Here is a 52,837-nt window from a genome sequence, read left to right as displayed (position 1 = left end):
TTTAGCGAGCGAAATGGCTTCCTTAAAAATACGCCATCATGACGCGAGGGTGTTTACGGTAGTGATGGAAGAAGTACTCAAATGTTTTACTTAAGTAAACATATCATTACTGCAATGTAGATATAGTCTGTTACAAGTAGAAGTCCAGTATTCAAAATGCACTTGAGTTAAAGTACAAAAGTATCGGCATCAAAATATACTTAAAGTACCAAAAGTAAAATTATTAGTTGTGCAGAATGTCCCATTTCACAAGTTCACAATTTATATATAAAAAAAAAAAGACTCCAGTAAAGTAAAAGTACCTCAAAATTGTACTTAAGTACACTACTTAACTACATGTACTTAGTTACGTTACACCACTGGTTTACGTCTTCTACCAAAACAGATCCAACCCATTGGCCCTGGGGTCACCACCAGGTACAAAGCCTGGTTTTCATTCCGAAACCAGTGTGATTCGGTCCTGAGCCTGCTTGCCGTTTCCGGTAACTTGCACACACACATACATGCGCGCACCGTTGCCGTATCCGCTCTGGAACTAGACCGGATCAGCAACCTGCAAAGAGAATCGATCCCAATCTACGGTAGATCCCATAGTCCGTATGTATGAACAGAGCCGGTATTATTGTGATTGGTTAGTAGCTGAGTGTCCTGGTTGTGGATTGGCCAATTTGGGCTTCGCTTGCCGCTCTTTCGACAATGACGCAGAGAAAATAATTGCAAGACTAGCATTTGAGGAGGAATCGTGGAGAAAGACGTCCAAGAACAAAGTTGTCTTGGTAACGATTAAAAGGTATACTTTAAAGAACCACCAGAAGTGTTAACTCTATGTCTGACTGACCGTATACGTTTTTGGCCACATTACTTTACTATTTGTGTTTTGGTTTCAGGTTTGTAGTTCAGGTGAACAAGTACTTTGCAAATTCAAAGATGTGAAAGCTAATGTGTCACATTATTGTGAGCTAGCAAACTGAATTGCATTGCTAACGTTAGCAATGCAAAACGTATGAATAATTAATACGTTTTACTGATTTTCTTTCCTGCACAGCATCTTCCCTGGAGGCAATGGACAGTCAATCAGATGTTGACAGGTAATATTAGCCAGTGGTGTAAAGTAACTAAGTACATTTACTCAAGTACTGTACTTACTACTTAAGTACAATTTTGAGGTTTATTTTTTTTACTTTGCTGGAGTATTTCCAATTTTCAGTACTTTTACTTCTACTCCACTACATCTCAGAGAAAAATATTGTACCTTTACTCCACTACAATTATTTGAGAACTTCAGTTACTAGTTACTTTGTAGATTTTGATAATTATTACAAAACATACCTTATTCACTTCAGCCCTATATGCATGTCAGCTATTTGAAAATAGCCGATCTACAAGCTCACAATTTGTAGTGATGCAGGCATTGTGAGCTTGTACTTGTAGATCTGCTATTTTCAAAATATTTTTATACATTTGAAAAGTTGTAAAATGGGACATTCTACACAATGAGTACTTTCTACTTATGGTGCTTTAAGTACATTTTGATACAATACCTTTGCACTTATTAATTAATTAATTTGATCTTAACATCTTAAAACTTGCACTTTATTGTAAACAATGTTGATGGATGAGGGTAGTTTTTGTCATCATTTATCACTTTGTAATACTAATCTGTTTATGTCCTAACATGTTCAATTTTGTCCATGTTTATCAGTCTTGAGGAGCTGGATGAGGTCAAACTCAAGGCCAAGTCTAGAGGAAGGGGCCGGGGGAGAAGGGCAGCTAAGCCTCGAGCTAAGCCTCAAACTGTGGTAAATAAGCCAATCCTTCTCTTACTCATTAATACTCTTAATGATGTCAATTTCGTTTTTTTAATTATTATTATTAAAAATAAATTATAATATGCACTGTACACAGCTGTTGTACCACCTTACTCAATCCTTATTCGTTCATTGGCTGCCGGTACATAGCTACCACAATCAAAGCTAGAGTGTTTGACCAAAAGAAGCATCTTTAATGTTGGCATGATAAAAAATACAATGTTTTTGTAAAACCTATTTAAATTGAAGTGTGCGGCCGCTGTATTGTCCCCTTCACACAATCTTTTTTATCATTTTTGTATTCACTTATTTGATGTACCTAGTTACATCCTTTTACATATATGTGTGGCCTCTCAGACTAGTGCTGATAGTTTCTTCTAGAAGTGACGGTTAATGAAATGTCCACACTGGTGGGTAGGTAGTACTATGGTAATAATCTTTAAAAAACTAAAAGGCCTGTATTAGAGTCCAAAGGCCTGTATAGTGAGATTTGGAGTTAGAGCCAGGCATCAGTAGTGGTTGAATTAAGCCACCTTATCTTGTCCACCTGCTTCCACATCATATAGGTACATCAATGTTTTTATCCAGCAACTATCCAGGTCAGCTCAGCTGTTGAATAAGTTCCTAGTTCACTGGCATAACAAGCAACCAATAAGGACACAAGCATCAGAGTTGTAGTGCAAATAACATTACTGTGATCATAGAATAAGTTTAACTATGCAAGTGTAAAACAAGTGAATGGCCTAACCCTTAAAATATGCAAAACATGTGGGAGAAGGAAATCCCCTATTGAGCTGCCATCTGATATCTCTTTCATCCCTCAAGCCACCTACAAGACCAAGAAGGAGCAAAGCTTCATCAAAAGAGAATGAATCTGTCACCTTACCCGCTCCTGCAGACGGCTCGTCTAACTTGCAACAGTCTACCCCGGAGGCGTCCAGGCAGGGTTCCCCTGTCCATGCGAGCAGAGAGACCCAGGAGAAATGGGGTATCACACCAAATGACATGTTTGCAGCCGTACTCTCTGCGAAGACTGCCATGGTGGTGAGCAAAGCATCTTTAGAAGGGGGTAGGAATTATTGCGAGTTGGGCTAGGAAATAATGTTTCAGGAGAATGAGCAGCCCACTCACCTACCATTTGCATTTTTTGTTGAGGTGCAAATAGGAAGATGAGGGGCAATATTGTAGGGTATGAATATTGGGACTATGGGTTCTATATGATTTTTGCATTTGCGTGGTCTGAGGTAGACGTTCTACATTTGTTTGTCAAGTAAGAACACATTTAAATAAGAAAACACAGATGAATCCCGGATTTGTGCTTAAAATGTTCTTATTGAACTGTATTGAATGGTTTCAGCACAGATTTGTGTGTACGCGGTCTACGTTTTTTGTGAATGAGGGCCAATGAGAGGGCGATAAGAGAATGAGCAGGTTAATTGTAACCGACCAAATACTAATGCCACCAATGAACAAACTGCAGACATCTCATTGGCTACATCTCTCTGTCAATCTTCAGACAGTGGTGGACGAGTGGTTGGACAGCTACAAGCAGGACCGAGAGGAGGGGCTGCTGGTGCTCATCAACTTCATCGTCCTGTGCTGTGGGTGTCAAGGTCAGTTGGAGTCTGAGAGACGGGGGTTGAAGTTCAACAGTTCTTCTAACGTGATCTCAGTATAAGCATTGATTGGGATGCCACTATTGATCTGCTAGTGTGCTAACAATGCAAGGCTTACAGCCAATTCACGTCGCATTGTCGCAATGCTGGCACGTACTAATTGAGACGTGGAGACAAGCGTTGCGATGCCTTTCCACAGTGGTATGACCAGTGTCCCCCAGGGATCTGTACTAGGCCCCCTACTTTTTTTTAAAACAAATCTGTTTGTCAAAATCCAAAAACTCACAATGCACCTTGATTCGTTGTGAGCCTTTACATAGGCTATTTTCTCTGAGTGTTCCCCAGAATAGGGACACTAGGATTCCTGTGGTTAACCCATTAAGACCTGAGGCCGATTCTACAAAATGTTTTCTGAAAAACAGTTAGTATGTTGCTATCAGTGGTTCTCAAACCTTTTATGTCAAGTACCCCCAAAATTATATGTATTTGGCTGCCGACCCCCCATCTAAAAATATTTTGTTCCAGGGACCCCAAATGCAAAGATTTTAGTTAAAAATGTTAGCTTTAAAAGAATATATATATTCAAAGATTTGCACAAATTTTCAAGATTTTTGAAAAGCCAAAATATAAAATAAAAATAATGTTTTTTAGCTTTTCCGGTTTAAATGGGTTAAAGGACCATACGGTGGTCGGGGAGGGGAGGCGGGGACATAGATTGGTGAAGCAATAGGAAGCGGCGCTGGTACCGAGCGCAAGGCTTTGGATCTGCCCTTCAAGACCTTCGATAGGGCGGGCTCCTCCAGTCTAACCAATAGGTAATCCAGAACTTTGAACTTTATGAAGCTTTACGTTTTGTTAAAGTTGCATTATTGCGTTTTAGTGAAGTTGAAAGCATATATTGATTTGAAAAGTCTAGCCAAAAATAGACGTTTGAAAGTTTCAATTTAACTTTTATTTATTCCAAAATCTTATCGAAAGGCAGTATGCTTTGGAAAATGCTTGGCAGTACTGGCTCACTAAACAAGCAATTCCATCGGTATGGTCCTTTCAAATAAAGTAATTATCCAGCTTGGATAGTAAGCATAAAGAACTTGCACACTTAGCACTTCCTGATAGGTGGCTTCATGAAGTTTGACCAGTGTAGACAGGATTCTGGAAGCAGTGTGTCTTGGTGACATGCATGTGCATGTGAAACGCAGTGAAAGCAGTGAGTGGAGACTTGGTGGTTACTCAGTGCTACTGCTTTTAATACTGAATGAAAAGGTTCAGATGAAGCAACTGTGTCCAATTTACTGTATGTGCTGCGGGGCTGAGAGACAGGACGTTTTCATGTCAAGCTGAGACTACACTATCATAAACATGATGCTGAGCAAAAATCAGCATTTATTGGATTGAGATTGGGATGTTTGAAAAGGAAACTTAACATGAGAAGTTGCACACCTCAGATTTCTAGGGTAGATTGTATGCTGGAGAGATCATATTGTACAGGAACGATAAATGCGTTATTTTTTTATGTTCTTACAATCGGTGTAATAGTTGTTGTTTTTCATTAACATTAATTGCAACATTAAGGTTTGTGCGTTTTAAATTTGTGTATTCTAATCTGCTCAGAATCGGATAAGAATTCTCTGCTTTACTGCCCATTACACTGTATTTACGTGGAATAAGCAATGTCTCTTTCTTTCAAAACGATTTCCAAAGAAGCAGGTTCTGCAAATCATTATATGAATGAAATTGCCGAATACTACAATAGAACAATAGATAATGGGCTGGTGTTTAACAATTATAGCAAATTAGTATGTGTGCAGATGAAAACAATTTAATTCCATTTCAGCATAAATTCAAGTTTGGGAGGCTCTAGTGAGTTTGTGTGTCCTGTGTTTTTGTCCAGGTTCTGTAAGCAGAAGGATGTTAGACAACATGGACCACGCCACTATCATCAGTAGACTGACCAAAGACTTCAAGGAGGTGAATCTCTCTTTTTTATCTCTGCCAGGCTGCCGTGCCGGGAGACAGAAATTATATTTTCACCTCTGTCTGTCCTATGTGTCTGTCTGCAGCTAAACCGCTGGTTCGATCTGCATCAAATTGTGCATGCACGCTCCAGGAACACACCCCACCCCAAATGTTTTCAAATCGGACTCATAATGGCACTATACCAGGCTCTACGTTTTGGCCTATAACTCTTCAATCAAACAATCAAATTTCTCTTCACCTGGTTTCCTCAGATCATGACTCCCCACATAGGCCAGAATATGAACAATTCGGAATGAATTCATGCTCTTTAACAGCTGGCTATAATTTCCTATTTTACAAAAAATGTCAGTCATGAACGCTGTGTTCAATCACCACCAAATTTGAATCACACAATGACGGGCCACTAAACAACGCAGAGCCAAACACTATTTCACTTAGACCCATGGGGTGCCACAAATGCTACACTGTTTTCTTTGCAAAAACATGATTTCTTTACTATTACGGATTAGCCTGGTTCCAGACAAATCTGCCATTGCAAAAAAGAAAAGAAAAATTGTAGTACAATGTGGTCACATTTGAATTGATTAACTGTCTTGCGATGCAACATTATAGTTATTAATATAAGATACAACTGCATTTCTCCCACCTCTCCTGTTCCCCAGGCGACGGTGGACTACCCTCTGTGCTCCACAGGAGCCAAGTGGAAGAGTTTCAACAAGAGCCTGTGTGAGTTCGTCAGGGTTCTGGTGCGCTCGTGTGAGAACGGCCTGCTGTATGATGATAACCTGTTCTCCGCTCTGCTGCCGTTGCTCACTAGCCTGTCTGACTCACAGGTCCGAGCCTTCAGACACACCAGCACACTGCTGGGTGAGTTGGCAACGCACACTTACCCACACACAAACGCATAGTCATCTGCCTTGAAATTAGGAGTATATTGTTCTGTCTGTGTGTGTGTGTGTGTGTGTGTGTGTGTGTGTGTGTGTGTGTGTGTGTGTGTGTGTGTGTGTGTGTGTGTGTGTGTGTGTGTGTGTGTGTGTGTGTGTGTGTGTGTGTGTGTGTGTGTGTGTGTGTGTGTGTGTGTGTGTGTGTGTGTGTGTCAGCCATGAAGCTGATGACAGGGTTGGTGGAGGCATCTGTGAAGTTGTCCGCTCGACTGCAGACCACCACTCGGCATTACGAAAATGAGATCAACAAGCCAGTCCAGCACCAGGACTTCACCAGACTAGAAGAGCTACAGAACACTATCACTGAGGTGTCTCTCTCACACACACACACACACACACACACACACACACACACACACACATACATACATACATACATACATACATACATACATACATACATACATACATACATACATACACATCATTATTTACCTTTATTTACACTTTTAATGTATGTGGACATCTCATTATCTGTGTGTGTTGCAGTTGAGAGAGAACCGCGAGGAGCTGACGGCCATGACAAACAGCGCTTTCAGTGGTGTGTTTGTCCACCGGTACCAGGACGTGGTGCCAGAGATCAGGGCCATCTGCATCCAAGAACTGGGCACCTGTGTAATGCACAACCCTGAGTGCTTCCTCGACGACCAATACCTCAAATACCTGGGGTGGATCCTACATGACTCGGTGAACCCCACACACACACACACACACACACACACACACACACACAGACACACACACACACACACACACACACACACACACACACACACACACACACACACACACACACACACACACACGCACACATCATTATTTACTTTCATAATTTTTTTGTTTATTTTTCTATCATCCTATGTAAAATGATATATGAAATTCCCTAGTCATCCAATTTGGACACACGCATTAACACACTCAAATAAAAAGCACAAAAAAATCTAAGCCTTCTCAAGACAGCTCACACTGTGTGTGTGTGTGTGTGTGTGTGTGTGTGTGTGTGTTGTCTGTCCCTCCAGCAAGGCTCAGTGCGTCTGCAGTGTGTGCGTGTGCTGCAGGGTTTGTACCGGGAGAAGGATTTCATTGGACGCCTGGAGATGTTCACCAGCAGATTCAAAGTCAGCAATCCTCACTGTACCTTTTCTCTCTCTTTCTAGCACCCCCTCCCCAGCCCCACATATACACCTACCCCCCCCCCCCCCCCCCCCATCTGTCCCTTTCTCTTACCCCCTACATGTTCACCAAATGTTCTTCTTTCTCTTTTGCATGTTCCTTGTATTTTCTGCACCATCCTCTATCGCTCTGCCTCTCCTGTCCTGATCTATCTATCTATCTATCTATCTATCTCTCTCTCTCTCTCTCTCTCCTCTCTCTCTCTCTCTCTCTCTCTCTCTCTCTCTCATCTCTCTCTCTCTCTCTCTCTCTCTCTCTCTCTCTCTCTCTCTCTCTCTCTCGACTAGTCACTCTCTCTCTCGACTAGTCACTCTCTCTCTCTCGACTAGTCACCCTGTCTATCTTTTTGTCTGTGTCAATTGTGTCTGTCAGTCACTGTATGTTTGTGTCTATGTTAACGGTTAATAATCTCTTGTCCAGCAAACTAAAACCTTACCAAGCCCAATATGTTGCAACAGATAAAGGTCTGTTTTAGGGCTGGACCATAATGGACAAAATCGAATATCACGATATGTTTGACCAAATACCTCTACAAAATCAAATGTGTCATTGTGGATACCGTGTGTCTGCGTGAGTATTTCTGCATGCACGCTGTATATACACTTTATGACAAAGTCAGTGGACACCCTTTCTAATTAGTCTGTCTAATTGTGTGCTTCCAATGTTTTGCAGAAGGATATTTAATGTTGCAGAATGACAATCCCCCTGTGTGCCCCACACTTCTCCATACATAAATGGTTAGTTGAGATCAGTGAGGAAGATCTTGCATTTATTTAACAACTTTGGAACACTAATTGCGAGGATTTGATAGGTGTTGGATAGTGTTAGGGTCAGGTCTCTGTGCAGACCAGTCAAGTTCTTCCTCACTGATCTCAACAAACCATTTGCTGTATGTTTGGAGGGAGCACACTGGGGATTGTCATTCTTAAAATTAGAAGGTGACTTTTGGTCCTATATAGTGAGCAGTGGATCTCAAACAAGTGGGTGTCCGCGATGAGTGTCCACGGCCAAACACATGTAAAGGATTTCATTATGTATTTGGCCGCGGAGCCCCATCTGAAAAGGTATCCCCAGAAGAGAAGATTTATGTTCAAGACTATTCAAAATGTTTTGAGTATTTTCTATATTTTTGAATAGCCAACGTATAAAATATAGATAAAGGGGTTAAAATGATTGTAATGCTGTATTAACACATTTAGCTGGGGACCCCTTGGAACCCCCTGAAGGACCCCTGGGAGTCCCCGGACCCCACTTTGAGAACCACTGCTTTACATCCATGCATGTATGTCTTTGTGGGCATGCACACTTGTGTGTGTGTGTGTGTGTGTGTGTGTGTGTGTGCAGGAGAGAATTCTGTGCATGGCGCTAGACAAGGACTTGGACGTGGCTGTTGAGATCATGCAGCTGCTGTTGCTCATCTATCAGTGAGTCTGCACAATGCAAGCGTTACTCAGCACTGGTGTAGGAACTCAAAACCCAGGAGTAAATAAAAGAGAACTAGTATAAATAATGGAAATAAAACTGGGACGAAATGGACAAAAATCTGATCATATACATTATCCATTTAAGATAAAATAAACTAGAATATAGTTTATGGAATATAACTCTTCTGGTGTGTGTGTGTGTGTGTGTGTGTGTGTGTGTGTGTGTGTGTGTGTGTGTGTGTGTGTGTGTGTGTGTGTGTGTGTGTGTGTGTGTGTGTGTGTGTGTGTGTGTGTGTGTGTGTGTGTGTGTGTGTGTGTGTTGTAGGCAGACAGAGGGAGGCCTGACAGACACAGAGTGTAGTCACTTGCATCATATGGTGTTTGCCAGCAACAGAGGACTGGCTGCTGGTGCTGGTACTATCGTCTACAACATGTATGCTAACATCCCTCTATTTTATATCCACCTACCTACAGTACCCATTTCACAGCCCGGCTGCAACACATATGCATTTTGAGTTAAAAATGTTTGCTTTAAAAATGTATACATACAAGATTTGCACAATTCTTCAAGTTTTTTCAAAAATAGCCAAAGTATAAAATAATTGTTAAAGTGGTTAAAAGTGGTTTTAAAGGAGAATTCCGGACAAATTAAGTGTTATCTTTGATGTCTCGTTACTCACCTACCGATGTGAAAAGTAGCGTTCTTTTTTCCAGATTCTGGCAACACGAGTTGCCAGGTTCTGGAAGAAACAAGCAACCAGTGTTAAATCGTTCGCCATTGACGGCAGCCTCGCAGATAGTTTCAACGCATGTTTGACTATCATGAGACTCTACTATGAATACTAGTAGTGAAAAAAACAACTTTGCGTCGGTTATAATAGACGAATTTCCCTTAGCCACGCGCTCCCATTATGACAACGGAGGGGGTTTAAAAAATGACGACAGGGGAATATATGAAAAAAAAGAACGCTACTTTTCACATCGGTAGGTGAGTAACGAGACATCAAAGATAACACTTAATTTGTCCGGAATTCTCCTTTAATGGGTTACTGGAAATTTCAGCGATTTTGAACCTAAATCCCATTGTTCTGATGTGAGATTATATATAGTATAGAAAAGATTTGCTATGTCTTTTCTGTGCATTCTCAGCGGCATGCGGAAGTGTGAAGTGTATATATATATATATATATATATATATATATATATATATATATATATATATATATATATATATATATATATATATGGATAGATTTGTATGTACAGTATACTGTACGTGATCTCCTCACATCAAAACTGTGGGATGTAGTTTCAAAATTGGCAATATTTGCAATGCTAATATGTATAGCATCATGTATAGCATCAGAAGTACAAAAATACAACACTTAATTCAGTTTTTTCCTAGTTTTAACTCATCCGCAACATGCAGCAAACACAAATAAAGTCTATAAAATCTGCAATACATTAAAATGCTTTCTAGTTTTAAGGTGTGTGTGTGTGTGCGTGTGCATGTGCGTGTGCGTGTGCGTCAGATGGAAACGGCAGGTCGCTGGAGACCCGCAACTTGCTGACAAAAATGACACCAAGGTCTTTTTTCACTCCCTGGTAAAATTCTACATCGAGTCTGAGGTAATTCCTCTGTGCTTGTCTCTCTGTCCATCTCATTATTGCTCTCTAGTTCTTTTGCTAGTCGAAATGGAGTCTTCTGTGAATTACTATGATAACTTCGTAGCGATGTAGAAATGTTATTGTTTTTTTTTTTACTTTTATTGTCATTCATATAATTGTAATTTACAGGCGATTAACATCATAGAGTAAATACAAAATCTTGTAAACAACCCGCCCCCTCCACCCTTTTTCTGTCTTGTCTGACCACCGCTCATCCCTCTTTCCTCTTCACCCATGTTTCTCTCTATTGTTTTCACACCGCTCAAACTTTACCATGACTCACAATGTTTAAAGTTGAAATCAGATTAACAGTAAAAGCTGCTAACATTCAACACAACAGTGCCCAGATAACCAACGGACGTTTGGACCTTGGGACGTTGGTGGCCAACCCTAGTGTTTATACTGTATGTATAATGATTTGGTTCAGCGTTCAGGAGCTCATCTCTCTCCCTCCCTTCCAGTTCCATGAGCATGGATCTTACCTGGTGGACAGTCTGTGGGGCGTCCCTGAGCTGAGGGACTGGAACACCATGACCTCCCTGCTACTGCATGAGCCTGGTACTATATACAGAAACATCCTCAGAGTGGAAAAACATACCTATACATTCTATCCCCCTTCCCTCTTATCCCAATAGCTTTAAATGTACAGTTGGTCTGATTATCTGTCTGTGTGTGCCAGGTCTGCAGTATGAACAGGAGGGTGCTCTGATAGAGCTCATGATATGTGCTATCAGACAGGCAGCTGAGGCTAAACCCCCTGTAGGGAGAGATCAGGGCAAGAAGGTGGACACACACACACACACACACACACACACACACACACACACACACACACACACACACACACACACACACACACACACACACACACACACACACACACACACAACTATTTCTGTGTTCTCCCCACTGGCCTGTACAATACCTTTTGTACCTGTTGCTCTTCTACACTGTACATCTGTTGTCATGTTACCATTTTTGTGTGTGTGTGTGCGTGCACGCGCGTGCGCGTGAGAGATCAGGTCTTAAGCCAGAAGGATAAGAAAAGCCATGCCCAAGACAGGAGGCGTATCAGCAGCCATTTCATCCCTGTCCTGCCCCAGCTACTGGCCAAGGTACCCGAGAGAGAGTGGAGGTATCTGGGTGGCGTGGGTATAAAGTACTCGCCCACCACAGTAGAGATGTGTTTGATTCCTCCACAGTACCCCAGTAAACACAGTTGTCAGTGTTTGCTGTCAGGGGATTGTATTCTTTGTAGAATATGACTCCTAATGGTTGGTCAGAGAACTTGTTCAGCAGGGAGCAGAACCAAGAGGGATGAGCATGAAGCTCTGCATGTGTGGAGCTCTCCGAGTGAAACTCCTCCCTGTTGGCTGAAAACAAAGGGCTGGTGCCTGGTGACTCTGTGTATCAGAGGAGGGTTGTCTACAGCAAGGGTTCCCAAACCTTTCAGGCCCCCCCCCCCCCCCCCAAGCATTTGGAATTGTAGGAGTTAAGGCATTACATTTAGTTTGACTTTGTTCCACATACTGTATGTTGGTTCATTTACAAAACAGTGTTGCACATTAAGCTAATCATCTCGGGACCCCCCAAAATAATTTGGGGCCGGGAACCCTTGATCTTCAGCTCTGTTTCCCAAACAGTGGGTCGGACCCATGTTTGGGTCGTGGACCAAATGTTTTATGGTCGTGAGTAAATATCCCCTTTTTTAATGTCTTCCATTCAAATATATATATATTATTTCTAAAGTTTAAAAAAAATCACAACTTTTCATCAATTAGAAAAATAATTTAATAATATAACATTAAATGAATCAAATAATTTCCTTAAATAAATAAAAAACTTTTAAGAAGTAGTGAAAATAGCCGACCTATCGCGTTGCATTGTGAGCTTATAGATCTGCTATTTTCACTAGTTTGGGTCCCGGGCAAACGTCTAATCTGTCTTTTTGGTCTTGAGCTAAAAAGTTTGGGAACCACTGGTCTACAAGTTCCCTCGGCCAATAGATGGGAGTGGGGCTAGCAGTGACAGGACCATGTAGTGCATTTCATTGTTTATATTTTATGTTCAATAAAATGTTATAATAGTGCCAGTTTAATCACAACAAGTCAACCTGGTCTTGTTGACAGTGGTCATGTCATTATGGTTGAGAATTTTCAAACGTTAAAGAAAATAGTGAAAATGGCAAACGCGTCACAATGATGCGTTGTGAGCTTGTAGATCGGCTATTTTAGAAATGTCTTAGTATAAAATAGGACGTAACGGTGGCTAACCAAATGGGGGGGCTACTCTAATCCCTTCCTTTACCTCTGCCCTCCAGTACTCTGCAGACGCTAAGAATGTGAGCCGCCTCCTGGAAGTCCCTCTCTACTTTGACCTGGAGACCTACAGCACCAATGGACAACTAGACAAGGTGAGCAGAGAGGAAGTCAACCTGGGACGTCACCCAGTTTACCCAGAAGTCAGGTTCCCTGGTGACGCAGTTTGGCTTAACTTGACCAGCTGTATTCACAGTTCCTCTCTATCCCTTCTCTGTCTATATATCTCTTTCTGTCTGTCTCTCTCTCTCTCTCTCTCTCGCACTCGCTCTCGCTCTCGCCCTGTGTGTGTTTACAGTACCTGGATCTGCTGCTTGAGCAGATGTGTGACATTGTGATGAAACACACTGAGGCCAGTGTGCTGGAGGCGTGCACACTTCTGTTCAGGTCCCTGTGCTCAGAGCAATACACCTTCTATGCTCGCTCCAAAACAGCCATCAGCCGTCTGCTGGATAGCCTGTCAGACCGCCTCAACCCCTTACTCAGCAACGTGCTGGAGGTACTGTATATAATACACACACCACATGCTACTTTACATAATATAATTGTAAAGAAAATGCCTCAGTAGTTGGTCAGTAACATGTTTAGTAGCTCTGATTAAAAATAGCATTTATTAGATGCATAGAACTATACTTTTTGAGATGGTATTTTTAGGTATTGAGCTGCTTACGCCTGTTAACTTGTAACTGCTCCCGATGATCAAGTTGGTGCCTTGGTTTTCTCCACCTTTTGTGTATGAACAATGGGTGAATGTGAAATCCATTGTAAAGTGCTTTGGAGAAAGGCGAGAAATAAATACAGTCCATTTACTTTAAGTCCATTTACTTTCACTACATAATGGTGAAATATCACATTTGATGGTTACTTGAAAGCAGCCCTAGGCATTAGGCACTGTCTTAGGAGCTGTTCTTGATGGCCTCTAGTGGAAGGTCGTGCACATAGCGACCACAACATCTCAGATGGTTTAACTCCAGCCAATCTCTTACACCAGTGATTTTCAACCTTTTCTGGATCCGGGCCCACTTTCAAATCTTGAGTGTTCGAGGCTCACCCATCTGACCACTTAACACAGCGGCTGTCGTGTTAATATAAGTAGTCAGATGGGTGGGCCCTGTGCATTTTCAGCGCATGTTTAATGGAACTAACATTAAGTTCCTAATCATCGCTATCACAATGAAAACATTTAAAAAAAAACATTATTTTCTTCATTATCATTAAAATCTTAGTGTTTTTTTGCCAATTAGTTGGTGGCCCACTTGCAATATCCTCATGGCCCACCAGTGAGCCCCGGCCCACAGGTTGAGAATCACTGTCTTAGACCTCGACAAGGCTCAGTTTGTTGCACATGGTCATGCATTTTGTGTGAATGTGATGTTGACTGTGTGATTTAGGAGACTACTGATGAAGATGAGCAGTATGGTGCTGCCACGGCTTTGACCAAGATTGCTGCTCTCAGCAGGTAAATTAAAACAGTAAGTGCATGTGCATGTGTGCATCCAAGTATATGTCACAAGGAGTGTGTTATAAGTGTGTGTGTGTGTGTGTGTGTGTGTGTGTGTGTGTGTGTGTGTGTGTGTGTGTGTGTGTGTGTGTGTGTGTGTGTGTGTGTGTGTGTGTGTGTGTGTGTGTGTGTGTGTGTGTGTGTGTGTGTGTGTGTCATGTTCCAGGTCATTTAATATAATCAGGGGACAGCACTTGGAGCCCTGTCTTCAGCTGCTGAACAAGGGTGTGAAGTCCGGAGACATGAACAAGCAGGTGTCTGCCTGACTGTTTTCACACATCCTTCATGACAGTCATACACATAGTGGGACATTGACATCAGCCACCATTCACATTCATTCTTGTACATTTTGAGTGGTTGGACCTGGGACGTATAACCACTTGAACCCCAACATCCATATTCTGAGGGGAACATTAGCCAAAAATAGACGATCTTCAAGCACACATCGCGTTCGGCCATTTTTGGCAAAGATATTTGGTGTAGATGGACAAAAGTGCTCCGAGTAGAGAGCCAACTCGGGTCCAGTTTACTAAGTATAGAGGGTTTAACCCATTTAGACCTGAGGCCGATTCTAAAAACGCCTTCTAAAACCTAACCTAAGTTTTCTGAAAACGTTCAAATTCTTACTGAAAAAAATAAATAAAACATTATGTTGTTATATGTATAGCAACGACTAATGAGACACAGAGGTGGCTCCCGGATTGAAAATAAATCGCTATCAGTTTAGAACTAATTAACCGACAATTCTAATAATTTATAATTACAATTATGCATAACAGGGGCTAGACAAAAATGTGACGCAAGCTTCTTCCATCTAGCAGAGTCAGGTTAGTTAGACAATGCTTGAATACATAAGGGTACATAATAGCGCCTTCACACAGCCAAGCCAGCTGAAACAGAGCAGTATTTGGCAAGTTTATCCTCTCACACACACACACACACACACACACACACACACACACACTAGCCTGGGCAGCATATCTTTTCGGGTCTATGATCCGGTCGGGAGCGGAAGTAACTCTACGTCACCAGGCGTGCCATCCGCGTCATCAGGCGGCCGGATGGGCAGATCCGGAAAGACTTCACCCCAAAATAAAATCCTTGATGCGGCGTAGTTTAGCTTATTTTTTAAATATAAATGTGCGTGCACTTTCCGGAGACTATTTAGCGTCTGTATTATCCCACGGGGAAATTCTATTCCATTTAAATAGGGATTGGGGAACCAAAACAAAGCGGCACCGCAAAACCGGATGGGCAAAATCCGGAAAGAGATATATATATATTTTTTTCAGTAGGCGTGGCCTAGACCGGATCACACAGGTCTTTAATAACGCATACCAGGCTTTCCTCCGAGGTGGAAAGACTGGTGACGCGAGGTTACACGCACGCACGCACGCACGCACGCACGCACGCACGCACGCACGCACGCACGCACGCACGCACGCACGCACGCACGCACACACACACACACACACACACACACACACACACACACACACACACACACACACACACACACACACACACACACACACACACACACACACACACACACACACACACACACACATACATACATACAAAGAGTTCAACAGCAGTGGTTAAGACAGATAGAGCTGACACCTGACTTCTTCCATATGATTCCAGCTGATGGTTGCAGCTCTGCAGAGTGCTGCCTTCCACCTGATCTGGGCCAGGATGCCAGTGTCAGCCAGTTCCTCTCCTGCTGTGGTAACCACACACACACTCATTATTTCTGCAAAGAGCAAAGAATAACCTTAAAATTACTCAATACAGCATAATTATTCAGAAGCCAAATGTTTGCCCAGTGGAAAATACCTTTATTTACACAATTATGTTGGGCAAATCTTTGCTGCAGTTGCTGCTGCTTGCACTGTTTTTGTTCACTGACCGGAGCTTCAGTTCTTATTCTCTTGAATTGTTGGGGGGCAGTGTACGTTGCATGGGAGTAATGGTGTCCAACTCAGGAAACAAAAGGTCCCTTCTGCACACTGGAAAAGGGTGATGTCTCATGCTGACATTGAGAACTCAAAAGTGTGCAAGGCTTCGTTCTCTGATTTAACCCTTTAAGGCCTATATACTTCATTGTACGACTAATAGCGGTAATAACTGATCTACAAGCTCACAACACGCATTTTTTTAAATGTTTGAACGTTTTGGATGTCCAAAATAGTGACGCCAGGTTGCCAGTGGTTAAGCTGTGTTAATCATTCAAACAATCACCCGACTCCTTCTCTCTCCCAGATGGAGCCAATGCAAGTGAAGAAGGCGGTGAAGTCTTTCTACAGAGTGTCTGAGAAATGTCTGACCTCCGACCAGGCAGAGATCAGAGACACGGTCAGATTCACTGTAGAATCAAATCTGGATTACTTTTGGCCAGTTAAAATGTTGGATGTGTTGTCTGTCTCATTTCCTGTCTCTTTTCTATTCTATCTATGGAGTAACAAGACAGTCATGCTATACCAGGTTGCTCTCTCCAGCGTCCCCGCACGGAACCAAATGGACCCGTCCCGTGGTCCTGTACCCTTTCGCTCGCGGACTAACAAAAACAGCCAAAATGGCAGTAAATAGTTTATGAACGGAGCTAAATCAGTTTGTGTGCCTCATCGTGTTGCTGTTTGTTCTGGGTTGCTGTTGGAGGCGGCGCTGTGTGTGTGTGTGTGTATGAGGAGTCAAGTCAATAGTTTGTTTGGTGGCGACGACCACACTTTTTTTTCTGGGCTGTTTATTTCCCATGGGATCCCTCCAGCAGCAACAGCGGCATTTACCATAGAGATACATACAGTGGCCTAACACAGTATTGTGGGTCGTCTTTAGATCCCATATTCTGAGAGGACATTGAGCCCTCATTGGCTAAAGGACCAGCCAATGAGGAAAAAGTCACGCAAAAGTCACGACTACGAGTGTAGATGTAGACCAGGTTTTGCAACCTGGTAAAAACAGCAACAACAAAAAAAGACGTAACCAAAGTGTGTGTGTGTGTGTGTGTGTGTGTGTGTGTGTGTGTGTGTGTGTGTGTGTGTGTCTGTGTGTGTCTGTGTGTCTGTGTCTGTGTCTGTGTCTGTGTCTGTGTGTGTGTGTGTGTGCTCGCTCTCCAGGCCTTTGAACTGCTGTGTGACCTCTTGGTGCTGTACAGCGGTTATTCGGTTCGTTCCCAGGCAGACCTCAAGATGCTGAGCTGTTCTTGCCCTCAAACCCTCCAAACTGAGATGTCTGGCTTCCTCGTTGACTTCATCTTCAACGAAGACGACGATTATGATGGTGCGCATGCAATACAGAGCCTGTCCATGACCGTTTACGGCTTTGTTATTTTTTCTCTTATATTGTTTATCTTTTGTTGCCAGAGAATACATTTGAATTTCCTTTTAACTTAGTCTAAGCTAAGCCATACTGTATATATGTAAAGTATAGGTAGTTCTCTACTTGACCCAATGACGCTTATTACATATCGAACAAGCGAATCGCAAAGGCCCCAATGCATGGATTACTTCCTCTTCGTGCTTGACATGGAAGCAGAGCGTAGCTATGAATGGAAATGTCCATTCTATATATTTATTTATATATTCAAAGCTTATCACTTCCTCATACGTCTCATATGTTGCTTCGACCATCTCTCTCTCACTCGCCTCCATCTTTTCCTCCTTCAGGTGACTATGCTTACAACTGCAGTAGGGCTACACGGTTCATCACCAATATTGACCAGTGTTGACTCATACAATATTGAAACAAAGGCTACGGTTTCTCTCTGTCAGGAAAACTGCAGCCCAATCTGCAGCTCTCTGATGATTCACCCTCAGTCTCTCTATCCTCCCCTACCCAGATGAGTCAGAGGAAGTGAAGCTAGCCGCTGTCCAACGGAAACGTAACCAGCTGGCTGGCTACTGCAAACTGATCCTCTTCGGAGTGCTGGACCTCAAGGCTGCAACAGATGTCTTCAAGTATTATGACAAGGTGGAGAAAATGCAAAAAAGCAACTGATATGTTCTGTGCTACATCCTCTTCTATATGCAATGTAATTGACCTTTGAAATTGGAAACCAGCTTTATCAATACTAGAATGGTGATGTGATCAGTGGGAAATAAACAAAGCAAAAACTAAAGTATTAACACAAAAAGTTAATGAGGGGGAGTAAGGGCCCCTACACACTGTCCGACATTTGAAATGGTCGGCGAGTTAACAGATCGTTAAGCATTTCACATTGCACGAGTTTCTTTCTTGAAATCGGGCTATATATATCGTTGTGGTTCTCGCACGATTGATTGGTCGGCGACAAGGGTTCACTGATTGCAAGATATTTCACCACGATGTGATCCAGACCCGGCCGATACATAGCCTACATTTGTTTTTATTCCAATTCATTTTAACCAACGTCTCACGAAAACGTGCAAGGCTCCCGTGATATACGCTCGAGACCGAGACAGGACGCTAATGATTGACGTTAAATATTTGTCTGTATGTGTGTCTCTCTCTCTCTCTATGAAGCAAGCAGCGAGCAGCAAGCAGTGTTGCCATGTCCGCGTATTATAAGCGGCTTTGGCCTTGTTTTTCTGTAAAGTTGCGTGTATATTGGTAGTTGGGGTAGCGTTTTTTGGGGCTTAATTGTTTCTAAAGTTTACCGGTAGTTGCTTATTTGGGCTTGTTTCCTTATGTTGTTTAAACCAGTGGTTCTCAAACAACTTCTGAAAATATAGACCCCCATGCAAGATTTGTGTGGATTTGGAAAATATTCAAACATTTTCAAAACATTTTTTTAGCATGACCTGGTATTGCACCTGGTATAGCAGTCCATAGATAATGACAATCTTCCTTTCCTTCTCTACTGTAGTTCAATAATGACTTTGGTGACATCATCAAACTGCTTCTAAACAAGAGCAAGCTCATCGATCCAGTCGAGAGTGCCATGACTGTGTGTCTCTGCCTGCAGCAGGTGTGTGTGTGTGTGTGTGTGTGTGTGTGTGTGTGTGTGTGTGTGTGTGTGTGTGTGTGTGTGTGTGTGTGTGTGTGTGTGCGCGCGCACGCACGCCAAGTATGAGGTTCACACATGGAACATTGTGTATTGACATCGTAACCTTATACAACACAGGACCACTGCTTTGAGTATCAAGTAGCTGGGGTTTTGATTGATTGATTGAAATTTTTATTAGGCAAAAGAATGTAAAACAACACAGTTACATTTATAATACTTTTGTCTAAAAGGTCCTTGAATTAATTTCATAGACATGTATAGTAGCAACCAAACAGTTCAAACAGGGGTTTCACTGTGTCTCCACAATCTTGGATATGCATGTAAAATTTACTTTTAAATACTGCTGTGCTGTTGTCTCGTGTGGAAAATCCCAACCACCTGGCACTTAAAACAATGATAACAAATGCTTGGGTTGTTAAATGTCAAAGAATATATAAAATTGTTAACTACCGGTATGTCCATATAAAACAAAATCAAGCAAGCAGGTGGAAGCAACCAAGGAAACCAATGATTTTCTCTGTTATATTACAAAATACAATAAAATAATATTCATATAACATTAAACTACAATACAGAAGTTGAATTTCCCAACGGTGCTGTACAAAGTGTGTGTGTGTGTGTGTGTGTGTGTGTGTTCAGCTATTCACATACCTGGACCCTACTGAGAACGCTGGGAGGGAGTTTGAAGATATCATAGTATTGGCCAAGAAGCTTGCCATGAGCTTGGGTGTCGACCTACAACGCATCCAAGAGCCACTGCAGGCCCTGCACATGTTAGTCCCTCATTATCTGTCCTTGTTTTGCATTTTGTTGATGATGTTCTCCACAGGGACCCTTTCCAATGCAACGCCATCGATGAAGATAAGCACGTGCATTAAATGTTACAAGGTTTAAAGGCCCAGACACACTGCAAGCGTCATTGAGTGTACCTGATGCGTGTCAAGTTAGGCCACTTGTTCACATTGGAAGCGTCAAATCCTCTATATTTGGCTTTGTATTGTTGCATCGTGTTTTGTACTGTGCAATTATCTTCTGCCCATAGGGAATCCACAAATGCAAAAAGGTGCACCATCTGTACACACTCTATTTCCGGAATTTGTAGATTCCTCTTGTCCTGCTGACAGCTAAAACCCATGACAGTTTATTTTGTGTGTGTGTGTGTGTGTGTGTGTGTTTGTGTGTGTGTGCGTGCACTTCAGGGAGGGTATACGCTTTGCGTTCCATGGCATACAGGAGGTGGAAGGAGGGCTCCAGCCGACAAAGCTGCTGTTTCTGGAGATCCTCAGTGAATTCAGCTTTAAAGTTCTCCGCCAGAACCGAACCCATATGTGAGGAGACACACAACACACACACTCAACTACATCAAACGAAGCCAAGGACACACTATTATACACTCATACACTCATTATCACAGTGACTTGCATTACCATGTGCCCCATGTTTTCAGTCACTTTATTAAAAGTTGAATACACCTTTACATGCTCAGTGAATAACATCCAAGGTCCTTTCCTTTTTGACAAATCGAGAAGTCACTGAATCAGAAGTCTGTGTTGTCCCAAGCTTGAATAGTTTTGAAAAAGGTCAAGTTGTCGTTTTGGCACTATACATAGTTATGGAGGAAGGCTATTTCGTTCCACTGTGTACTTGCATATTGACGGGATTACAAATAAAGCTCCACTCTGTAAAATGCTTAATTAGACATATAAACGTGGATAAGTCCCTTTTCCTTAATTCCACTTGTTGCAAACTGCTATGGTAACTACTTTTAACATGTGGAAATAACATTTCTAAACCAAGATTTTTTAAATTATTTTTTTCACTTCGTCTTGCCATATTATGCTAACAGAACTGCCATCCTAAACGGCAAGTGCTCCAAGGCTGCCCTCTCCTGGCCATCTGTCAGAATGTACCATCGCTCCTTGAGCACCTCCACATCCAGCCCTACAAAGCCAAAACGCAGGAGGCCCACCGGCCCAGGTGAGGAGGAGACACATGATTTGTCATAATGTTTTTATGGGATAATATACATGTATAATCATAGGAGTCATTGTATTGGCATTTTATCCCCAAGAACCCAGTCCTCCAGGGTCAGCTTCCGGGTCAGAGAGCGGTATCCCATTCCCGAGCATCGATGAAACTCCAACCTTTACCTCCACTTTGCTCAAAGGGGCAGAGGCTTCCAGTAGCCCATTGCCGAGCAACCTGGGAAGTCCACCCTTTAGCTCCACCGTGCTCCACCATGAGTCAACAATGCTCTTAGGCTTGGATAAAGACGGACACATCTCTGAACCTGAGTCTGAAGAAGAGTTCTCTGAGGGGTATGTTTATGTATTTTTATAGTGTAGTGTATCTAGGATCAGCAGTGTAATCCATGAAATCAAGAATTAAAAAAAGAAGGCAAAATTATATTATTATAATGTGTTTTCATGTTGTTTTTTTAGGTCCCAGATGCGCAATGTGAATACCCAGAGACGACAACGTCACTCAGACCTCAGGGATCTGGACTCCCACATGGTTACAATGTAAGAGGGGGCATTAGCCACTAATCTTTCTTGTAAACGTCTTGAATCTTGTCTTTAAATGTCATGTTGTCGGTGAAAGGCTTAAAGGGATATTTCACTTTCAAAAAAACTTTTGATCATTTTATCGTCTACTCAGGCTTTTGTGAACCCCCCAGACAGTTTTTAAGTTGCTCGATTCAGTATTTAGATATTTGATATTCATTTTACCAGACACGCCCCCTTCCTATACAAACCCATTGTAACTTCAAACTCCATTTTAACCATGTTAGATTCATCAAAAACACCCGTCCTTGGTTCTGGTGACTCATACCGCCCCCCTAATACGTGAGGGGGCCGTGTTTTTTCAATTACTTTTTTCATTTATTTTTTATATTTTTTTTGGAAAATGAAAAAAATAAAATACAATAAAAAAATAAAATAAAATAAATTAAAAAAATAATTCGAAAAACATGGCCCCCTCAGGCATTAGGAGGGCAGGGTAAGTCACCAGAACCAAGGACGGGTGTTTTCGATGAATTTAACATGGTTAAAATGGAGTTTGAAGTTACAATGGGTTTGTATAGGAAGGGGGCGTGTCTGATAAAATGAATATCAAATATCTAAATACTGAATCGAGCAACTTAAAAACTGTATGGGGGATTCACAAAGGCCTGAGTAGACGATAAAATGACCAACAGTTTTTTTTAAAGTGAAATATCCCTTTAAGTTGCATTCAAAGTTACTACCACTAAAAAAATTTACACCTGTGTTATACTCTTTCTTTAATATAAAATCTTGTCAGTTTTCAATTCTTAAACGTGTCATTCCAAAGATTTTAATATTTCCAAAAATAAGATTGTCATTTTGGACAATGATTCTTCATATAGAGATAAAATAAATTAATCATAGTTTCTTCTTCGTACACTCGGGTGGTCAGCAAGCAATCGATGCCAGATTTGTGTTTTGCTTTCCAGCCTGCCTCTGATTGAGGAAGATGATGAAGAGGAACCTACGATTGAGGACTTTGAAGATTTGGAAGAAGGGCAATCTACAATTGAGGACATCGATAACAACTCTGACAGTGGAAATACACCGGTAATGCGGGGCTGTGTGTAAATATATACTTGTGTATATACTGTATATTTCTCCTAATAAATAGGATGGGTAGATGCAGACGACACATTTCACATATTATGTGCAGTGACAAAAAATACCCCAAAGGAGTGGGGGAAACCAGCTCAATGGCCTTGGGATAGCGTGTCCGCCCTTGGGAGGTTGGGGTTCAATCCCCGGGAGAGTCATAAAGCAGTTCTCAAACTTTTTCGTGCCTTGATTTATATATTTGGCCGCGGACCCCCATCTTAAAAAAAATTGTGCAAGGGACCTCCAGAAGCACAGATTTTAATTACATTTTTCACTTTAAAAATATATGACGCGCAAGTTTGTATATCAGCTATTTTTGAATAGCCAAAGTATACAATATGGTTAAAGTGGTTAAAATGATTGTGATGCTATATTACACCAGGACTACACTACACCAGGCTTTTCAAAGCACGCGTATGCGCGGACACTGCACAGCAAAAAGCGTAGCTTCAAAGTTGAGAAAACCTCAACCAATCATAGCCCCCTCTCACCCATTTCTCCACCCAACACGGAATGGATATTTTCTCCCCATTATTAACTCTTTAACTGCCAGAGTAATAGTGTAATAGTGTCACCCCACCCGCGTCCTCAAGGAGATCGCCTCATTACACACATGGGGTTGTCGTAGTAGAGAAAACCGCTTGCGGCGATCCATTGCACAGCTGTGGCCGTTTGAATCTAGCTTGTTTTTGCAGTAAAGCAAGAGGAAGTAAATGAGCTTTTATTTTTTTAAATGACTTCATTCCGGGTCTGTCGTCATCAGGCAGTGAAAGCATCATTCATGCGGTTTATAACAGCGACATCTGGTGGAAAACCACTGAAAACACAAAATCTCTTTCTCGTCAACGGCAGTCTGAGCCTTAGAATCCGACGAGATTTCTCGTCGGTGGCAGGCAAAGAGTTAAGACTAGACCGGCCCGCTAAGGGCCATGCAAGTCGGGAACGACGTGATACACGCCCCATCCATTGTGCAATACTCATGTTATCCGATGTACTCGGTGAACCCGTTGTCAGCTCCACGCGCATCGCATTTTGCTTAGTGCCGCCGCTTTTGTTCGCTTCCTTCACTTTATATATAGTATATATCCAAACAATGATCCAACAAGATGGAAAGAGAACCTGTGCCGTAGCCCTATCTGGATGGGGGAAATCACAAGTCTGTTATTGCCAGAAAAGGATGCTTAAATCACAGAGAGAGAGAGTGATTTATCTTTCCATTCCCACGAAAATATGCAGAGAAATTGTCATATTTTGGGCATAGTTACGAATGGTGATTAATCATGATTCATTATTAATCTGTGATTAATCTGATTAAAAAGAAACACACACACACACACACACACACACACACACACACACACACACACACACACACACACACACACACACACACACACACACACACACACACACACACACACACACACACACACACACACACACACACACACACACACACACACACACACACACGAGAGAGGGAGCGGGGGGAATAATGTCAACAAAGTTAAGTATAATCAAACAATAGTTCATCCCGGTCCGGGGGTTATTCCATGCACTTTTCGTCAATGTTTCCTTCTGTATCCTAGGTTTTCCTATAAAGCAAGAGAAAGGCATTGTCAGTATGAGATTCACCAGTAACAGTATGTAATGGGCAATAGTAGAAATCTCGCTTACCGCCTGAGCACCTGTCCATTCACAGAGGAGTGCCAGTAGGGACTGAGGCAGAGTTAGTGAGTGTTTGTAGTGTGGCCCCACCTAGCCGGTCAGCGCAGGTGTCGTCAAATCAGGCTGAGTGAGGAGGTAGATTGGCAGGTACCGCCCCTCAATGACGCGAGCTAGGCTGGGGCACTGTCCTCTAGGCTGTACTCTGCCCCTGTCCCACTGTCTCGCCTCGGTGAGGTGCTTACCTGTCAGGCGGTTCCCCAGCGAGACACACACACACACACACACACACACACACACACACACACACACACACACACACACACACACACTAATAGAAATGTATAGTTTCATTCACCAAAGTTGCATTACATTTGCAATTACTTTTCTTTTCTTTTTCTATTATTATTATTATTATTTTTTTCAGGGTCTGTAGGACATTGTCATTTGATAATGAAAGTCTGTATGGGAATCCTTGACATGGAAAGACGTATGAAAACCCCTGCTTTATACAACTAATTGTTCCTCTTTGGTCTGCAGCCATCCACTCGTCAAACCTCCACCAGGTCCAGCTTCCGTGAGGACCTGTTCGAGGACCTGTTCTAGTGAGGGTCCTGAAGAACCCGAGACGTCCTGCAGTGAGGGCCTTGGAACCAGGAGCCCCTGGGAGACTTGGGAGAAAATGTTCACAATGTTGATATCAGTCCAATCTCTACTACGTTTGTTGAAATATATTTGAGTGTGCATTAGGGACATCTTACATGTTAAATAGTGACCAGGTCTAAGTTGCGTTTGTTTGACTCATCTAGCTAAATCCGCATTTTAAGTTGCGTTTGTATGACTTGCTAAATCCACGTTTGTCATGGAAGAAAGGTTGTTTTGTGTTAAGCCCTTCTTGTGTTGCAGTTTGTCTTTCAAATGTTCATATGGAAGCTTGCTTGAGAATTTATTTTCCTGATTTTGTATGTTGTTAAAACTCTTCCTTTTGATGACAAATGTATTGTTTCTGTTTACCTGTTACCACCGCACTCTGGTCCTAAAAAAACGTATTAAAAATGAAGAGGTTCGCACTCAGAAATAAAAGTTTTTTTTATACAGATCAAATGACAAACCTTTTTAGCTATCCAACCTTCATGTTACAGACACTGTAAAAAGATGTTCCGTCTTCTGGTGCTGAGATGATGCAGTTATTATCACAAACATCTATGTTTTAAAAATGTTAAAACGTACTGGGTAGCATACATTTTTTACGTCTCGTTTATTTGTGTTTATTTATTTTGTATTAAGAAAAGGAGTATTCAAAGTCAGACATAGAGCTCACAGTTTATATACAAAATAAATTAGAGCTAAAGTAATGCAATACCTGTTTTCTTTTCTTTTTAATATTACAATTACAAATAACAGGACTAAATGCAGTTACATACAGTAAAAATTAAATGGAGAAAGAAAAGAAAATAAGCTCGAGGTTATAGACTAGCATTTTCTTCAAAATGTTCTGGTTTTCATAGTTTTAGTGTTAAGTTTTCTAAGTATGACAGTAATAAGGCTTTACAACAATATTTGGACGTTGGTTAGCAAATTTGGTACTATGAATATGAAACTTGGCAAAAATTAAGAGAAGGTTGATAACACATTTTGTCTACGCTTATTTTATCATTTTTTGAAACATGTTTCCGTCAACATATTTACGTAGTGACGTAAGTTTGCTACGTGATGACGTTTGTGCTAGAAGAGAATCCCTTCCTTCCGCTGGCGGCAGACACAGAAGTGACAGTGTTGCCATGTCTGCTTATTATAAGCGACTTGGGCTTTTTCTGTAAAGTTGCTTGTAAAAATTGGTAGTTGCGAGTTAGGGTTCCTTTGGGCAGCCAGGCATCCAAACAAAAATCTGATTATTATCTAAACCAGTGCTTCTCAAGTATTTTCATGTCATCATGGACCACCAAATTAATATGTATTTTCCACATTTTATTTCATTTTTCTTTTTAAATAGCCATTGTATGTTTAAAGTGCTCATGTCGCTTCTTTTGGGCTTGTTTTGTTTTTTGGGTTGCTTATTTCTCTCACAAAATCTGGCAACACCGCACATAAGTGACTTGCTGCTGCGCTGCCCAACTAGAGAGAGGAGAAGAAAAGACCAGCAGTTCTTCACATAATCTGTAGCTAGAGGTTGGAGTGTGGATGTTTATAGCGTCACAACTTAAATCATCCACTCCGAGAGACTGTGAAAGACATCTAAATCAAAGGTACGTGCCACTGCGGCTATTAGTCTTACCGGAACATTTATTTGCCGGCATGGGAAACTGCTAGTTAGCCGTGTTAGCTCATCATCCACTGTCTGCCTGTCTGGGAGCTGGCGAAAGGGCGCAGAATCTATAGGCCTTGTAACACCGCAATCTGTGACCTATCGAATACTGTGCCTCCAGATATTTGCTGTGTTAACGGTGAAATGATTTGTTTGGCGTTTGTTTTACAATAAGACTGCATTCTAATGACGCGTGTGGGAAATGTTGACTTATTTCCCACTTGAGTTCGATTTCTATTCTAACACTAAACTAGCCTTGGACCAAGACTATCATAGATGTATTTTTACATCGATGTTGCCGATGATCCAAGGCTAAAACAAAACATGTTTAGGAACGCAAGAAGGAGACCAGGGCGACATCTTGTGTTACTGAGTTGTGTGGGTCAACAGTGTTTGTGTAACCAGTAAAGGTCCTTGCACACTGGTGCGTCTTTTCGTTGCGTTTTTTTTTTTTTCATTGTTTTTTCAATTTTTTTCATTGTTGTAAAAAAAACGCAACGAAAAGACGCACCAGTGTGCAAGGACCTTAAGCGTCCGTTTTGGTGCCCGAGTGAAGCGACTTGGGCGGGGTTTTCAGATGGACGGTTGAATTCTCCCACTGACTGCTGGTGGTTCATGTTGGGAGATCAATCCGACACACAGTGACACAAATGACCCGAGTTTCCTTCTCTTATTATAAGCCAACGTTAGCATAGTGCGCTGCTTGGTACCATAGGACGGTTTAGCCCCGTTTGGAACCTCGCTCTGCTGACACTCTCCACGATAACTCCGAGATGAGGTCCCCCTGTCTCGTGTCCCGGCGAGAGATAGAGTCCGTCCAAATGCAGTGAAGATCACCCTTTTCGCAACATCGTATCCAAAAAGTTAAGGTAGTCCGAGACACCTACAGATGTTTGCAATTTTGCCGGAAAGTAAAATGTTATGGACGGGTTTGGAAAAAAACGTTTAAAACGCTTATTTAGTCCGCATGTGCCATGTTTTCCCTTTGTAGTCGAATCGGGAGCAGTACATGGCACCTGCCATTGGGGGGTTCTTCCGGGTTGGATGGGAAAACATGGCACAGGCTGACTAAATAAGCGATTTAAACGGGTTTTTCAACCCCGTCGGTAAAATTGTACTTTCCGGTGAAATTGCAAACATCTGTAGGATTCTCGGACTACCTTTAGTTTTTGGATACGATGTTGCGAAAAGGATGATCTTCACTGCATTTGGACGGACTCTACCTCTGCCTGGACCCGAGACAGCGGGACCTCATCTCGGAGCTATCCTGGAGAGTGAGGTTCCAAACGGGGCTCGCTAACTGGCTAGCATTAGCCAACACTAGTGGTGTGTTCCGCCACTCACTCGCAAGGATGCGATTAATTTTGTCTAAAGTCGTCCGAACCATTGAGCTAACTCAAGGGCAACAAAACCAACCGGGTACCTACCGGCATAGTTTGCTTGCCCGGTAGCTAAAGTGGGCCAGTCTGCTAACGAATTAGCGTGTAAGTGGATGAAAGTAGGCCTATCGCAATTTGTCTGTCTGAGGTCTGACTGCTGTGTATCAAGTGAGCTAACGGCTAACTTGGTCACTCTTTCTTGCACCAACCAAAACATTTATTGACATAGTAGCTCCTAGTAAGAGCTGTCCTAGTGGGTGTTTGCGTAATGGTTACCGGATCAATCATAGGCCGGTAGACTAATGGTGGATATATTCATAGTAATTAACCATGTTAAGTGTGGTCAGTGTTTCCTGGTGTTAATTGCCACTGTATTACTTCTGCTGTACTGACACAGAAGATTGACAACATAGCCATGGGGGTATTTGGCTTGAATTAATGCATCCCATACATTATTGACATTAGCATCACTCTATGTTGTTGCTTGGAATTTCTCATGTAATCTCAGCACAGGACATTAGATACTCGTATACCACCCATGCAATACCCCGATCATACATGATGCACAACATGATCTATCTTTCAATAGTCCTGAGACAACTGTTATTTTGGCAAAGCCCCCCTCGGCCACCGCATACAGCTGTTGAGGAAATAGCCGGCCTCTACAGCCTTGGGCAGTAGAGAGATGAGCAATGACTCTGCTGTGCTAAACTACAGGCCTGACTGCTCCTCACATGGAGTCTGTCATTATATACATATGTGTCTAACTGTAGCGTAATGCATGAGCCATATTCATATGGATTCTGTGTGTGTATCTGTGCACAGCACTGAACGTGTGAAGTTTTTACTTATTTTAATATAGTAAGTTTACACAAAAAATAAAAAAACATGCAGATTGCAGATGTGTATGTCTGTATGTAATTGCGTGGTATCCATGTCTTGGCCTTAAGTGTCTTTATGGATTAACACAAGTGAATGTGTGCGCTGTGTGTGTGCATGCATGTGCACACTGCACAGTGAGGTATTCACGTGACTGCTGCCTTAAACCTTTAAGTCAGTGGTCCTCAAAGCTCACAATGTGATGCAATGCATTGGGAGCGAGTGTATATATGCTATTTGGTTTTAATCTTATGGGGGTCCCTGGCAGAAAATATTTTCAAATGGCGTCTCCGGCCAAATGTATATTAATTTGGGGATCCTTCAAATGAAAATGTTTGAGAACCACTGCCTTAAGTCATCGTATCGGTATGCTCTGGCTATTACAGCAAATTATAAAGTACGCTATTGATCTTTGAGTTAATTTGGTTATTGCTGCACCAAGATATGGTGTACAAAGATCTAAACAATAGAGAAAAATAAACCCCAAGCCAAAAATATAGTAAAATTGCCCTGGCCTGTATTAAAGGTTTGTTCAGAAAACTTACTCCTTAAAGTGTTGGTTTACCGTTGCTACACTCCAGTCATTGAAATTAAATGTTTACATTTTGAACCTTTAACCACATGTCCCTATTCTTGGGCCCAAACGTGAGCTTGTAGATTGGCTATTGTCAGTGATATTGAAAAAAAGGCTGTTCTAGACCCCTGGGGGATACTTAACAATGACTGCTACCAATAAGCAAACTAAATATACCAAGGCCAAAACGGGCCATATATTTATTAATTTACTTTCTAAAATGTTTTAAAAAATAGTGGTATTTAGCTCGAATAACTTTGATCAGCCTGTCATGGTGACAGGCCTAGGTTAACTTGCGACCCATAAATAGTTCACACACAAGACATTCTGACAGGATAAGAACGTATTAATATATTTCTTAGTGAGGTGCACCAGCCCTTTCAGTTTTTCTCTTTTACATCGGTGCTCATGCTAAGTCACACAAACAAATAGTTCAAGAGATGCAGTGTGTTTACATCGGTCGCTGAACGTACATGTACCCAATAAACTGGAGAATAATTGAGAGCTGAACATTTGCATTCACATCAGGACATTCTTCTTCCATTTGATTTAACGGTTGTGCCTGTAGCACTTCTTGCCTCTGCTAGTGAGTAGTGACACAACCTGCTTGATCAGGTTATGTGATGATAAAATATATTTTTTTTTGACAAATGGATAGCATCATACCGTAATGTTCCACAGTGCACGTGCACCCACTGGGGTGCGCAAACTGCCTCTAGGGGGTGTGTGACGTTCATTTTGTAATGCTGGTGTTAACCATTGAGACCTGAAGCCGATTCTACATGTCTCCTAAATCTCAACAGTATTCTGAAAAACGTATGTTTCTATATCAGTGGTGCTCAATCTTTTTCATGTCAAGGACCCCCACAATTATGTGTATTTGGCCGCGGACCCCCATCAAAATATGTTGTTCCAGGGACCCCAGAAGCAAAGATTTGAGTTAAAAATGATCGCTTTAAAAATATATATATTCAAAGATTTGCACACATTTTCCAGATTTTTCAAAAATAGCAGATCTACAAGCTCGTAGCGCGGCACTCGGTGCCGCGCTATGAGCTTGTATATCTGCTATTTTTGAATAGCCCAAAGTGTAAAATAATGCTTTTTAGCTCAAATCTAAAAATGACACAGTTCCAGGTCTTAATGGGTTAAAATCTAAAATATTATCAACACACATTTCTCTGAACTTTGACCTTTCACCAAACAAATGCTTTCAGTAGGTTCAGTTCACGTTTTCTTTTCAAACCAATGTGACACGGTCACATTCTATCATTGGTAAACGTATGGTTACAATTTACTGCACCAAATTGGAGAAATCTCACTTCACAATTACCTACAGTAATGTTTATTTGTACCGTACTGTACATGCTCCTTGTCAGCCGTTACCTTAACCAATGTTTGTATTAACCCATAAAGACCGATTCTACAAATGCCTTCTAAATCAGTAGGTCCTCACGCCTTGCAAGATTTTTAAAAAAGTTTGAAAATAGCAGATGTACAAACTTTGGGCTGCGAGCTTGTATGGCTGCTATTTTTTAATATCCAACGCAAAAATCTAAAATGACGGATGCTTTCCAGATTTTAATGGGTTAAACAAACATGTTCCCCCCCCCCTATCCTGACTGAGTTCATATCCCAACATCTCACCTCTACTCTGACTCCCTATTGTTTCATGAATGTTATGTATTGTTCTTTCATTTGTTTGAAGATTTGCACTATTTTGCATATTTGGTTACATCCGTTTCCTGTGACGCACGTTGTGTGCAAATCTTATACAATATTCAACTTGACTACATGCACAGTAAAATCCAAATTTTTATCCATCAGTTTTGTCAATGAGAGAGAGGTGATGAATGTTACCCCACAATGTTATGTTACATTTAAAGGTGGACTTCCTGTAGGCAAACACTCATTTGCATCAGTGTCTCCAGCCTGGCTTGGCTTTAACGAACAAAATGGGAAATGTTCACGAGTAGGAACTTAAGCATGCGGTGAGACTGACTGCAGAAAACCTGAGGGAACAATATATCGGCAGGAGGGAAATTGAGATGTGAGACATTGTAGGAAAAACAGACAGTAGTTAAGCTGAGGGGGAGAAAGTGTATGAGAGACTGACAGTAGGAAAGCTGAGGGGGAGACAGTATAGGAACAGACGGTACAGGGGAGGTACAAGAGGGTGGTTCTGTGATTAACTATATGATTTTTATCCCTTAACATAAGGTCTTCCTTTCTGTGTCCACAGATGGCGGTGAACGTGTACTCCACATCAGTGACCAGTGAGAACTTAAGTCGTCATGACATGCTGGCCTGGATCAATGAATCGCTACAAATCAACCTCACCAAAATAGAATTGCTATGTTCAGGTACGGAGTGTGTGAGCGTGTATATGGATGCATTACATTCATGCACTTACAGTATCCTATACAGTTATTGTGTACGGTCATATTTACAATATCATATACAGTTATTGTGTAAGGTCATATTTACAGTATCATATACAGTTATTGTATACGGTTATTCCTGAGTGAAAGAGTCAGTTTCTGTCTATGAGTGTACTGCCGCCTTTCTGTCTGTGGCTATGTGTCTGTCTGTGGGTGTGTCTGTGTGCATACTAGTCTTGTGCAGAACAAATGTCAACAAATGTCAAGCTCCAGATGACCCAGATGAGATAGATAATGAAAACCTATTAAAGCCATAACTTCCCTTCTGACAGTCTGTTGTATGTGAGAGGGGGAAGTTGTGCAATGCTTGTATGTCTAAAGGTCCAACAGTGAAGCACTCTTTGTATTGAATTTCCGTGTCTCACATGTTCTCATCCAGTTTTGTCTCTTGAAATGATTTTGGTCTTGGATTAGTCAGGAATAAAATAAGGCATAAGTTACATTTGAATTGCTTGCTTGCAAGTAGGTCTTCAATTGTGACAATAAAATATGGAAAAGAGGATTTGTAGTGATCCCTGAGGGGAAATAAATTACTTCTCTGCACTGACCCAGCAGTGGCTCGCTCAGATTTAACGAGCGTCTCGCTCAGGGACATGGCCATGGATCGAAACCGGGGACCTTCTGTAACGCAGCCACTCTACCTTCTGAGCTACTGCAGTGCTGCCCCCAATATAAATGCTTTTCTCTGATAGAAGTCTCTAACATTCACTATCGTATGGCCTGATGTTTCATCAAGTAAAGATTTGTGCACTATTGGTGGCATCTTTGGTATACAAAAAGAGCCAGTCAACTTGACCTTTCACAACAACAACAAAAGAAACGAGTCAGGTTGAGGTCTCAAAATCACTCGCACATCGGGCAAGTATAGGTCATGTTCTACTTGCCTGATAAATAATAATTGTACAGGAGTTTGTGGGGTCACCATTACTGGTGGAACGAGTGTGCTAGTCACTATGCAAAATAGGTGGGGGTAAAAAGGAAAAAAAGAACTTGTTTTTATCTCGCTAATATGTAGAGTCGCCTATCACATCGAGACTAAGCCAGGTCAAATTAACTAGGGTTGTAAATAAGGAGGCATATTCCGCTGCATCAAGCTACGTGCCCGCGAACACACACACACACGGCCCGGGACTTGGGGAACGTACACTCGCTCGACTACAGACACATCGCATGAATATTTGAGGGGTGAAACTTGACATTGTTACTCAGTTCGCTGTTGCTTGCAGCAGGTCAGGATAGATGGGTCTCTTAATCACTTTCTTTCCCGCTCACGCACTCGCTCATGTTGCCGTTTGTCTGGTCACTGCATGTTTTGCTTGACAGAGACGGAAGATAGAGTGCACTCTGGACAGAGAACGGGGCTGTTCGATAGTGTTTATGGACAGATATCTCATGTTGTGCAAATATGGACAGATATCTCATGTTGTGCAAATAGTATAACAAAAAAGGTTGCCTCAGAGTCAATAAATAAATAGCGGGGGAGAAAACGCAAATACCCACTTGCCATTCCGGCCATCCAGAAGGCAAACTCCAATTGCCCCGGAAAATAGGGCTACCCTTAGCACCAACCCCTGAGTTTCACCAATCAAAGCTGATGATTTGCATTGCATTTCATTCCAGCACAGTTGGATTAAAAGGTACCCTGCAACTATACCAAGCCCTGGTAGGGCATGCTGGTGTCTAATCATAATATTGGATTGCGAATGTAACATTAAACATTGATTAGACATCGAAGGGCAATTGTAGAGTTGAGTGTAATAGATTTTGACTGTTACTGAATCATGTCTGTCCCTGTGTGGTCCTGGACAAGAAACAGAACCGATACTGGAAAAGGACAAAGAGAGATTACATCACCCTCAAAGGAATAGATGTCTTTGTCATTTGGTTAACCAAGGACCTAAATGACCTGTTGCCAACAAAAAGCACCCTTAATGTGTTTTCATTTTGTACTGTCAATGACTGTCAGAACAGGTGTCATGTGTCAATGCTCTCTCATTTTTGAATGAAAGACATCAGATATTCTCTTTAGGGATCAGTCAGTCATAATAAAATGTATACAAAAAAATACTTTAGAAATAATAATTTTTAGTTGAAATTATTTCTACCTCAACAATTGAATGAGTGCATGTTCTCTTTTTATACCATGTCTTTCCCAATTTTACTGTGTAGAGGAAACCAGATTATGGGGGGGAAAAGACTGATCACGCTCAGGGGAGCAGATTGCTTTGTCATGATGTAGTGGCCTAGTGAGCTAACACGGCTATCAATCACCAGTCCCCAACAAATGGATAAGATCACGTTTCACTGCTGTAGTGTAGACTATTGAGAATCTGTTCATGCCAAAAGTAGGAATGATGGGTTAGTGACCAATGTTTTGAATGGTGGGCTGGAAAAGGATTAGTGAAATGGATTAGTGCTAAATAAAATTGCAGTTTTATATTTTTGTATTTATTTCTTATGGAGATCTTCGTTGGGGGGGGGGGAAATAAAATCTTAGACCCAAACTAGCCCAAGTAAAACTAAAATTGTATTATGTTGTCCTGTATTAATCTGACTTTGCATGCTGGCGATTGGAAAAGACATCTGTCCATGATATTTTGTTTGGCTATTCAAAACAAAATGGGGTGTGCCAAGGTCAGTGAAGTGGACATCCGCACAGCTGCCCTAATCCCTGCTGGTCATACCCTATAAAACAACCACAGAGTGGTTCTCATTCCAATTCTATGTCTGTCTTAATATTTCTTTTGAATGAGCCTATTTTTGTTCAGACCTCATTAAGACCGTTTGTCTCATTTGTGTAGGTGGTGCCTACTGTCAGTTCATGGACATGCTTTTTCCCAACTGTGTGCCTCTGAAGAAAGTCAAATTCGGTGCCAAGCTGGAGCACGAGTACATTCACAACTACAAACTCCTGCAGGCCTCCTTCAAGAAGATGGGAGTCGACAAAGTAAGCTGCCAAGAATGTTGCTTCCATAACTTTGTAGGGCAGCGCTACTAACATGCAAACTATACACTGTACCATCCCCTTCCTTACATGCAAACTATACATTGTACCATTATACTCCGTCCTTACTGCCAACATGCAAACTACACATTGTACCATCTCCTTCCTAATACTGCTAACATGCAAACTACACATTATAACAGCAACTTCCTTACTGCTCCCTTACTTTTAGTGCTAACATGCAGATTACAATACATCTTATTTGTCTCTTTTCCTCTCTCCTATCTTCTCCTGATCTCCAAATCTTACACATTGGCCACTTTGGTTAATACACCCTAAAATTCAGTTTGATGTTTGTATCAAACCTGAATATTAACTTGCCTTTTAGCTGTGACCAGCTAATATAAGCCACTCTTGTCAGTCGGGTCAGAAATGTCAAGTGCAAACCGAGAGCTGGTCCCAGCTTATCATGAAGAACATGCTTGCTAAGAATAGAATGTGATCTCTTATTCAACATTGCTCACTTTCTTCAATATGTCTGATAAAGTAGACAAATAGAACCTGAATGGATTGACGAAACAGAGAAATTAATAGAAACTTATTTTATTAAGTTCCGCAGCTGTTTTCCCAGCATTTGACTCCTGGCCTTTGGCTAATATCCCTCCCTGACACAACAATATATTCTACTACTGTTAGCATTCAGCCAGACTCGGTACTGAATGATCCTCTCTGCTAGCAGGGCTTCCTTTGTCATCTAGTCAGGTCATGTGTTCAAACCTGACTAGATGTTATGTTCTTCCTTTTCACCGCTCTGTCATCTCTTATATCATGCTTTGGATTCCTCTGTTTATCCTGTCAGGGTTGCGTCACTCCCCTCAGCACTGAGAATAAAAACACAAATTCTGTTGGCGGCACTGACAGTGATATAGAATAGTCCTCAACCGAAACCACACATGACATCACACACTTCCGACAAGGATCCAGGTTATGTTCAAGTACAGTCTGTGTTTTTTGACCATCAGTAAGTCAGTATTTTTGAAGAATCTCACGCACAGAAGTCATTTACACTTGAAGGTTAAATACTTGTTTATTGAGACAAACAAACCATCAACCTTCGCATTATGGCCTACGCTGGACTTCTGTAGTTGGTTCTAGAGCCCGACCGATGACAGATCTGTGTCCGTTGCCGATCCTGGTTTTTGAGACTAAAGTTTCTATTTGAGAACATTTTACTTATAAGCAAACGAATAAAAAAATTGCTTTTTTGTAGATAATATTTTTATATTAACACATTCCATGCCAGAGGTTAATCTCATAATGTACTCACCAGTGCCAACGTTTTATTGTTGTTTTTTTCACGTCGCCATAGACCTTGTTAAAATCCTTAAGATTGGCACTCAATGTGTTAAAACACATTCAATATATGAAAATATTGAATTTAACGAAAAAACATCACATGGATGCACCTGGGACGTATCATCAGTGTTGTAGCCTGGGGTCATAGGATGTTTTGGGTCTCGCAACATATACACCCTCGCCCAGGTGACCCAGCCAGGGTTGATCAAGCCCCGACTTACGTCCCAGGTAGCTACCCACGGTCAGTCCTAAATAGGGAAAGACAGGGCCACTCAATACGCTTGTCCGAAACTACTCTGCCAGGAATGGGGGAGAGGAGATACTCTGGCATGTGGAGGGACTAGGCTCTGTGGATGGCCTCCTGGCCGGGCTCCTCCTCCGTCTCATCAGGTCCAGGACCTGAGCGTTGCACCAGACTCCCCCGCTCCAAACATTTCATTCTGGTGTGATGGTGTCTTGGCCCGTGGTGGTACTGCTGCAGGCTCCCTTTGCGGCTTGCTTGAATGGCCCTCCTAAAGGCCCCACCGTGGATTTGTTGGGCTTCTTCCTCACGGAAGACACATACTGGGGCGCCAACCCAAACTGCTCCCGGATGCCGTCTACATTCCGGCTGTCAACTTACTTATTTTATTTTTATTAAAGTAATTAATTATTACTTTAATTAATGACCTGTTCAAAAATCTACAAGCTCAGTGTTTTTTTTACTTTTGAAAATGTTTGCCTATAATAACAGGTCCAAAATGGGACTGGAAAATTGCATTTTCTCAGCCTGTATGCCATGTAATCACAATGTTTTTGCATTGGTCGACATGGTTAAGGTCTAATTCTCTCCACTCTCTCCTTTCTTTCACCGTTTATTTTTTGTGACGTGTGTGTGTGTGTGTGCATGTCTACCTGACATGTACACTATCTGCCATGTGCGTGCACACTCGATTTGTACATGTTGTCGGTGACACAGTATGTATGTGTGTCTGACTGTCCACAACATTAGGGGGTGAGTGTGTGTTTATCCCATTCTGGCAGGCTGGTGTTTATTTTTCCAGTGCCAGTAGTGAGGGTGGGTTGGCAACCTAGCTGGCATTTCACACAGAGCTCTGTGAGCTGCTAATTAGGTCCCAGCTACTCATTAGCTGCCAAAACGGGGTGTGTGAGAGAGGGCGACGGGAAGGTGGGCATCCGGGTGAATGCAAGGGTAAAGTCCCAGGCAACCACCACAGAGACGAGGGGTTAGAATCTTCCATGGTGCCACATTTTGGCCGGGCACTCCAGCAAACACATTTGTGATAGCTGGTGGGAAGCTGGGTGGTGAGGGTGAGTCTGTCACTGAACTACCGACTCCTAGAGGATTGTTCAGGGCTCCTGTTCATCGAGGTGCGAAACTATGAGGGATGGCGTGTTTCTGCGTCCTCCTGGTGAAACTCCTCACTGTCAGGTGAAAAGATGCGGCTGATGATTTCATGTGTAGACGTCGTTGTCTACAACTCCAACGTGATCATCTGTAGGGGACAGCAGTGACAGGGATTACCCATGAGGAGGAAAACTGGGAATTGGCATAACTAATAAATTGGGAGAAAAAAGAGAGAGAAGGGGGATAACGAAGTTTAGTGCCTTGGGTGAGTTTGAACTGGAGTCAGCTGCAGGAAGGACTATAGCCTCATTTGTAGGGTATGGATTCTTACTTTGTCATCCACCAGGGCAACTTGTGTGTCTGCAGAAAAAACATTGTGACTGTTCACATGCACACAATCACAAGTAATCTCATTCATTGTAATTTCAAAAACACCAAATAATTTTCCTAGTAGTGTTCTTGCACAACAAAAATATATAATTCAACTAATTGAAACTGCATTTTCATTCAGTACTGTGTGTTCATTTTCTTTCTTGTTGCTTTCCACTGTCCTGTTTGAATTCAGATTTTTTTTTAATTTGTTTATTTGACAGGGACAATTTCTTTTCTGGAAAACGGCAATAGTTTTTCACAAATATTGATTGATTTGAATATTGTATTTTTCAAAGTACAGCAGTACGACGAGCAAATGGATGAGACACAAAAAAGCCAAAGGCTTGTTTCAATTGTGGTCCATTGTGGAATATATAAATCAATAAAATGCCCCCCTCACCCACCCAATTGTTTAATTTCAATCCTGCTCTTTTGCTTCCTCTCTCATCTCCCCTTTCTTGTTCACAGATCATTCCAGTGGACAAGCTGGTGAAGGGAAAGTTCCAGGACAACTTTGAGTATGTGCAATGGTTTAAAAAATTCTTTGATGCCAACTATGACGGCAAACCTTACGACCCTGTGGAGGCACGACAGGGACAGGAAGCAATGCCCGCAAACGCACCCATGTCTGCTCTCAACAAGCCCCCCAAGAAGACACTCAACCAAGGTTAGTTGAAGTTCACACACTGATGTATACATATCACAGTATTGGCCATGCAATTCTCACAATCCAAGAGGCTTAAATTAATAATATTTTCAATGGAGATGGTGTCCTAGAGCCAGCCTTAACACATTACATGCTTTTTTTTTGGTTCTTCCTTTGACCACTGTCTCTCTATCCTTAGCTCCTCAGAGAACGCCTGTCGCCAAGGTTGCGCCCAAGATGACGGCAAGCGGAGCCAGGAGGCCAGGGATGGGGGTCGGCGGAGACGATAAAGCAGAGCTTATGCAGGAGGTCAGGTTTTGACAACAGCCATTTTTTTCCTCCACAGAACAGTGTGAAGGTGGTTCTCTGGAGAAAATTGGGAGTTATTTTAGATTACATTAGTTTTTTTTGCCCACTATTTATTCATTGTATTTATTGTTGGTATTGGGGTACGCACACCAACCAAACAATGGCACTACCCATTTTGATTTACATGTTAAGCATTTAGCAGACAGTTTATTACCACTTATAGAGCTGTTATTGTCATACCGCACACTGAATTCCACAGACCCCAATCTAATCAAAATATCGCGGTCTGGAGTGGCTCAGGAGGTAAAGCGGTCGTCCAGGAATTGGAATGTTCCCGGTTCGATCCCTGGCTCCTCCTGGCTGCAGGTCTGAAGTGTCATGGCGCAAGACACTGAAACCCTAACTGCTCCTGATTGGCAGGTTGGTGCCTTGCATGGATTCCTCCGTTATCGGTGACTCAGTGTGTGACTGGGTGTGGGAATGGGTGAATGTATTGCATGATACAACGGGTAGTTCTGACCAACTAATCTGATTGGTCGAAAATAGTCTCTCCAGCCATTCTCAAATGAGCATGACGGCACACCTCAGTTGATTTGACTGTGTACTAGAAGCTCCTCTCACTCTGACATTCTCATGGTGTCTTTATGTCACAGCACTACAGTTAATAAATGCATTTGAAGCTTGCAGACATTGTAGCTAAATCTGTTATAAAATCTAAAATCATAGGATATCTTTGTTGCAATGACATTGAGATGACTAAAGTTTTGTTTTTCTATATGTGGTATTTATTCAGTTTGAGAAGTCACAATGTCTTATTTAGTTTATTGGCTGAAGTTGGCTGGCCCAGAGCCATCTCAATGGCTCTGGACTGACAGGTTAACAGGAACTAGTCTCAGTCAGACCCCACGTATTTTCAGGGGAAAGGAGATGACACTTGCAAAAAGGCTGTTATTTTGGGAGTACTCCTGACTGTATTAATGTTGTGCCACTAATAATAGTTAAGCATACCCTCTTGTGTAATATTCATTAATTGCAAAGGGCTTTGGTGAAATAAAATTGTAACATTTGAATGGTAGCTCTGCACTGCAAAAGGGTTGGAACCTCTGTTTTACATGTTCCTATTTTATCTTCAGGTGGACATGCTGAAGTCCACCATCCAGGACATGGAGAAGGAGAGGGACTTTTATTTTGGAAAGCTGCGGAACATTGAGCTGATTTGCCAGGAGAAGGAAGGGGAGGGAGACCCCACCCTGCAGAGGATTATAGACATCCTCTACGCCACAGATGTGAGTTCACAACAACCCTGACATTCCATCTGTATGTCACAGCCAACGTACTCGCAGCCAAATCTCAGAGTTCAAATCACAAACTTTTAACTGTATTTCACAGCTGTGTTTCAATTGAAACAAGCCTTTACAGTCATTCTGTATGCTAACACGTAATTTCAAATCCCTTGTTAGTCATGAGATTCAGTTCTTTCTTGCATCATAGACATTCTCTACCCCTCAAACATGGGTTTTCAAGTGATAGTGGTCCTCTACTATATGACTTCTAGGGGCTCTAGTCTTTGTCGCAGTGAAATATCATTCTTAAACAACCAAAGCAATGTTTTTCTCATCTATATGTTGTCTATATGGTTGTGATGCATTGCCATGTGGTGTGTGAAATGGAGAGTATAGTTATCCAAAGCAAGAATCATTCCCACATCCCACGCTGAGGAAACCCCTGTTGGACTGTAATGCCTCTTGTCTTAAGAAACAGTCCACACTCACAGAAGCAATGTCTGCGTTTATAATAACGCACACGCTGATGAGGGCCTGAAGAGCCGAAACAAGTCAGTTTCTCAGACTGCTGCTGCTGTAAATTAAAAACGCAAAGAAATCTCTGCGAGTGCCGACTGTTTGCTGTGAGTCTGCAGCTGTCGTTGATTCCTTAAACTAAACTACTGTCAGTAGAGCAACTTGGCTCTGCCTCAGGACTTTTAGTCCTATAGTATTTTAACTGTATTGCCTAGCACGTTTTTTTGTAGATATTCCTGTTAAACTAGTCTGGAGACTTTCTATTGTGTATCCCTGTCAGCTTTCTTACTTTCTACGTAAAAGGGAAAAATCCAGTGTCAAGTAGATTATGCATGCACTGTAAAAAAAATTGGACATCAAATGATAACTGTTTGTAGCTGACAGTTGTTTACAGATTGATCATTGCAATGTTCTCAGGTTCTGGCTAGACTAGAGCCATGTGTTGAATGTCTTAACCTCTCTGCCATGAGCTTCCTGTCACTCTACGCTCTGCAATGAGCTTCCTGTCACTCTATGTTGTCCTGTCCTGTCTAAAAAACTAAACTGCTCAATAATAATTAATTCCCAATAAAGTTTTGTTTTCTTTGATTGCTCTGTTATTCTTGAATTCGGCATGAAGGAAATTTTCCAGACACAAAGGACTGTTGATCAGAGAGAGAATAAGTAAATGGAACCTTGTGTTTCATTAAGTAAGCGGTTAGGCTGCACAAGTACTGTACATTAGCCTAGTGACAATGGCCTAAATAATTTGAGGTACCCCTACCGGAGGTAGGACCAAACACAACATAGTTTTTCCTCATCGCTAAGGCCTCCCATACATGAAATTGATTGTGCCTTGTATAAAAATATTTTACTGCAAAAGTGGTCAAATTGATATATATTTTATAAAGCCTGGCCGTCTGGGGGTTGAAGCATATAAACTCATATAGATTCACAATGGAAGCTCTGAGAGATTTAAAACTTGGTATACTTGGCCTGGACCGCTGACGTAGCGGTCCAGGCACCTAGGCTCACTGTAGCCTAAAGGTCCTTACACACCGGGGCGATTTTTTTCATGCGAATAATAGACTTTATACGTTTTTTTTTTTAAACGTATAAAGTCAATGCAAGCTTACATGGAGTGAAAAAGCGTCTTTTAATTATTCGGAACGAGTCCGAATTTTGCCTATATTCGCCGGTGTGTAACCGCCTTTACAGTGTGTCGCGGGTTCGACTCACGACGGCCGTTGCTGCATGTCACTCCCTTTCTCTCCCCATCCTGTCAGCCTACTGTCCTGTCAAATAAAGGCCTAAAAGCCCAAAAATAAATTAAAACAATTTTAAAAGACATTTGCCATACTTGAAGCTAACCTGACACCGTCAAATAGAAGAAGCTTGCGACACACATTTGTTTCACAGCCTACTTCCCATCTGAGACTTCGGTCGCAGAATCGATGACAGACAGTTTTTCTTTTTTTCAAGCTACTAGGCAGCTGATTGGATGATCCCGCCCCTAGCAGCCGCTGATTGGTTCGAACACGCAGTGTTCGGGCATGCTTACTCCCTGCGCAATCCCAGACCTCCCTGAAATCAAATGCAAATGAGATTTCCGGAGGGAGGGGGTTTACCAGGCTAACTTGAAGCCAGGACATCCCTGGAAATAGGAGATATAGTTATTTGAACACAAACCTACAATAGGTCTATGTAGAATGTTTTCTTTACTTTGTAGTGAATCTGACATGGATTGCCATAGCAACACATATGATGGCTTGTTGGGAAGGTGTGGTTATACTGAATCCAGCAACCATGGTGGTCTTACTGGAGTAGCTCTACATGATGCATGATAAGATACCTTTATTTTGAAGCAAAGTATATCATCTGTATATGGAGACAGTTTTATGAACATCATCTCTCTGTTGAGCAACATTTAGTAGTAGTAATAATAGTATGCATTAAGGCCTTCTGCTGTGAGCTTTTTGACGTATGGATCTTACTTAATGAAACGCAGGCTTGTTGGAAAGGTGTGGTTATACTGAATCCAGCAATATCAGTTGTGTAAATGTAGCTTGCATACTGATGGAGTTAAATCTCTGTGCTTCCATTGTGAATCTACATGAGTTAATATGCCTCAACCCCTAGACGGCCAGGCTTTGCTTTGTTGGGGTGGTGTATAGCAATTTCACCACTTTCGTAGTAAGATATTTTTTATACAAGATCATCCATTTCATGTATGGAAGGCCTTAGAGATGAGGCAAAACAATGTTGTGTTTGGTGCTACCTCTGGTAGGGGTATCTCGCGAACTAAAGCCCTTTTGGCAGTTTGTCACTGCCCTACATGAAACCCTATAGGTTTGGATCCATCTCGGGTCGTATCCTCACTCTCTCTCTCTCCCTCCATTCATTCAATACCTAATGTCTCTCTCTCTCTCCACAGGAGGGCTTTGTGATACCAGATGCTGAGTCAGAAGAACAGGAGGAGTTTTAGTCCCATTAGACGTAAGATCTGGTCTACCAACCCTATTTCTCTACAGTTTCACCATCCCATCCCAGCCCCCCACCACCCTACTGTAATGCCCATAAACTTCAAGCTGGTACCTCCAAGAAAACACACCCATGTGTTATATTTCCACCTGTGATCGAGAACCCATGAGCCCTGCTGGGAAACCACTGATACCAACACGTGGTCCCCTGCGGTGTCCTCAACCCCTGCAGTTGAATCTTATAGGAAACTCCAGCCCTACTCTGCAATCAACTAATTTCAGTCACTGCCTTTTCTTTCCCAGTACACTCCACCTGTCAGTGAGAAGTTTCCAGTTCCAACCCATTCCCTGTGTCCTTCAGACCCCACTGCTCCCCAAAAGCCAGATTATATAACATCTGGTTTCTTGAAATATTGGACTTTAACAAAACAAAATGTTTTCTGTGTGAGTGTGAGCGAGAGTGTGTGTGTAATGTATGTGTGTTTTCAAGTGCAAAATCAATTAGAAACCAATCAGTTGTGATGAACCTCCTCTGAAGACCATACTGTCCGTCTGAAGTCAAGAAGACTCGTTCCAAACTAACTGTCGTTTGTCTCCTCTTGTCACCGCTCCCATCTGCAGCTGTTGTGTGGGTGGCCATTTTGTGTCCCTTTTTTTCTTTTGAGCCATTTAGCTCAATAAATTCAGGAACTGAAATGGTGTCAGTAAAAGTAATATATTATGTGGGGTGGGTGTAAGACATTCAGTTGTGGTTTGGGGCGAGGCAGCAGTAAAGGTCTTCCACTTGCCTCTGTCCAGACTCTGGCGCTGCCGTCTTGGTTTCGGCGTGTTTGACAAACAAAGATTGAAAAAACTGTCTGTTATCTCCTTTTCCCCCATTTTCACACTTATTTACTACTTTTTCTTTTTTTGCAAGACCTCGTACTTTCTTAGGTTTTGAGAGGTCATTGTTTTCATTGTATGTTTGACTCCCCATCAGCCACAAATTCACCTTTTATACATAAGGTCCCCCCTCACTATTATCACTGTCTACCACATATTGTAATTTTGTGGACCACCTCCCCCCAATGTTGACGTTCTAGATGTCATCTTGTGATTGTTGCTGATGGTTCTTTCTTAAATGTGCAGTTCTTAACTCCAAGAACCCTGCTTGTTTTTTGTTTTGTTGAGCCACCCTTTCCAGACAGCAGCCTTTTGGTCAATATGCCAATGTTTAATGAAAAGTATTTGCAAGATCACAAATGATCTTTTTGTATGTTTTATCGTCTCTTTGAGTGCTTGTTTTAAGGCATATGCACGGTTTTATACAAGTGACCCTTAATAAACCCCTCTTAACCAACACTAAAGGCTATTTTATACTGCATTAAGTGACCCTTTCGATAAGTGTTGGTTGAAAAAAATGTTCAACTGAAAAAAGTTTGAATCACTTTATTCTGTTGAAAACATGTCAAGTATAAATTACCATGAATGATGCCGAACAGGCCGAGAATTGACCACCAGACTTGTCTCCCCTACCAGCCACTGTAGCAGCTAACCAACCACTATATGGAGAAAATATATTGGTGGTAAAATAGTAATAGTTAAAAAATATGTGTTACTGCTTAGCTTTGGAGTCCAAACAGCCACTGTGACCGGGTGAGAACTATGTCAGTTTCCTTCCATGACTTTTCAACTGCTGGCTTTGGTCTGTTCGTTTCCAAGCCTGTCATGTGTTCAGTAATAATATGGGATCAATGACTTGCCAATCTGTCAAACCAAAGTTGTTTTCTTCTTTGGGAATGTACACTGAATACGAGTGTCTATCCCCCACCCCCACTGCTTTGCTATTTCCAAGCCTTGATTTGTGGCCAATTTTAACATGAAAGCTGTGTACTGTGGACTTAAAGAAATTATGTTGACACTGTTTATAAAACGGATGTGTCATTTTCAACACTTCAATGTGCTTCTAATCTGGGACCACTTCACATTTGTGTTATTTTTGTTACATAACTTAAGTGATACCCACACAACCAATTGCTCCTCTGGGGACATTTAAAGTTCTGCCAACCTGCCTTATAGTAATGTAAATTGTTTGCTGCAATTTTGTTACATAAATCTGAGCATATGTAAGGCGAGTGTACATGAAATCCGCTGTTTACATACACAAAAGGTTGCACAGATGTATAGTACCCCAAATGAGACCCACGTGTTGAAAATAACAAATTCTTTATAAGTGTGTAATCTAGAGACTAAAAAGTCAATCTCCTTTTAGAAATTGCCTGTCTCTGTTGCTTGATGACAGATGTTAACTGTTTATCGAATGCCTTATTCCTGGTTAAAAAAAAGAATACACTTTTCTTTAATGACAAGTACGTTTTTCATAATTTCATAAGTGTGACTTTATACTATTCTCTTTTTGGCAAATGTTTGTACTATGATTTAAGTATTGTAAGGAAGTCCTCATATGGTTATAAATCACTTTTCCGGACAGAAGTCAGAAAATAAAGGACATTGGAGGTATTCTGGGTGGATCTTGGATGTTTTAGTTTGAAACAGACTTAATGGCTTCTGTAAAATGGTTTGAAACAACATGTTACAAATGGTTACACTAGCATTCAAAGCTGTAGTTTTAAGACAAATTAAATGCATATGCTAATGAAATCAAACTGTAATATGACTATGCTCATCTGAGTTTTGACTGGAGACTGTTTGGCTCTTGTCAAAGGGGGCTTTTATCTTATCAAAACATTAAGCATAAACATACTGGCTGCAGAGTGATAAAATACAAATTTTGACCTAGGGGTGGAAGTACCGCTGGTAATCAAACCCCATCAGTTCATGTCACTAATTTGCACACCTACCAGTGTGTGTGGGAGATTAATAATGTTATATTTATTATCTGTCATACGACTGCGTTGCTCACTGAAGATGGCAGATCTACAAACTTGATGCAATGCGTTTGTGAGCTTGCGGATAGGGTATTTTTGGCGAGCGACGCCATCGTATAACAATATTTTGGTAGGAATTAAATCCTACGTAGACCACAGGCCCTCCATAGCACATAATCAGACAGCAAATGGCATTTCACAAAGCCATTCCCACTGCAATGTAAATGAAATATGTTAAAATACCATGTTACCTATTTGATTAAAGCAATAATGCTGAGGTCATTCCTTCTGCATTCCCAAGATGTACTGTCTAGCACTGCATAAATTGTTGTCTATTGCCAACATGTAATGAGGGCCTCCATTGCATGGTGGGGTACACTAACATACTCTTGACTTATGAAGCAGTGGTTCTCAACTGTGAGTGCAAAGTTAGTTCTAATCCACCAGAATGAACCTATACCATCACCAGGTGATCCTGGTATAGCATACTTTGTGATTAGATGGCTGGATAAGAATGGCAACCAGCAGTACTCTGGGTCCCGAAGACCAAAGTTGAGATCCACTGTTATAATTAAGCTGGAATAGGATCACCAGTTACTCAGCAACAACAGTAGGCTTGTATAATTAACTGACTCTGGATTGTGACCATTTTGTGTTGGAGTTTTATGTCTACTTTTACTCCATAGTAAGATGTGTTGTTTGCCCAAAAGAACATATTTTCAAACTTGGAAAAACAGTTCATGTCAGCAAGTGACACCGTTGTACGATGGAGTATAAACGGTTTGACAATTGTCTGGTACCAAAATAAAAGGCTATCACAAGCCTTATAGAAACAAATACTGAAATCACAGAACAGGAAGATGGAATGTTTTGAATTGTTTTGTTATGTTTTAGATTGACATTCTTTAACTCTGTATGTTGCCTTGAGAGAACATGATTATAGACACACCTCCATTTGGGTTCAGCTTTGAGATCTATTCATAACTTTCTAGAATGTGTAGTTTAACTTTGATGCTGAGATAATCATAGTGCTAACTTTCTTTGGGGGGCGGGGGGGGGGGCACAGCAGTTAAATAATTGAGTTGTTAAAAAACTCTTGTTTTATTTGATTTTAAGCACAAATGTTTGTTGCTTTCAATGCTTTGTGATATGGTGACTTAGTTATTGAGACCTTGGGTATGGGTTTTCCAAAATGTACTTAAGTTATTTTCTTCTCATTAGTCAAATTTTAATTAGCTGGACTTTCCCTCTTGATTGTTGGTTGATGGATATCTTAAAACCGACACAAGGATGAAGTTGTTTAAAAACATTCAGACATCCTGTAATAGGTTATTTTAGATTCCTCCTTTTCTATAATTGGTTGAGACTGAACCATTTACTAAAACTCGTGTTGATACGAAATTGTATTTTGGAAACCCATGCGCAATTTCAAAGGGTGTTTGCCTGTGTGGGGAAACCTTTGGTATTAGTATGAAGTTGCTTTTGGGAAACTTTCATTTACTTTTTTTTATCACTGGTTGGACGCACACTACACGAGTTTAACACACAAAATCTGAGGTGAAAATCAATTGGATTGAAAGACACTCATCATAATCCTTGTCCCTGATGCTTCTGAGACACAGAAATAACCTTTACCTATAAACTTGAAATTTTAGATATAGGATTTCAGATCTTCAGTGCTTGAAATATGTCAGGAAGTCATTGTTTCATTGTAGTGTAGTTCAGCTTAAGTGAAGGAGAGTATTTTATTATGCAATGCAAGGGGAGGACAAACTTCGTTTCATAGTGTCCTGCTTGCTCCATCCCGCTGACATGTTACCTCCCATTCTCCACTGAATATGTTGTTGGCTTGTAATGGTTTCCGTTTGTGTCTGACTAGGTGAAAAGGCAACCAGACAGCAGACAAAATACTAAACATATTCGCTAGTAATAAACTCTTGTCTGATTCAGGTTATCTGATGTGTGCGTATACCTTGAGAGCTCCTGTTTCTATGAAGTGTTTGTCATTTTATTTTGGTAGAGGATTTTTCTGCTGACTTCAGCAGATACAGTATACCTAAAGAAGCTCATGGTCATATTATAGCCATTTCAAGAACCTGTTAGTCAGCACCTCATTCCGACTGGCTCAGGTTGTTATGACCTACCTAATTCCACGTCTGGGTATTATGTGTTATATGAATTGTAACCGGAACAGTGGGCCCCTGAGAATACTGGGCACCATTAAAAAAAAACATATATTTATTTATTTTATATTCTATATTTGATTTGATATCTACACCTATTTTATTTTATTTTTTTACATTTGAGGCCCAATCTTTTTTTTTTTGTTTACAAATGCTACACATTGCTAGTACAAAACCTGTGATATCCAGTCATTTGAGGGATAAAACAAGAAGTTGAAGGGTAAAGTTAGGTCTGATAATGATGTACGTGCATGTTTACTTAGAATCATGTATACTCTACATTCTTTCCGACCAATTAACAAACCATACATTTATTATTCTTTTTTCTTTTAAGTTTTTGAAAAAACTGCCAACGGAGAGATGCCCACAAGGTTTAGGTACCCACTGGAACGGTATCCATATGAGAGACAATGTAATATTGACTTGGTGGTTAGTATTAAGAATGAACAACAAAACTTTATAAATGAACGTAATGATTTATCATCATCTACAGAGGTGTAATGGAAAAATCTTCTACAAAAGTCTCAATATAAGTTTTAAATTACTGTGGTGCTTGTCTGATCCCTGACCTCTCGACCTTGCTTATTCAACCAATCAGTGCCAAGATTCTTGTACACTGTGGGCCAAGTGCCACATGCCTCCATTTTGTCTACTTCCTCTTTTTTTGTGTACTGTTTGAGCTGTTGTTGTTTTTTTGTTATATTCTTTGAGAAATACTCTTTGCTGAATCAAGTTTCTTACAAACAATAAATCAGTATTTCCACATCAACTCTGTTCCTCATTTCCAGTTTGTTTCCACGCAATTAATTACACTGTATGGGAATTTAGTTTGAAGATACTAGTGATGTGCGGGTCGGGTTTTTTCATGACCCGCCCCGCCCCAACCCGCGACGGAACGCGACCCGCCTCAACCCGCCCCGCGAACCCATATATAAATCTATGGCTCAACCCGCCCCGCGACCCGCGGTGGGAATATATATATATATTATATAGCGCTCTTTTAAGTACCCAAAGTCCCTTTATATGTCTACAGTAGCACAACATTGTCATGGGCTGAATAAACAAGCATGTTGGTCAAAATAGGGTTTTTTTTTTTTTTTTTCGTGGAGAGCGGCTGACCCGCTCACCCTCAGCCCGCATAATTTTCTCTGAAATCCTGACTCGACCTACCCGCGCCGCGGGTTGACCCGCGGGTCCCGCGGGTTACGGGTCGACCCGCTCATCACTAGAAGATACTATAACAACATTTAATGTTCCAGAATTTTTAAGAATTTCTAGTAATTTCTATAATCATGATCACACCCCAAGAAACATCTAATCGACAGAGTAAACATGGAATCAGTTATAATAAAGTGCCAGAAAAATCACTCAGAAGTATAAATGAGAACTTGCAAACGCACAAAATGCTGTATCATTGTAATGTGTACGTTAATACTGTATGTATTGTTTTATTGTTGTTGAGCGTTGCTCAAGAGGATAATAATAACAATAATAATAATAATAATACAGCCTAATAATAATAATAATAATAATAATAATAATAATAATGATAATAATAATACAACTACTACTACTAGCAGTAGTATAGTAAACATACAATAACTGCTGTATGACTGCTTTAACTTCAGTAGTAACTGAACAACAATATTTCAATGTTTTGCATTCACTTGGTTTAACATTTTTGGGACAAATAGCAGCAATTTTTTTCAAATCTCTCTCTCTCACACTCTGCCCTGTCTGTCTGTCCTATTCCATCTACATATATCCCCCCCCCTCTCTCTCTCTCTCTCTCTCTCTCTGTGGCTTTCAGGCTTAGACGCCCAGAATTCCGCAGCTGTGACATCACAGTTGGCCCCAGCGGCCAGCCCCTGGAATGTCACTCTATCATTTTGGTTAGAATGTCCCCCATTGTCACAGAGACACAAAGACAGACAGGAAGACAAGACAGCCATAGTATAAGTTGTCTGATGTTGCTGTGTGCCTTGTTGAGCTGCTGATAAGTCACGGCGAGAACTGAGGTCAACCCTAGAACTCTAAGGTCAAGAAGGTCTGCTGAAGTTGAGGTTTTATTTTATTTTATTTTATTGATGACTCTCAGATAATCACAGAGCAATGAACACTTGAGCAGATAACGTACTGAATTACATGAAAAATTATTCCATTATTTGGTGTAAAGGTGCATGAGCCTTTTATTTTCTAGGAAATAAGTCAACTTACAGTATGACTATGAGGTGATGATACGAGGACAGTTGTAATTCTCACAAATTAGTTTAAAATGTTTTAAAACATTATAAAGTGAAGTAATACACACAAACCATTAGGGGATTAACACATTTTCTATCAATAATCAAATGCTTGCCATCAGTTGGATAGAATTTAAGGATATGCCCAGTTTATCACAGACAAATGAATTTCTCATCCCCTCTCCTTCATCTATTTTGTCGTTCTCTTCAGGTTGGTCTATCAAGCTCTCAAACCCTTTCCTTCACACTCTTCCTCTCTCACAATCTTCCTTTCTCTATTTCTCTCCATCTTTCGCTCTCCCTCTGCCTCAGATCTGTTGCACGCTGTCGCCCCCTGCTGAGTATCCTCTCACCACCAACCCTCACTCACAAGTCAAGTAGCCTAGGCTATTATGTTATTTTATTAAATATATTATTTCTTGAACACGAAACTCACCATTTCCATCATCTGATCACATGATTCACACAAAGGGTTTTTATTTGGCACATGTCGTTAACATGAATAGTGCCAGTCACCTGTTTGTAACATGTGGAATCCATACATGTGAGGCTCTCTTAAGGCACTCTATGTATGGATTCATTTCTCGCCTGGATGAGTCCCGGAACAGTATTATTGAAGATTGTAAAGTGTAGCATTGGGCCCGGATGCTCCGGTACCATCTGGAGAGTGGACAACATGCCATGCTGCCATGCTGGGGTGACTGACTGGGTCCACGCACTCTTATCCTATGGGCCTTCACCATGCTCCTTTGAATATAGTCAGTGACTGGTGCTCTGTTTTGTTTTGTAGAGCAGGGGTCTTCAACAGGAGGTCCGGGATCCCTAAGGGGTCCTCAGAGATACTGCAGGGGACTGCCAAAGCTTTGTGGGACTTTATTTATTTTTTGGGCGGTGTAGCCGCCCCTATAAGTGGGGTTGGGACACCTCATTAGTACACCCTTCGCTGTACTGTGATTGGCTCATACATTAGTACACCCCTACATTAGTACACCCCTAGCTGTACTGTGATTGGCTGACTCTATTGGCTGACTCTATTCAGCACTGTGATTGGCTAGCGAGACACATGATGAAATTAAAGGGATACTTCACTTTCACATAAAATAAACATTAAAAATAAATATTTAAAAAAAATGAAAGAAGTTATGGCAAAATAAAGGCCCCCTCACACATTAGTAGGACACTCTAATGCGTGAGGGGGCCGTGATTTTTCCATTACTTTTTTCATTTATTTTTAATATATTTTTTAAATTTTTATTTTATGTGAAAGTGAAGTATCCCTTTAATAACCTATAAATAGGACTATGCACTTTAAAAAATATATATATTTTTTTAAGTGAGCTTCCATCACTGTGATGACCACTGTGATGACCACACCGCCCACTTCACACTGGGTGTGATTTCTGGGCGGTGTAGCCGCCCTTATAAGTGGGGTTGGGACACCTCATTAGTACACCCTTCGCTGTACTGTGATTGGCTCATAATTAGTACACCCCTAGCATTAGTACACCCCTAGCTATACTGTGATTGGCTGACTCTATTGGCTGACTCTATTCAGCACTGTGATTGGCTAGCGAGACACATGATGAAATTAATAACCTATAAATAGGACTATGCACTTCAAAAAGACCACTTTTTTTTAAGTGAGCTTCCATCACTGTGATGACCACTGTGATGACCACACCGCCCACTTCACACTGGGTGTGATTTTTGGGCGGTGTAGCTATATATCTATGGGTGTAGCCGCCCCTATAAGTGGGGTTGGGACACCTCATTAGCTGTATTGTGATTGGCTCATTAGTACACCCAATGCACTTAAAAAAAATCCATTTTTTTAAAGTGAGCTTCCATCACTATGATGACCACTGTGATGACCACACCGCCCACTTCACACTGGGTGTGATTTTTAAAATACATTAACCACTTGAACCCATATTCTTGGAGGAACAGGGTTGGTGAGTGGTGACGGTGTACAGGGAAAAAAGAGCAGACCAAGTACCGAGCCAAAGGT

General features: G+C 41.4%; 2 protein-coding genes across 2 annotated transcripts; both read left to right on the top strand.

Annotated features, from left to right (window-relative positions):
* Positions 1–1,062: 1,062 nt before the first annotated feature.
* Positions 1,063–25,331, top strand: LOC308096433 (cohesin subunit SA-3-like; the record flags this gene model as incomplete). The annotated part of the gene is made up of 29 exons (XM_080443855.1): positions 1,063–1,088; positions 1,703–1,799; positions 2,634–2,852; positions 3,325–3,421; positions 5,316–5,392; positions 6,064–6,268; positions 6,502–6,653; positions 6,835–7,032; positions 7,365–7,463; positions 8,863–8,942; positions 9,268–9,375; positions 10,475–10,571; positions 11,072–11,168; positions 11,290–11,393; positions 11,633–11,725; positions 12,931–13,023; positions 13,227–13,427; positions 14,320–14,387; positions 14,614–14,683; positions 17,549–17,711; positions 18,271–18,401; positions 19,276–19,377; positions 20,056–20,189; positions 20,616–20,744; positions 21,263–21,393; positions 21,488–21,734; positions 21,858–21,938; positions 22,892–23,012; positions 25,266–25,331. 29 exons carry the CDS (start codon positions 1,063–1,065, stop codon positions 25,329–25,331), a joined length of 3,486 nt encoding a protein of 1,161 aa, XP_080299981.1.
* Positions 25,332–26,817: 1,486 nt separating this feature from the next.
* mapre1b (microtubule-associated protein, RP/EB family, member 1b) lies at positions 26,818–47,276 on the top strand. Its single transcript, XM_080443652.1, has 7 exons — positions 26,818–26,971; positions 32,105–32,225; positions 35,105–35,250; positions 38,792–38,990; positions 39,169–39,278; positions 40,412–40,564; positions 43,491–47,276. Exons 2-7 carry the CDS (start codon positions 32,105–32,107, stop codon positions 43,539–43,541), a joined length of 780 nt encoding a protein of 259 aa, XP_080299778.1. The 5' UTR covers positions 26,818–26,971; the 3' UTR covers positions 43,542–47,276.
* The last annotated feature ends 5,561 nt before the right edge of the window (positions 47,277–52,837 follow it).

Source organism: Gymnoscopelus braueri (assembly GCF_963280865.1).
Source record: "Gymnoscopelus braueri genome assembly, chromosome: 12".
Taxonomy (NCBI): domain Eukaryota; kingdom Metazoa; phylum Chordata; class Actinopteri; order Myctophiformes; family Myctophidae; genus Gymnoscopelus; species Gymnoscopelus braueri.
This window is presented reverse-complemented; position numbering and strand designations above follow the sequence as displayed.

Excerpts from the sequence above, each read along its gene's own strand:
- mapre1b (XM_080443652.1), top strand. The coding sequence starts at position 32,105 with ATGGCGGTGAACGTGTACTCCACATCAGTGACCAGTGAGAACTTAAGT. Across the intron at positions 32,226-35,104 it reads AATAGAATTGCTATGTTCAG|GTGGTGCCTACTGTCAGTTC; the intron begins GTACGGAGTGTG and ends TCATTTGTGTAG. Across the intron at positions 39,279-40,411 it reads AAGCAGAGCTTATGCAGGAG|GTGGACATGCTGAAGTCCAC; the intron begins GTCAGGTTTTGA and ends TTTTATCTTCAG.